General features: G+C 35.1%; 2 long non-coding RNA genes across 2 annotated transcripts in view; both read left to right on the forward strand.

The window, feature by feature from the left end:
* The window catches only part of LOC127862791 (uncharacterized), a 32,865-nt gene extending 27,102 nt beyond the window's left edge, over nt 1-5,763 (forward strand). Inside the window, exons 11-12 of the long non-coding RNA XR_008040800.1 lie at nt 1-4,448; nt 4,594-5,763. The exon at nt 1-4,448 is cut by the window's left edge and continues 2,268 nt beyond it. This is a non-coding gene — a long non-coding RNA (uncharacterized LOC127862791). The remainder of the gene's footprint in view (nt 4,449-4,593) is intronic.
* Nucleotides 5,764-19,824: 14,061 nt separating this feature from the next.
* On the forward strand, nt 19,825-26,844 carry LOC127862774 (uncharacterized). Its single transcript, XR_008040788.1, has 5 exons — nt 19,825-19,938; nt 22,008-22,092; nt 23,510-23,634; nt 25,602-25,728; nt 26,617-26,844. It is a non-coding gene; the product is annotated as an uncharacterized LOC127862774 (long non-coding RNA).
* Nucleotides 26,845-72,089: the final 45,245 nt, after the last annotated feature.

Raw genomic sequence — 72,089 nt, forward strand, 5'->3', positions numbered from 1 at the left:
GGTCAAATATATGGGTCAAAATTGCTTATGTAATGTCACTTCTGCAATATTGAAGCTAGCAATTTTATATTTGAAATGCATGTGTATCTCATGTAGCTGCACATTTTGAGTGGTGAAGGATCAAGGTCAAGGTCATCCTTCAAGGTCAAACGTCATATAGGGGGACATTGTGTTTCACAAACACATCTTTTTTTCTACCGGTATATGATGCCCAGCAAAGTACATACAAAGTCTATTACTGTAAGTTAGAATTTGCCAACCAAGTAATAGGAACAGTCAATGTTTGGCTACAAAATGATCCTGATGTTTTTTCAGTTAATCAGTTACATTATTAGTTGGCATCTGTATTATTGTGGTATCTCTGCTAAAAAATTGTGTGTGTAATAGCATGGCCCTCAATCTATCAGCCAATTTCGGCTGCAGTCCCCCACCTGAAAAGTATACTTTTTTCCCCTTTTGGGGGAAAGAATTCCCCCTGAAAAAGAATTTTTATGTCCCCCACTATAGTAGTGGGGAACATATTGTTTTTGCCCTGTCTGTTGGTTGGTCTGTTTGCGCCAACTTTAACATTTTGCAATAACTTTTGCTATATTGAAGATAGCAACTTGATATTTGGCATGCATGTGTATCTCATAGAGTTGCACATTTTGAGTGGTGAAAGGTCAAGGTCATCCTTCAAGGTCAGAGGTCAAATATATGTGGCCAAAATCGCTCATTTTATGAATACTTGTGCAATATTGAAGATAGCAACTTGATATATGGCATACATGTGTATCTCATTGAGCTGCACATTTTGAGTGGTAAAAGGTCAAGGTCATCCTTTAAGGTCAGAGGTCAAATATATGTGGCCCAAATCGCTTATTTTATGAATACTTTTGCAATATTGAAGATAGCACCTTGATATTTGGCATGCAGGTGTATCTCATTTAGGTGCACATTTTGAGTGGTGAAAGGTCAAGGTCATCCTTCAAGGTCCTCATCCTTCAAGGTCAAAGGTCAAACATATGGGTCAAAATCGCTCATTTAATGTACACTTTTGTAATATTTCAACATTCACGATAGCAACTTGATGTTTGGCATGCACGCGTATCTCATGGAGCTGCACATTTGAGTGGTGTAAGGTCAAGGTCAAGGTCATCCTTCAAGGTCAGAGGTCTAATATATATGGCCAAAATCGCTCATTTTTAAGGTCATATTTCAATGTCAAAGGTCAAATATATGGGAGGACATAGTGCTTCACAAGCAAATCTTGTTATAAGATAAACTCACTGTTAAAATGTGTTTAATTTTGTTTTACATTATCTGAAGAAAAAATAGTACCTTGTAATTTGAAATCAGTCAATGAAAAATTAAGGGAGTGTTGCCATATGCTAACAATAGTCAAGAAGTGCAATTGTCTCTATTGGTAATACAACAGAGCAATACAATTTGCTTAAACAAGATTACAGCATAAAGGGTGCCATTCTTGGCTACGGGTGCAGTTTTGAATACCAACCAAGCAGTGGTCTAATGGTAAGATGCTGGCTTAGGGATCGAGAGGTCCCGGGTTCGAATCCCGCCCTGACCGCTGGAATTTCCTTGAGCAAGAAATTTATCCCACAACTGCTCCTCTCCACCTAGGTGTATAAATGGGTACCTGTGAGGGAAATAAGCCAATGTGCCGTGACTGCATACTGCGCCAAGATGTTAACGGACGACTTATGACCCAGTGATCAGGGAAAAACTGTAAAGCGCCTTTGAACGCACATCTCGAGTATGAAAAGGGCGCTATATAAATGTGGTATAAAAAAAAAAGAATAAATGAAAGCTTATCAGAATTTATTTGAGAAGTCACAGTGACTTGACCATTGACCTAGTGACCCCAAAATGGGTGTGGTGTGTAGAACTCATCAATGTGCATCTACATATGAAGTTTGAAAGTTGTAGTTGGAAGCACTTTGATTTTAGAGCCAATGTTAAGGTTTTAGCACGACGCAGACGGCGGACGACACGACGAACTGGCTACGACAATACCTCGGGTTTTCTCCATTTATACCGAGCTAAAAATAAAAACTAAGATGTCTGCTTTGCAATTTCTTCAAAAAATAGACACTTATGAATGTGCTTATATTAAACGTGAACAGTATTGACATATTGCTTACGATAACGTTTGACATTTTATTAGTTTTGTAATAGCGTGTTTGACCTTTCGCATTGACCATCCCACAATCCCACATTTGCTTTCAGTGGGGCCAGTTTCTGTAAATCTTCCACAACAAGTTCAGCAAATGTTTTATGACCAGATTTCCTCATATTTGGGAGTGTTTATATTTAACTTTTATTGAATGCATAAAACACGTTTGTTCTGTTTTTGAATAGCTGAAAATAGCTTGATGTTTGTAAATTGTGTGACATGTTGATCAAATTGATACATAGAAAAAAACACATTTTGCATTTATTTGTATTTGTAGCTAAGCAACACATGTTACCAAATACAAATTTAAGTATTTGGTATAAATATATAATGATTTGCTATATTCGTAATATCGTATGAAATGCAATTTTAATTATAATGTGTTAATATGTTTGTCTACTCCAAATAATTATTGTATATAAGTAAATATAGGGTAAAAATGTCTATGGAAAGTATCCGTAGGCACGTTTCAATTGCTTGTGTACCTCATATGGATCAGGGTCTTTCTAAATTATTGCATGAGTGTTAATGCCTATGTCTGATTGTGTAAATATCTTCAAATATATTTGTTAAGAGGATTTTAATATTAAAAGATAAACTAGTATCTAAACTTTAACCGTGCATCTTTTGCATTTATTTTAACGTGTTTATATTGTTTGGCTTACAGAGTTTAATATTGTCTATATTCGTGCGTACTTTTATTGTGATTGATTTGGTAAGACAAAGTGCATATCACTAATGCTGTTGTTTTTGTTTTATGTTATATGTAAATAATTAAACATGTTTATTTTGGTGATATGTATTTCCAAATCTAAGTGTGTTGTTGCATTCTCAATAAAGTACATAGCCATACACGTGGAATAGTATTGCTAAGTGACAATTTGTTGTCTTTACAAATAAAATCCGCAAGGATTGTCGTTTCAATTATATATAGCTTTCCCCTATTGAATCTGGGTAAAAACGTGACCGTGAGCTCATTTTGTTTTATGTTGACTGCCAATATAATTATATATATATATATATATATATATAGAAAGAAATTGTTCAAAAGGTGTATCTTATACCCTAGCGCTTTCGACTACACGTCTTCTTCAGGGGTGTATACAGATATGAGTCCCCAGTGCGAATGCACAATAGAGGTTAACTTATTGGCTTTCAGTCTTTGTTTTTTTTTAGTTATATGTCGTTTTTAACCATGTTTTCCGAAGGAAAAAACTGGTTATTAGATTGGCGAATGCGGGCGGGCTGGCTGGCTGGCTGGCTGGCGGGCTGGCTGGCGGGCTGGCGGAATAAGCTTGTCCGGGCCATAACTATGTCGTTCATTGTCAGATTTTAAAATCATTTGGCACATTTGTTCACCATCATTAGCGGTGTGTCGCGCGAAATAATTACGTCGATATCTCCAAGGTCAAGGTCACACTTTGAGTTCAAAGGTCAAAAATGGCCATAAATGAGCTTGTCCGAGCCATAACTATGTCGTTCATCGTCAGATTTTAAAATCATTTGGCACATTTGTTCACCATCATTGGACGGTGTGTCGCGCGAAATAATTACGTCGATATCTCCAAGGTCAAGGTCACACTTTGAGTTCAAAGGTCAAAAATGGCCATAAATGAGCTTGTCCTGGCCATAACTATGTCATTCATTGTGAGATTTTAAAATCATTTGGCACATTTGTTCACCATCATGGGACAGTGTGTCCCACGAAAGAATCACGTCAATATCTCCAATGTCAAGGTCGCCACGACTAAAAAAAGATTTAATAAAAAAAAAAAAACTTACAAAGGGGGTTATTTTTTTTTGGTCATTTCAAAAGTTCAGTTTGAGTTTTCTCCCTTTATCAGATTTTTTTTTCACAATGAAAACCTGGTTTTGTGACAATTTTGACCCTTGTATATTTTTTATTTTTTATTTATGCATATTAAAATTGTGTTATAGACTGACGCCCGTAATATAATTTATATCGATGTTATAATAAAAAATATTATAATTTGCAGTGAACGTTTTGCATTCAGTATTGTGTCATATTTATGCCCCCCTTCGAAGAAGAGGGGGTATATTGCTTTGCACATGTCGGTCTGTGGGTCCATCCACCAGGTGGTTTCGGGATGATAACTCAAGAACGCTTGTGCCTAGGATCATGAAACTTCATAGGTTCATTGATCATGACTCGCAGATGACCCCTATTGATTTTGATGTCACTAGGTCAAATGTCAAGGTCACGGTGACCCGAAATAGTAAAATGGTTTCCGGATGATAACTCAAGAACGCTTAGGTCTAGGATCATGAAACTTGATAGGTAGATTGATCATGACTCGCAGATGACCCCTATTGATTTTCAGGTCTTTAGGTCAAAGGGCAAGGTCACAGTGACCCGAAATAGTAAAATGGTTTCCGGATGATAACTCAAGAACCCTTAGGCCTAGGATCATGCAACTTGATAGGTAGATTCATCATGACTCGCAGATGACCCCTATCGATTTTCAGGTCACTAGCACAAAGGTCAAGGTCACAGTGACCCGAAATAGTAAAATGGTTTCCGGATGATAACTCAAAAACGCTTATGCCTAGGATCATGAAACTTCATAGTACATTGATCATGACTCGCAGATGACCCCTATTGATTTTAAGGTCACAAGGTCAAAGGTCAAGGTCACGGTGACCTGAAATAGTAAAATGGTTTCCGGATGATAACTCAAGAACGCTTATGCCTAGGATCATGAAACTTCATAGGTACATTGATCATGACTCGCAGATGACCCCTATTGATTTTAAGTCACAAGGTCAAAGGTCAAGGTAACGGTGACCCGAAATAGTAAAATGGTTTCCGGATGATAACTCAAGAACGCTTATGCCTAGGATCATTGAACTTGATAGGTAGATTGATCAGGACTCGCAGTTGACCCCTATTGATTTTCAGGTCACTATATCAAAGGTCAAGGTCACGGTGACCAGAAATAGTAAAATGGTTTCCGGATGATTACTCAAGAATGCTAATTGCTACGATCATAAAACTTCATAGGTACATTGATCATGACTCGCAGATGACCCCTATCGATATTGAGGTCACTAGGTCAAAGGTCAAGTTCACGGTGACCCGAAATAGTAAAATGGTTTCCAGATGATAACGGAAGAACGCTTATTCCTAGGATCATGAAACTTGATAGGTAGATTGACCATGACTCGCAGATGACCCGTTTTGGATTTTCAGGTCACTAGGTTAAAGGTCAAGGTCACGTTGACCCGAAATAGTAAAATGGTTTCCGGATGATAACTCAATAACGCTTATGGCTAGGATCATGAAACTTGATAGGTACATTGATCATGACTGGCAGATGAGCCCTATTGATTTTCAGGTCGCTAGGTCAAAGGTCAAGGTCACAGTGACATAAAACATATTCACACAATGGCTGTCACTACAGCAGAGATCCCATATGGGGGTCATGCATGTTTTACAAACAGCCCTGGTTATTTTTCGTTTTATGATTATGTACATACACTTATTATAATTCTGTGTTATAAAATGGCGCTTAAAATGTTTATTATATCGATATAACGTTTAAATGATTAAAATGGAAGTTAGAATTTAGCGTGAAGTTGTTTTATTTTTAATATGTTGTTTTTATTTATTGCATGGCACTGAAGAGTATTAAGTCGCCATATATATATATATATTCGTCGGACGATTGTGTTTTTGCTTCTATACAAAACAAAATGATATTGTCAAACGAGTGGCCAGATTCGCTGAAGTGTGCGGCAACGGGATACCTATTGAATTGGCGAGTTTTCCAGTCGGACCTATGTAGATTAATGCGCTTGGTCAATGCCAGTTTTGTTTCGCCAACATATTGTTTCTTACAAATACTGCACGTCATCAAATATAGGACATTTGCAGTTTTACAGTTGTGGTTACCTTTATTGGACGAAATGGCACCAGATGCGGCTTTTAATATATTTGATGGGCGCATCATATTGCATATTTGGTAACGCATGGTTTTGATTCTCCTAGAACAGCTTCTTCGGAAGTTGGTGTACTTTTGGCATGTACCAGAATGGATCTTCTATATGCCAAAATGTGCTTTTCAGGAAATATACGTTTAAGCTTGCTTGATTTTTCGATTGTGGTCCAGTGGCGGTCAATGATGTCTTTTATTTTAGACAGACCTGGATGGTAAGTGACCTCAAACGGTATACGAGTGTTTGGCGTTTTGCTTTTGTATTTGAGTAGGTTTATATATATATATATATATATATATATATATATATATATATAAAGCCGCGCTCTGGGGAAAAGTGGTTAATGCACGTGCGTAAAGCGTCGTCCAAGATAAGCCAGTGCAGTCCACATAGGCTTATCAGGGACGACACTTTCCGCCTAAACAGGATTTTTGCTAAGAAGATACTTTATTTTAACGAAAATATAAAAGCGGAAAGTGTCATCCATGATTAGCCTGTGCGGACTACACAGGCTATCTGGAACGACATTTTATTGACATGCATTAAACCCGTTTTCATAGAGCAAGGCCCATATATATTTATGATATGGGTAACAAACAAACAAGTACTTCTTCGACTGTGACAGGAAAACGAACACCGTTGACGTTATGTTGTTCATTGATTAAAGAGATATTTTTTTATGTCATACCATTGTCTTCTTATTGTATAAACTTTACAAAGTACGCGATTGTTCTGCTCAATAATAAATCAAAACACAATGCGCATTCGATCCCGAACTGTCGGCTGCTAACATTCTCTCCGGTGCGCACGTGCATAAAATGAACGACAATTAGTCTCACTCACTTTTTTTACTTCACATTCTTCCGGTCCGCGTTAAAGGTCACATAACCCCAAACCTGAACTCCTGTTTGCAAGGTTACATGCAGTCAGTTTGATACTTAGCATACATTGTTCAGTGCATGCTGCATAGGATTTGTAAAATACATTGCAAATGGTTGTTTTGGTATTAATTTGAAGGTATATTTGTAAGCAATAAAAAAAAAGCCATATTTGTGCTCTACTTTTTCTGTTGATGGTTCCCGGCTTTGAAAGTAGGTCATACTATTTGAGCCCAAAATGGTCGCATCCACATCTGTCAAAACTGGTGTGCTTATTCTAAGGTAAATATTTTGAGTTACAACACATAGAATTTGATGACATGCATTTTTTAAAAAGATTATGCATTTATTTTTCCAATGATGTATGATGATATAGTACTGAAACGCTTGGTCATGGTAAAAATTGATATCGAATTTCAACTATTTTATATGTAATATAGAAGGAAATTAATTGCGCATGCGTAACCTAAACATCAAGAGGGACGCGTGGTTTGTGTGTTTTCAAACAGGCGCTTAATTGGCGTGAATCAAGCGCCTCTAATGCAGTGACCAGGTCATAATACACTAAATAGTTTCCCTATATAATTCAATGTAAAAGCGACAACTTTGAGCGAAAATAAATGCAACATTTTGCACATAGAGACCCCCATAACCATACCTTTTCTTAGAGGCCATTCTAAGCGGAATCGATATATGCAATAAAAAAGATATGTCATGTACAAAGCAAGAAAGAACTTGACACAAATCAAAATCGACTGTTTTTGCAACTTTTTTTTCGGCCGTTTCTTAGTGGAATGTAACCTTTTCTAGTGCAATGGTTTACTATAGTCTTCAAGTGTATCATATTTCAGGGATTCAGTAGTGAACACCTATTCATGCCCTACCATTATCTTCGCAAGATAACATCCGAATAATGGTAAAAAGTGTAAAAATTGCCTTCCTGTCAACTGTGATATTTTTTTTAGAGAGTACATTTAGTGTATTGTAACCTATAAGACAACGTTTACTGTTAACATTGCGAAAAATAAGCACTTCTCGATACTTGTAAACCTATTTTCTATGTGCATGCCAATTTTCAGACCGATCTTTCACGTAGAAATGCTTGAAAATGCATTTTATTATAACGCCTGATAAGCCATGTGGCTTTCGCGTTCGGAGCTTTGATGTATAACGGGCGTTCAGGCGTAAAACGATTACCCTAAATAATTACAATCGGTCAAAATACTGGAATATTGTTACAAGCAATGTAGAAAAAGAAGTAAACAATTGTTAAAACGTGTTCATGAGCTCTTTCAGCACAAATTGTTGCGATTTGAAATGCTTAAGACGAGTTTTTGTACGTTTTTTTTTTCTTATATTCCTCTGAAAACGTATTTTTTTCTTAAAAACTCACGATGCTCCTTAAATTCATGAAACAAACGCATTTATTCCGTGAAATTTGCCAAAACGCGTCATATTCCACTAAAAAATGATGATTTTCTGTAAAAACAGCTCCTTTGTGACTAGGCCTGGTTTTGCGTTTAGGTCATAATACACTAAATAGTTTCCCTATATAATTCAATGTAAAAGCGACAACTTTGAGCGAAAATAAGTGCAACATTTTGCACATAGAGACCCCCCATAACCATACCTTTTCTTAGAGGCCATTCTAAGCGGAATCGATATATGCAATAAAAAAGATATGTCATGTACAAAGCAAGAAAAAACTTGACACAAATCAAAATCGACTGTTTTTGCAACTTTTTTTTCGGCCGTTTCTTAGTGGAATGTAACCTTTTCTAGTGCAATTGTTTACTATAGTCTTCAAGTGTATCATATTTCAGGGATTCAGTAGTGAACACCTATTCATGCCCTACCATTATCTTCGCAAGATAACACCCGAATAATGGTAAAAAGTGTAAAAATTGCCTTCCTGTCAACTATGATATTTTTTTAGAGAGTACAGCCCAACATGAAGCGATCATTTAGTGTATTGTAACCACCAGAGCGACGCGCTTAATTTGAAATCCAGATTTGCAAGGCTTAATCGATTCCAAAATAAACAAACACGCGGACAAACAAAACATGGAACGCCATTGATAGTCTGTTTACGCGTGCCTCGTACATATGGCTTTCAAATGAAGGAATTTAAATATGAAAATAATTCAGCAGCGATCTTTGAAAACGTGGCTTAATGCATGTGTGTAAAGTGTCGTCCCAGATAAGCCTGTGCAGTCCACCCAGGATAACAAGGACGATACTTTCCGCATTTATTGCTTTTTACATTTAAAGGAAGACTACTTCACGAAATCTAATCAAGGCGTAAAGTGTCGTCCCTGATAAGCCTGTGCAGTCAGCTCATGCAACGACATTCTCCTCATTAACGAAAGTTTTCGTTTACAGGAAGTATTTTTTTCAGCGAAAATCCAGTTCTGGCTAAAAGTGGCGTAACGTAATAACTTAACGGACCTAAAGGCTAATCGGGACGACACTTTACACACATGCATTAGGCCCCGTTTTCCAAGTGCGAGGCTCAAGTGTTTTGTACTTCTTGCCGACGTCATATTTTGCAGCGGTAATTCCTGAAGTATGCTTTTAAGTAAACAAGTTATTTCTGTGTTGTAATGACTTTGATTTAGAAGATGAATACTATTTAAATGTGTATATGCCAGTGAGTTAAGAAAAACTTATATTTGCCGTTCATTTTGTATAAGCCCATCTGTATATAAATACCACAACTTACTAGTTTCATGTGACCAATCAACAATTTATAATGTTTGTAGATTTATTAAAGAAGCTTTTGTTAAAAGAAATACAATACTTAATAATACTGTTCATTAAACTTCAGTACCGCCTTGATAGAACCTAGGTGTTCTTACCATCGATTGTATTTATTGGTATTTTTATTCTTTAATGTTATCTTGTTATGCCTTGTTTCGAGACAGAGAATAGTATGTGTATTTAAGCATGAAGACAATGTACAATTGTATAAATCTGAATAAACTATCTTTCTGTCTATTTGTCTGTCTGCTTTCTTCAAGCCTCAATTCCTATTGGAATTTAAGGGTTTAGATGGAAATATGTTGCTTTGCTTAATTGTTTGCAATACTCTTTGAGTGCACAAACGTGTGTTAACGTTGCTGTTGTTGTCTTTTACAGCAAACGAACTCACCTTCAAGGCATCAGAGAAACGTAAAGTGCACTTTTAAATTCTACTGCTTTAGTGAGAATTCGGCATTCGCTTTGTCATGATCATGAGAAGTACCAAATCAAGGTGTTATCATTATTAAGTCTCGTGGTATTAAGATATATCATTGTGTAAATCATCTAACCTGACAGCAATAGACCTTTTTGCACAATAAGCAAAAACTGATTAGAGCGCGAAGTATCGTTACTCGCAGAATTCCAGAACGAGGCTGGACGTTATCCATTCTTAATAGGGAACCTCGATAGCATTTTCTAACATTTTATATTAACTTTGTTTGATGTCCCTATCTTGTCGTTGGTATTGTTTAAGTGTAAAACACAAAATTGTTGAAAACTGGCAATTTTCTTGTATATTAAAATACGTCCTTTAAAGTTAGGAACGTTTTTCGTGGTAAACATTATTATCATGTTCATATATTTTCATGACGCCAAAGTGAATAAAGTGCATACAAATATTTCACACCATATGATGAGTGGATGAACATATCCCCCACGGAGGACTGTCGCCGTTTATTAAGTGAATTCGCGCAACAGACTGACCAGAGAGTACGCCAAGCCGCCAGAGGGCATTGGACGCGCAGATAAAATATGAACGTATCAAATATGTGTGAAAATCCCTTTAGCCCGTCACTCCGGTCCCCATATTAGATATGTCCTCGACGCCTAGCCAATATTTACCGCTGTGATAAACATCTATAGACGTAAATACGTCGATATTTTGTTGATAAAACCCGCCGTTTATGTAAACCTACATTAACATGACATGTTAAATAATTTCTTCGGCACATGCATATATAGCTTTGGCAATGGTTACCTTAACAAAACCGCATATCGCATAAATTACTTCGTCTTTAGATAAGTTACTTTTGCAATAAACATATGCAATGTTATATTTAACAAAATCTCACAAATAACAATAAACGACCGCATGATGGTAAAAAATGGATGTAAACGATATGTGTTTGTCTCATGTTCACACACATAGTATTGCTGACTGGAATATTGGGTTCAGGAGTTTGTGGTTTTAACTAGTTCATTGCAGTCTTTATTTCAAATTGCAGTTATATTGTAGCGTTTGATGACTTAATAATTTGTTCTGTATGAGTTTGAATTTAACCGTTAACTATACAATTATATAGAACGCTTTCAAAGGAGATAGTCGTAACAGTTTTTAACTATTAAAATTACAAACTTTGTCTGAAATAAAAATCGGGTCTTTTGCTTCGGCATAGTTAATATGAGGAGCGACATGCGAAAATGGGTCTTAACCGTATGCGGCCAGTTTAGCTCAAGACCAGCCTGCGTATCCGAGCAGTCTGGTAAGAAGCTACCTTACCCGCTTACTAGGCCACGAAACCTCTCGTGGATTTAAAGGGACCTTTTCACGTTTTGGTTTATTGAAAAAAAATAAAAAAATTGTTTGAGATTCGGAATTTTGTGTTGTAGTGATGATATTTGTGATAAAAAAACCTAATTCTGAACATTTAACATGCTCTTAATTATCCATTATATGCATTCTTTGACAATTTTAAAACCTGAATATTATAAAGCGTTGCAACGCGAAACGATTGAATAGTTTAAAGAGTTCATGTTGTTGTCTTTATATTTTGTGACACTACGAGGATTGTTTATATAAAGTTTTCAAACAGCACTCATGGTATGAGCACAGATGGCCGAGTGGTCTGAGCGGTAGACTTTTACTCCAGAGATCAGTGCAGTTATGGGTTACTTGTTTTTCTTTCTGTAATTTTATTCTTGTTTTTTTACAAGAGCTTTTTTAGATCCAATGTTTACATTTATCAATATAAAGCATTTAATGACAGACTTCAATACATGCCAAAATATGTGAACATGTCTCTTTAAGGCACTTGATTACACGGCGCGAATGCTCATGCTTGTCTTGGGCTACGCTTGGCGCATATCACACAATGCACAGTTCCGCATGACTCGGCTCCAATCGGGAACGATGCACATATTTTTGCCATTTAGTACGTTATTGCAAGCAAAACACAAATTGTATAACTTCATTGTCGGATTTCGAAGTTTTCTACGATGCTATTGTTTTCAACCAGGTAGCATCACTGTTTTTTCGTGCACTTTTGTTTAGTGAAACTTTGTCTACTGCGATGCAGGAGGTGTCTTTATACAAACTTTATCTTAGTATTCACTATTGAGCATCCATATCATACTAACGCATCAAATAGCATCGTAATATCTTTTTAAACATCTGAATTTAGGCATTTTCTTAGCTAAAAAAGGGATACAAACCCAAACAAGTAAATAGTATTGCCCCGGGATAGCGACGTGCCATACATAGCAAGCGACGAATCTTGTGTATCTAATAAGCATTTAGTTGTCATATACATAAACATAATCATGAAAGAAGCGAGGGTCTCATTATGAAAATAATTATCATAATTCTTGCGGCCACTTGAATGCATCAGAACTCAAGAGAAAGTCAACAACACAACGACTCTGGCTTCGGCTACGCGATCGCTCGACTGATGCGATCGTATTTGCAAATTATTAATCATACCCTTTGTCTCTTTTATTCTACTGTTTTCCTTCTATAGCATGTTTGCAATTTGAACTTTCATGGCAGCAACTGGGCGAACATTCTCTGATCTTTGACATAAGCATTAATTTTTTATGAAAAAAAGTCAAATTACACTGAAAAAACCCTGAAAAATTAAACTTGACTGTTATTAAAATAAAATGTGAAGCATAAAGCTATGGGACATCAATCCAGCGACCTTTCGTGAATGATAGATATGCGTGATTACAAGCGCTCGAGTTAAGATTCAGTTTTCACGCGCATAGGTAGTTTACTAAAAGTTGCAAATGTGATTCTGTAGTTAAAAACTTGTTACAGAAGTGAAAATATAAAGCTTAAAAGTAAATGTGTCACTAATCGTGTTTACATAATTTAAAGTGGAAATGTGTGACACACAGAACACTTAAGTATTAAGCCTATAAAGGTATCCGGAACAACGGCAGCCGAACAATCGGCTCAATGCTTTTTTTGCATTACCCAACGATCGGCACCTCATAAATTTGCCGACCATTCAACTGTGTTATTTAATCGAGTGCCAATGTCCTTTCCGACTTATTTGCGAGGTGCCGAATGTCCGGGAATGCCAAACGGGTCACCCACTGGTCATGTTTATTATGCCATAAGTTCAATTAAGCCTGTCTCTGATAAAACGGGCTTTAATGCATGTGCGTAATGTGCCGTCACAGATAAACCAGTGCAGTCCGCACTGGCTAATCAGGACCGACACTTTCCGCTCTGATGTTATTTTTTAGTTTAAAGGAAGTCTCTTTTTAGCGAAAATCTAGTTTTCGTGGTAAGTGTCGTATCTGATACGTCTGTGCGGACTGCACGGCTAGACGGGAACGACACTTAACGCACACTTATTTAGCCTCGTTTTCACAGAGCGCGGCTCAATTGTATTTATGAATGCAGCTTGTCCTATCTACCCGTTTACTCCGCTCGTCCTCTCTTCATCGCATTAACGTATGTACTTAAGTCTGTCGGAAACGGATAGCTAAAGTATCAATGACATGTACATGTATGTGATATTCGTCTGATTTGTCGTTGAAATAAAAGTTGGTTTGTTTTCGTTGTCCTGTGCACACGCTTGCTCGTCATTCCTATAATGTGAAACCTATGCGACATCTCTTGGTTAATGTTGACAATTAAAACTAAGACTTCGACACTTAGTCTGTTATCAAGTTTTATGCAAAATAGATGGAAATCGGTTGTTTTAAAGAAACGTGTTGTGTGTCTTAGTATTTTTGCGTTTTTGTTATTGCGGAATTCAGTAATAGGTCAATAACCACATGTAAAGCTTCAATGATCTACAGCCGAACACGTGTCTCGATACGTAAACTATGATTAGATCGTCATCAACTCTTTCGAAACTAGTAAATACACATTATAACAGACAGTAAATCTTTCCCATTTTTTAAGCGTGCAATTACATAAGTTCTTATTGTCAAATAAATAGGGAAACATATTAAACTCTCGCATGCATCAAAGATCATCAAGGCGCAGTTACGCTTGTATTTTCTGAACAAGCGAATCATGGCAATAAATAGTTTTTAAAAGTTGCAAGAAATCAAGGTTATTTCATTGCCAACATTTCAGTGAAAAGTGGCATGTTTTATTATTTTTATTGTTGAAATCAAAAGCAGTGGATGCTTTATCTAGAACGTCAACATGATAAATCGATTTCAAAGATATGTGAGCCGTGTTCTAAAAAAATTGGGTTTAATGCATGTGCGTTTAGTGTCATCCCAGATTAGACTGTGCAGTCCGCACAGGCTAATCAGAGACGACACTTTCCGCCTAAACTTGATTATCGGTAAGGAGAGACTTCATTGAAACTAAAAAGACCATAAACGCGGAACGTGTCGTCCCTGATTAGCCTGTGCGGACTGCACATGCTAATCTAGAACGACACTTTACGCACATGCATTATGCCAAGTTTTCTCAGAACGCGACACATATTATTATAAATGTTATCACAGCTCTGGGGAAACAGGCTGAATTAATGTGCGTAAAGTGTCATCCTTGATTAATCTGCACAGGGACGACACTTTCCGCTTTCATCGTGTTAATCCTTTTCTTAGCGAAACTCCATTAGGCGAAAATGTCGTATTTGATTAGTCTGCGCAAATGGAACAGACTGATCAGGGACGACACTTTACGCACATGCATTTAGTCCCGTTTTCCCAAAGTTAAGCTCATGCTATCTGTGTGTCGTGTACACTTGCGCCGCAACAATGATTTCAACACAATCTCTTTGTGTAAATACGCAATGAATTTAGTATCTCTCGGATGTGGAGGTAGTCTTACAACCATCGATGTTAAGAAAATACATGTATCTACCTTTGATTGAATATTATGAATAACTAATCAAGTGTCTTTTATTGAAAACATGTGTGATTTATTTCAATCGAACTCCCGCTTCAGTATCGAAACAGCAATAAAAAAGGGCATCGGAGTCATCGAAGTTCAAAGTGGAGCCATTATTAAATTGAAGATTTTACCTCTTCCGCTTCATAACTTGCGGTCGTCCTCAAACGTTCATGGTTTGGCTTCCCTAAAACTCGTGGCTTTGATTGTTATTTACGATTTAATAGATTTGACATTAGTGCGATATCGACCCCCTCTCTGATGTAGACCGTGGAATAGATACAACTGTTCGACCCCTCTCTGATGTAGACCGTGGAATAGATACAACTGTTCGACCCCTCTCTGATTCGACTGTTCGACTCCTCGCTTATTCACTAACTCCCTCGCTCAGTCACTCACTCGCTCAGTCACTCACTCACTCGCTCACGAACTTAATAGCTCGTTCGCTCGCTAAATTGATCGACCGATCGCTCACTCGTTCGCTCACGCACACACGCACTCAATCGAATATAAATTGTCTCATTGCCAATATTAATAATTCTGAGCATGCTATAAACATTGTATGCATTTTTATGGATATGTTGTTATAGTTTTTGTATTGCTCAATAGGCATAAAATAATGATTTCTCTATTTTTGAGCCATAAAAACGCATTAAGCTGTCGATGAAAGACGTAACACATAAGTTAGTTTTTCGCTCGTATTTGTTGGCTTATTTCTGGCAAATAATAAAAAAAAACACAGAGAGAGAGAGCGATGGCACTTTTCTAATAATTAATAATGAATTTAACATGGTCATATGACATGACATCTTATTAATTTACATGCACGTTACAGTCGGCCACGTGAAAGATAATTTACAGCGTAATCATGTTTGTTCCCCCATTTAAATGTGTATTTGTCAAACGCGATGTCACGTCGCTTGTCTACCTTAGTCTTCTAACGTGCTTAGAATCGCCTGTATAGGTGACATTAAGTAAAAGTAATTACAACATAATAATTTTGTTCCTCTTCTCGAAACGCATTTTCTGAAATAAACATCCCTTTTATTCACAAAAAGCGAAAATTATTAAATTTGTAATGTGTCTTACGATGCAGTTCTGTTTTACGATGCAGTTCTGAATTCGGCGGTAACATTGTTAAGAAATTACGTAAACGACGATTGTTGTGCGTAATGGTGTCTTGTTCTGAGAAAACTGGGCTTAATGCATGTGCGTAAAGTGTCGTCCCAGATTAGCCTGTGCAGTCCGCACAGGCTAATCAGGGACGACACTTTCCGCTTTAATGGTATTTTTAGTTTCAAGGAAGTCTCTCCTTACCGAAAATCAAGTTTAGGCGGAAAGTGTCGTATATAAGCCAGATATTTAATTCTGAAATCGAAAATGTCTGTACAGTCGAATTCGCCGGCATGTTTATCATGCATGTACGATGTGAATCTAAATTTAGTTTAACGGTTCATTTTAAATTTCTGCAACGATATCTATTCATACGACACACGAACACTAACTCTGATCCTAATAAAGACGAATGCTTCGGTTATTTTAGGAAGATATGTACGAAATATCTTCGTCACAATCGGCTCGGGACGCTAATTTATTTTTGCTGCATTTTATGAAATTCGCCTTCAATGTATAGATTTGCTTGCCTATTTTGTGTTATTCTAACATATTCGATCAATATATAACAATTCAACACATATAACAAATCGTATAATCTCGCTTTAATAACCAATTTTTTCCTCAAAACATTTGCCGTACAACAATTAAAAATGTGGAAAAAAAAAATAAACACAGCAACTGCAATAGAGTATTTGTATAAATATAGATGAACTAATTAACTATAAATATGATTTATTGCAACTGTTGTATACGCAAAATATTACAAATATACATTATAAATACAATTATATAACTGTTAAATGCGCACTATATATCATTTTTTACTGATATAAACATGCTTAAATGCTTCGCTACCAGCATCTTGCTCTCTTAATACATCAAATACATCATTACATAGTATTTGAGTCGCACTATGTTAAAATGTGTCGTCCCTTGTTAGCCTGTCGTCCCTTGTTAGCCTGTCATCCCTTGTTAGCCTGTCGTCCCTTGTTAGCCTGTCGTCCCTTGTTAGCCTGTCGTCCCTTGTTAGCCTGTCGTCCCTTGTTAACCTGTAGTCCCTTGTTAGCCTGTCCCTTTTTAGCCTGTCCCTTGTTAGCATGTCCCTTGTTAGCCTGTTCCTTGTTAGCATGTCATCCCTTGTTAGCCTGTTCCTTGTTAGCCTGTGCAGTCCGCAAGGTCGTTTTGCGCTTTAACTGATTTTTTGTAAAGAATATACTTCCTTTAAACGCAAAAAGCCATTACAGCGGAAAGTGTTGTCAATGATAGCCAGTCTGGACTGAACAGGCTTACCTGGGTCGACACTTAACGCGCTTTCATTAAGCCCCGTTTTCATAGACCGTGGCATATTTATTTCACGCAGTAAACAAATGGTTTGGCTTACATTTATACGACATGCGTGGTCACCAGTATCCATTTGATATTTGTTAGATGATCCATTTTCAATATTTATTTTCCACAACTAAAATATATTTGTATCTTTATACACATGTAAAACAGACTTGTCCGATTGTTTGCTATCATATTTGGAGTATACACAGTGTTTGTCTTCTATGTCTAACTATTATTATTGGCATGTGGTATGCGTAAGATAATTGATTTTCCAGTTTGGTTTATTTCCTTAAATATTTACAAGATGATACGCATCCTTTCTCATAAATATTTGTGTTTTTTTTTTCAAACCACGTCATGTATTTTGTTAGATTGTATGTACACGACTATTTACCCTATGATCAATTTCTCTGAACTCGATCTTCTAATTTATGTGTACTACCGCATGGTTAAGACTGACGATGTACTATGCACAAGTCGTAATAAATGTATGTTCTGTTCTGTCCTTAATCCTATTATGCCTAGCGTCTAGAAAAAAAGCCTTGGCAAACAGCGTAGACCCAGATGAGACGCCGCATGATTCGGCGTCTCATCTGGGTATACGCTGTTTGCTTAAAGGAATTTATGTAAGAAATATTCTAAATATAGAAAAAAATATACTAGACATCCCTAATTTTTGAAATAAATTGATCCAATTTAGAAGGATGGGAGAGTCCACTAGGCATTAATGGGTTAAAAGTTCGCCATTGTTCAAGCTGGTGGAGCAAAACTCGTGCTTGTTGACAAGTTACATATTACAATTTAAATTTTCCTAAACCTTGGCTTGAGCTTTGCAATTGATTAATAACATGTATGTTAATCATGTGTTATCATACCGCTACATTGATATCTGCCTGATATATATTTCTGCTAGATATATTTTTTATATCAGTTCAACAGGAAATTGTTATATCTGTCGATATGTGTTGGTAGGTCATATTACTCGGAACTATAACGTTATCATTTATAGTAAGTAGAATCAAATTAAACAAAACAAACACTTTGATATCAAGATGATCTATATTTTATATACAAGCAGTGACACACACACAAAAACAGCAAACACACACACATTATTTTCATTATTATAATGTCAAACGTCAAATATGATAATTTTTATTTCCGCTAAAATTTAAGCGTCGTAGAGATTGTTTCCATTATTGCTTATAAAATAGGTAAGGAGCTACATAACTCATATAAAAAAACATTTAAAAATCCGAATCCTTTAAGATTAGCTCTGTTAACTCATATCTACCTTGTTTCGATGTACCCGTAAAGTAGACTCACTCAAAAATGAACATCGCCCGGACCGGACTGTTCGGTTCCAGCGATTGTCTTTTTTTGCCTAATTGGGAAAAGTATTGGTTCCGCGCCATTGTCGCAAAATTGTGAGGAGAACACTGACATTGGGAAAACCAGCAATGTGAATGGGAGGTAGTAAATTCCGCCATTTTACGAAACTTTGAGTCACCTCGAACTGTCCCCAAGTATGTGCGTAAAACTACTATAATTTGGTCGAAATCAAAGAAGATGGCGATACTAATATTGAGCTGAAAAGATATATGTCTAAATTATATTTGCATTCACTAATTATTAAACTGAGTATTGCTTTACAAATATTCATGTTCTTAGGACCGACATGTGTAATTAAATGGTTATAATTTTTTTGGAAAAAAAACAGGCTGTAATTTGGAATGAAATGCCTTAAAAACATGACTTTTTGGGGGTTTCTTTTTATTTTGGATGCAGAATATCATTGGAAATATGCGAACAAAAAAGAACAACAGAAAATCAAAAAGTCATATCGCAGGTCTAAAACTTTAATTAAAATTGGTAAACGAATGATTAAGTATAATGTTATTAAACGTGAATTTAGCGTTAGTATTCACGGATACGTTTTAGTATATTTTCCTACCCGGATAAAATTGTAGTTTACATAAGAGTACCCGGGGTACGTTTAAGAAGCACCCGAGCCGGCTATGACCAATCGAGCTTTAAGCAATATAGGCATCACCACAGCAGGTTTCTAATAAACAGATTTCAAAATGTAGTCATGAAATAATTAGAAAAAGCATGATCACGGTCGCTAAATCACTTTTAAAGCGGAAGAGAAAATTGACTCGTTCGAAATAGTCACTTCATTCGAATGGTCGCCGGATGATACAAACTGATTTAGTGTAAAGTAACCTTTAACCTCTTGTAATGTGTCGTCTGCTCCAGGCTTGCCATACTAACACTATCGAGCAGTCGAGTGACATTGGCGACCAGCAGACGGCGCAGTTTGGCGCGGGAGATTCCGGTCTGGAAGTTGGATACACGGCGGGTCGCGGACTGCTCACGTAAGTTCTTATTGGATACACGCCCGGTCACGAACTACTCACGTAAGGTTTGAATGGATACACGGTCGGTCATGAACTACTCACGTAAGCTCTGATTGGATACACGCCCGGTCACGAACTACTCACGAAAGCTCTGATTGGATACACGCCCGGTCATGAACTACTCACGTAAGTTCTGATTGGATACACGACCGGTCATGGACTGCTCACGTAAGTTCAGATTGGATACACGGCCGGTCACGGACTGCACACGTAAGTTCTGATTGGATACAGGGTGGTCAAGTTCTGATTGGATACACGGCTGGTCACGGACTTATCACGTAAGTTAAGATTGGATATCCGGCCGGTCATGGTCTCCTCGCTTCAGTTCTGATTTAGTACACGGTCGGTCACGAACTCCTAACTTATGTTCTGATTGGATACACTTCGCGCGATGGACTTCTAACGTAAGTTCCGATTGGATACACGGCCGATCATGAGCACCTCACTTGAGTTTTGATTGGATACACTGCGGGTCATGGACTTCTAACGCACGTTCGGATTGGATATACCGCGAGTCATGGACTTCTAACGCCCGTTCGGATTGGATATACCGCGGGTCATGGACTTCTAAACACGTTTTGATTGGATATACCGCGGGTCATGAACTCCTAATGTAAGTTCTGATTGGATACACTGCGGGTCATTAACTCCTCACGTAAGTTCTGATTGATTACAGTGCGGGTCATTAACTCCCCACGTACGTTCATGGCTCGTATTCATCAATCAATTCTTGGACATTGATATAAGAATAAGAATATTCTTTAAATATGATTTTCTAAGAATTTGCTTTAATTTTGATTTATACAAGCAAGTCTCCTATCTGATAAAGACCTTAAAATTCTCCGTTAAGATGTATACGTTAAGTTGTTAGACTCGTTTACATGTAAACGTGAAGTTGCTTGACTTTTTTCACATATACACGTAAAGTTTTTTGACTTGTTCACATATGTATGTGACGTTTTCTATTTTGTTTACATAAATCCGTGAAGCATTTATTTCCAATTAAATTTAATGTTATGTATAAAAATACTATGGTTTTTAAATCATTCGGTAAGTAACAATATCAAGAAAATAAGTTACATGAAAAAATATTTCTTCGGAGTTTGAACCCGGGTCATTTTGTAGCGAAAACTGACCCGATTGTCGGGTCAGTCAGGGTGTGATTCTTGCTCTTGGAAAACCGGGCCAAATGTATGTGCACAGGGGCTAATAAGGGACGACTCTCTACGCAGGTGCTTTAAACCCCGTTTTCCCAGAACGAAAATCAATTATTGAAATTCACCGTTGATGATTGTTGATAGTTAAGGGACAGCGATATAAGCTGCTTTGCTTCTGGATTTAACACTTATGTATATTACATTCATTCATATGTATCATGCATACATACATAACAATTCCAGTTAATCAGTCATATATGCATATACTTAAACTTGTACATAAAACAAGTGATAAACATGCATGTATACATACATGCATAAGTGTTAAATCGAGAAGCGAAGCGAAGAAGCCCTGCGCAGTCATTGTTGACATACAAGCAGTTACAGATTTTGAAGAGAATTGCATGAAATTTCTTTCTGACATTGCAGCACCACAACAGTCCAACTGGAATGTTACATACATGCATGCACACCCATAATGACTGCGCAGGGCGGCGGTGCTTCTGGACTTAGATCATATGTACGTATACACGCATGCGTATCACTTGTATTGATGAATACCTGCATTCATATCTCTCTTATACATTATACACGAACATTTATCAATCATATTTACATATAAAATAGCTTGTACATAAACACAAGTGATAAACATGCATGTATACACGAATTCAAGTGATAAACATGCATGTATACACGAATTAAAGTGATAAACATTCATGCATACATTAATTAATGTGCTAAACATGCATACATACATAAATTCAAGTGATACACATGCATGTATACGTACATATGAGTTCTAGACAGCCCTGTGAGGTCATTGTGGGTAGTAGAACCAATTTATGAAATCATTTTCTGAAATTGCAGCGCCACAACAGTGCAGCTGGTATGTGACTTACATGCATGTAAACCCATAATGACTGCGCAGGGGGCTACTGGACTTAACTCATTTGTACGTAGACATGTCTGTTTATCATTCGTTTGTGTGTGTACATGCATGTTTATCACTCATATGTTCGAACACATGCATGTTTATCACCCATATGTACATATACATGCATGTGTATCACTCGTATGTTCGTACACATGCATGTTAATCACTCATATGCTCGTACACACGCATGTTTATCACTCATCCACTCATACGTCCGTATAAATATATGTTTATCACTTTTATATATGAATACATGCATATTATTACTCATATACAAGTTGTGACTTTACTTTATATGGAGAACGGTTTGAAATCGTCACATCATTCAAATATTTGGGTTTAACTTTATTTAAAAACGGAAACTGGTATTAAACAATACAATAAAAAACAATACAATCAATGGTATAAAACAATACAATCAATTTCAGATCACGGTAACATAATACTTCATCCACTTTTATCGGTTTGTAAATAATATGAATTCCCAACTGAAATCTGGGGATATTATTCTTGAAAAGAACTAGAGATCATTCATGCAAACCTTTTTTTAAAGAATTAAAATGCACAATTCAATGTGTCATCAAATCTTTCAGCACTGTATGACGAATTAGGAATAAACCCTTATTCGATAAAGGTAAATTAAAGATATTGAAATATTGATTCAAAATAATATCATGTACATGTACATTGAATAACAGTTTCAAAAAACAACATATGCATTACTGCTCCATGATGCGGAACGAAACCTAACATACAACAATAGAAAGTGTGCTTACCAACTCAAAACAATACTCAAGCTGCTGGGTTTAACGTATATATGTACTGATCATGAAACCTAACAGAATAAACACACATACACTTACAATCTCATCAAACACCAATATTTTGTGGCAATTACAATTGCTTATTAAGACCTTTCGTAAATGTTTATGTATTATGTATGTTAAACGGAGCCTCCCTTTAAATGAACACTTTTTAAGTAATGACTTCACGTGTAGGATAATGACAGTCTTGAGCATTGATACAGGTTTTGATGACTGACAATTTGGAACTACTGAGATGAACAAATAATAGTTTTTATTCCAAAAGAAGTTTAAGAAAGCTTAAAACTCCCAAAATAAGTTTAAGCAATTTTAAAACTCCAAAAGGAGTTAATGAAAATTTAAAACTCCACAATTACATTTATGCAAGTTTAAAACTCCCTAAATGAGCAAATACAAGTTTAAAACTCTCAAAATGATTTAATGCAAGTTTAAAATTCCCAAAATAAGTATATGCAAGTTTATAACTCCCAAAATAAGTTTTTGCAAGTTTATAACTCCTAAAATTAGTTTTTGTAAGTTTATTACTCCCAAAATAAGAGTATGCAAGTTTATTACTGACAAAATAAGTTTATGCAAGCCATGAAAAGAGATTTTTGTGATTGCGCCTACAGACGCTGACATTGAAGACGGTGTGCGCATGTCCGGGGGCGTGTAACGAGGCCGGGCCGCTGAAGCCTTGTACAGGAGGAGGAGGGGGAGGAGGAGGGATTAGTGGCGGAGTGGTGTTTCTCATTATGTAAGGAACAATTTTATTTCGGGTCACCTAATCCTGTGCTGCGCACACTTTGACGCGTGTACACGTAGTCCCTTAGAAATCAATTGGAATTGAATACCTTTATTACTTAAATTAAATTGTAAAGGCTACATGTCCAAACCATAAAATACTAATGAGCAGCAAACCGCATACAATCTGAACAGCCTGTGAAGAACGTGCAGGCTGTTATGGTTTTATGCTGTTCTCATAAAGCAATTTACACATTGCTTCAGAATGGTAAAAAATAGGTCGACACTTAATACTGCGCTAATTCAAAAAGTTCATAAAATATTGTCCTATATAAAGATACAATATGAGCATCTCCCTAGAATAACCAGGCTTAATGCATGTTCGTAAAATGTCATCCCAGGCTTAATGCATGTTCGTAAAATGTCATCCCAGGCTTAATGCATGTTCGTAAAATGTCATCCCAGGCTTAATGCATGTTCGTAAAATGTCAATTCAGCGTAGCATGTACATTACACAAGGCTAATCAGGAACGACACTTTCCGCATAGACTGGCTGTTTGTTTGAACGAGAATTTCTCTAAACAAAAATACTATGTACATGCGAAAAGTGTTGAACTGCGCATGCTACTCTGGGACGACACTTTATGCACATGCATTAAGCCCGGTTTTCTCAGAGCGAGAATTAGATTCATTTTTTAATCAAGGTTTTTGAGCATTTAATGATCAATATTATACAATTTGCTAATAACATACATATTGAAACTATCAATTAAGCGATTGAACATACGATCCTTCAATAGGTAATATGATATTCCAATAATAAAATTAATAGGTTGATCAAGCGAGGAGTCGTATAACCACGGTGCCTATACCACGTGACTTTTTCGAATCTGTGTTGGGTGAATAAAGCGCGACCAAGTGGAGAAATATTTAAAAAGGCATCATTAAAAATCTTAACTGGGTCGCGCTTTATTCTCCCAACACAGATCTTAAAAAGTCACGTGGTATAGGCATCACTACGGAATAAACTTAACGGTTACTGACGCAAGTAGGCCATCTTGTGACGATATTTCTCTCTGAAACACGCATGAGTCTCGGTAATATGGTTGATCGTAACATTTTAATAGTAACTGGGCTATACGAGTGTTATTAATTTGCAATAATTTAACTATTTTATGGGGCTAAAGATGGACATAGATTGAATCCCACAACCGCTATGTAAATTTGCCTTAGTTTAGTTTAGTTCAACCTATTTATTTAGCTCGATTGCATACAAAACCTAAGGCTTATTTGAAACGCTCTCGAGTCCGTGTCCTGGGCCTAGAACCAGTACTTGATGTCTATTGGGGGATATCTAATGAACGCTCCCACAGTGGGGATCGAACACGTGACCTTCCGATCGCTAGGCGGACACCATATCCCCTACGCATATCTTTTATTTAATTGTCTGCTCATTAAATTGAAGTGTCTTGCCTGTTTATTGCTATTGAATCTGAATCGTGTTGCTATGAGGTTAACTTTTATTTACCTTTCAATGTTTATGGGCCAAGCAGTTCTCCAGCTAGGGTTTGATAAGGGCAGGGAGCTTTTTTTTGTCAAAAGGGCACTTTCGAGCGCGCGGACGTATCTGGAATGCTCCCTGTTGCGTATAAATTTATATGTCATTAATATTTGTTAGAATATATTATTCCCATTATTGTTAAACCATTAAAAATTAAATGTCTACAATAGGGAATAAATTAATTACAATTTAATGAGAGATTTATAAATGATCAAATGTCAAAAAAATAAATATTTTTGTAATAAATAAAAGGGCAGCACTGGCCGAGTGTGAGGTAAGGGTCTCCTCAAAATCAGTAAATATAAATTATCTCCTGATAATATTTCTGAGGTTTCATAATTTGATAAAATCTGTATTGAAAACGTTAAATTTTCAAGAGTCCTGTTCATTTATAATATTTTTCTGAATGCCGTCCACAGATTTGCTTGACTGTTGCTCATCTACATCATCGGCGGTGTTTCATTCATGAAATTCGTGCGCCGCGCCGAGGGGAAGGAACTCTTGCCAAACTACGGATTTTGGTCCAACCTGCCTGGATACATAAAGGTGAGGTACCTGGAACAATATCATCGGCGCTCTGGGAAAACGGGACTTAATGCATATGCGTAAAGTGTCGTCCAAAGATTAGCCTGTGCAGTCTGAAGTTAGCGTATTGAATCGCGCTTTGCAAAAAAAGGGCATAATGCAGTCCGCAAAGGCTAATCAGGGACAAAACGTTCCGCCTTTTGCTAAGATTTTCACTGAGAAAGGACTTACTTTGATATAAAAATATCGTACACGCGGAAAGTGACGTCACTAATAAGCACGTGCGGACTGCATACAGCCCCGAGTTCATTAGCGCGGCTAAATTATTTTAGCAGATTCGTGTCCTCCTGGTAACACACTGTCACCAGGGGTTCGAATGATTTGTGACCACTCTCAAGTATAGACTTCTAGTACTCTTTGTTTGCATTAGACGTTCGACCAACTTGAAGTCTAATAGGGCTTCACGGGGGGGGGGGGGGCACTCAAAAAAACAGATTCGTCTCAGAACCGGAGGTCTCATGTATCTATCATTAAACATCATAATGCAGCCGAAGTCTTTTAGGGGGTGATGGCCCTTTATGGGAGTCTCCCGGTGCATTGATAAAGACGTTGTACACACACACTATGTATTTTATCTTGATTGCGTTTAAGAGAAATATCAACGGCTAAATACCATGTTGCAGTGCACTGTCCCCCCTCCCCCTTGCATTTCTTAGACGACTCCTATTTGCACGAAATCGCGGGGACCGACAAGAAAACTTTGAGAGCTACGAACTTCGAGCCAAATGATTCATAATATAAGTATTTCTTTACTTTCCAAAACAAAAGCTTTAAATAAATTAAAAAAAACAACTAAACATCAACAACACAAGTGTTGTTTAATTCACATGTTGATTTTTTATGTTGTAGAGTGGAACGCTATTCGTCATTAGTCCATGTAGGAAGAAATCTGCGTCGTACAACTCCATATAACAGCATACGGCGAGTGAACGCTTGACCGGCACAGGCTAATCTGGGAAGACACTTTACGCACATGCAAAACGCTACGTTTTCACAGAACGGTGCTCATATCAACAGAAGTTTCATCAAGTGTCATGTCATCAAGTGTCGTGTAGAAACATTCAATGCGTTTTTCGTTAGTGTAATGCCTGAGATGTGATTTTTTTGTATATATTGAATATTGTTTGTTGATTATACATTTAAATTACCAGTATATATTTTGTCAATGAATCGTTATACTACTATTGATTTCTGCAAAGGGGTATATTTAATGATGCGATGAGAACGATGCTAACTGATGCTAGCCGATGATAACCGAGGATAACTGAAGGTGAACGATGATAGCCGATAATAACTGAAGGTAACCGATGATAACCGAAGCAATGGAAGTACTCTTCAGAGAGAGGGGCATTATTATATTTTTGATTGCGTTATTATAACAACGAGCAAGCATTTTGTAATTTGTTAAATACATTTTAATAACCACATACCGGTAATAGCAGAATTTTCGATAAAATAACCGTTACCATTGCGATTCAGTTTGTCAGATCGTGTCCCGATTGTAACTTCATCATCGATGTACATCTGAAATAAAATACCAAAAAGCATCACTATTTGAAGACTGTGTTGTCGAGTGCAAGGCATGTATGCATAACTAAAGAATCATAATCACACTTACAGGTCACTTGTTGAATACTAGTATGAAGATTCAACAGCTGGACCCGACTGTAACTTTCCGATAAGTCTAAAAATGTTGAATAAATAACTTAAAACAAAACACTGAAATATTTACTCCCAATATCGTTAATGTATTAATTAAATCATGTATTACAGTAACCTTTCAGATCTGGAGCATAGTTGTAAAAATCGGTTGGGCTGTAAAGGAAATACATTTATTAATAGAGTAAAGCGTCTGGAATGCATTGTAATGATAATTTTTAAAGTACGTGAGTTTTCTTACAAGGTGTTTAAAAGGGATATTATGGGCAATTTTCACTGCTGATTTGAGCTGAAAAGAATTAACAGGCCAAAAGAGTTAGTTAAAATGTGGTTACAGACCAATTATCTGCAACTGATCTTTCTTCTAATTGTTTATAAAAATATATATTATATTCGATATTTTACATGACTCACCCAGTCCTCACAGCCGAAATGATACGTTCAACAAAATAGTGTCCTTGTGTCGTATGAACGAATCTGCACTAAAACTAAATTTAGATTCACATTGAAATCGAATCATTTTCATATTCAAATGCATTATGTTTCTCTTTCCGGGATATTGTTTTAGCATTATAGTATGTTTATGCTCTATTAACAAATTTAAGTGTATATGAAGTGAGAACACCGCAAATAAAAAAACGGTTGCAATATACGCCTATAAATTGTAAGATGCCCATTATATCACTTTAAATAGGCTGAACAGTATTTAAGCCTGACAGACACAGAGGAAGCGCGTTATATCTGACTCGAAGAGGTCCCGGATTGGAATCCTATAAATTTCATTCAACTATTTTACTTGACATTATAATAATTGCAGAAAACGTCACACATGACAGTTTGTTTTGGTAAATTGATTAAACGACACTTTTAATACCAAAAATACAACCTACGCACAGAGATTTGTCTGGAACAAGCACTTTTTAAAATAAGAATTTCAACGAGTACATAAAATACAGATTTTTTTGCTGCTTATGGCAGTGTGAAATACACCAGAATTACTTTATTTACTAAGCCTGTGTTCTTGTTTAACAATGCATTGTGCACTGCACGGCTATGCACGGTTATACTAAACGCATCGTGAAATTTTGTCACCGATTTCAGACGTATTCAAGGATGTATTCATATACCTTAATTAAGATTTCGGCACAAACTGCAAGAACACTTGTCTTAATGCACTTACGATTTTTTTCACATATATTTTAATAACTTCAGATATTTGAACAAATAAAGTTCTTAACGGCGTGTTCACATTCTTCCAGCCTGGAGCAAGACTGCCACTGATTTGTTCTCAATGTGTGGCTAAATGGATAAAAGATCAAGCCTACGAAACAAGAGAGAATGGCGTGAATGGAATACATCCGTGTCATTGTGTATTTTTTTGTAATCTTGTTCTCCATCTGAAATTTAAATATATGAAGATCATCCTATTTGCTAGAAAGGTAATTCGGAAATTTAACACTTATTCTTCCCAACCGGATCCCCTTCCCATCCCTTACATGCCCACTCATTTTGGCCCAAATATTCACATCTCTCATCTTGTCTAGCACTCCAATGGTCGAACAATCATTAAAAATCGTTTTCTTATCATGCTTGTAGATGAATATTTGCAACATAAACATGCCAGTATCTGTGCTTTTACCATTTAAATTATACTAATTCCAATTCCAAAAGGATCCCATTATAATACTGCAAACGTTTAAAGCATTTTTGAGCCTTTCTTTTTCCTATTGCAAGCCTGGCATTATTTTAACGATCGATATGTTGTTTCATTAACTTCAATAAAAGTTCATGTCATGCGAATGCAGACACCAGTACAAACATTGTTTTGGCAGCCATATTTCGACAAAGCATTTTTCGACACAAGCCCCATACAACAGAAAACACAGAAGAATGCAATTTAAGTCATAAAAATACTCAAGACACATATAGGATATTATAATAGCCACATAATACAAGTCTAACATTGTAACATTGCTTTTATGCAAGAAGAGAAAAAAACTATAGAAATTACGAACTACTGAGGGATATTCGATGTTTTAGTTGAATGTAACCTAAGATGGCGTCGTTTGTCAACGCATTTAGTGAACGAACATAAAACATACATTTTAGTAACGAATATAAAGCTTATAATGTAATGACACAGGTAAATATTTGTTTCTTACATCTATTAATTTGCAATAACTATAAATTTACAATGCTTTTATAACTACAATTTCAATTTCTCAAACAAATGAATCGTAAACTGTACATTTTCAAAAAATGATTTTGTGAAGAAAGATGAATGAGTTGCTCCCCTTTTCTTTAAGTATCTCTCTATCGTACGGTGACCTAGCGTAGAGATTCACCTAATGTCGATTTGTTTACATCAATCAATGCGCTTTAGGTAAATAAGTTGTTCACCATTGCATAACCTAAGGCGCAACTGGTTCTGCAAAATTAGGTAAATTTGCTTTTTTAATGAAATATTGAAATAAACACAACCCCCTCAAATGTAGAAAGAGTGTGTCTTTACAGTGATTTTTTTTTGCTACAGCCTGTGTCATTTGGATTGGGAAAATTAGCGCGATAAACCATGAAATTGGGAAAAATATCGCGATAAACCATGAAATTGGGAAACATTATAAATATGATTATAAGAACAGAATAAAAATTGCTAAGTTCATGTTTGACAGCATTTTTATATTATAAAGTGTTGCTTTCATGTCTTCTTACAACGTTTAGTTAATATCCTTCCACATGCATATTAAACTTGCAATAATCTATAGATTCTTCAATATACATGTACCATTATGATTTAATCATCTCTTTAAGAGTATGAATTTAATTCAGGATGTTTTTTAAAGTAAAATATGATATGGTGAAAACATTAACAAATATTAACAAACACACTTTTGTGTTCTTGCTGTGTTAATGTTGTATAAAATCGAGCTAAAATAGTACATTTGATTTGGTTACCTTTTAATATCTTGCACAATTGACATCCTCAGTTCAATGCTATTTCACCAAACTATACAGCGTGACAAACATAATAAAGCAGAATATGCATATGAATCTGAATATACACAGATCCACTCACATATAAATCAAATCATGTTTGTCTCTTTCAATTTTCGAACAATTCTCGTCTTAAATGCTTTAACTTTGTGAACTGCAATTTCCCAACACAGATTTCCATGACGCACATTCACTGTGAACATTTCTAATAAATATTTGTTGTTGTTCATCTCAAACATAGTATTTTGCGTTAATTGACACACACATTAAATTATCTCCTTATAACCATGTGATATCAGCTGTTAATTTTAGTGTTATTTATCATTTTCGCTGCTCATCGCAAACTTCTCGTCTGCTGGCCGCCATCTTGGACATGTGTAAAAACAGGCGTTAACAATCGGGATACATCGACTATCGTCGGTATCCTCCGCAATATAGAGAGAGGTGTGTGGATAGCAACGTAAAATCGTATTTGGCTACATTCGCGAACATTCGTAAGTCAGTTGTCATTCGACGAAGACTCGACAAGCTCGATCGGCACTGATTCTACGAAATTAACGCTAAATGACATTGTAATCTTATTGGCTTAATTGGGAAAATTTGGTCATATTTGGGGAAATTTTGGTCAGATTTTTGGGAACGTCATTTTTTGCAATTGGGAAGCAGCCGAATATCGGCGGTAATTTTGGGCAAAAAAAATCACTGCTTTATTCTCCACTTTCCAATAGACCATAATGCTGTTGTAGACTGGTGACTTCCGGTTTCAAGAAGGTAAGAAAATCAATTATCATTTAAAAATAATATTGGAAATAATCGTTGGATTTGTTTGATAACTATTTTTAATATGTATAATATTGATTTTGATGTGTTGTTAGCCGTATGAATAACTTTTTTGAATACACAATAATTAATGTTTATGGTGGGTGGGGTATAATAATGTTTATTTATTGAAAAATAGAACTGTGTGGAGAATTTGACCACTATAACCACTATAGCAATACGGCTGTAAAACAATACATTAATACGTATCTGATGATTTTTGTAATACATTTAACATTCTTGGTTATAATATATTGTATGGTAAACAACAGTTGACATATACATGTAGCTACTGGAAATAAAATGTAATTATTGTCACTGTGCAGCTTAACATGTTATTTCTATTTCCTTAAGGACACTCGCGTAGTAAAATTATAATAATAGTTACAGGGTTAGTTACTGACCCGATACGGTATATACGGTTCTGTGGAAAACCATATTGGGGCGAGACCAATATGGTTTTCCACAGAACGGTATATCCCGTATCGGGTCAGTAACTAACCCTGTAACGATTATATCACGCCAAAAACTTTCCATCTCAATTTTCTGCTTCTGAGTTTAGCCAAAATTTGTGGGGGGTAATGTTATGAGCTGGGTTATTAGTACAAACAACTATTTACCTTTCAAAGACATGTGTTTACAGTCACATTGTTTTGGTCTGGTGTTTAAACAAACATAATAAGCAGAATATGCATATGAATCTGATAAAACGCAGATTCACTAACATATAAATCAAACCATGTTTGTCATTTACCATTTTTGACCAAGAATCCTGCCACTGTTCTTTCTTGTAAAAATAACATGAAAACGGTCCGCTCGGAAACACACTTTCACTTAAATTATTTATGTTGAACACTGAATGTTTATGGCTTAAAATAACTCTCCATGAAAGTCGAGTACACATATTTTGCTAATCAATGCATGTCATATGAATATCTTCACTAGTTAAATTGTTATTTGTAAGTTTCACTGAAAATTGTGCTGTCATTCTGCATCTCAATTTTCTGCTCTTTAAACTCATTTTTGATAACGAACCCAACGAAAGGAAAAACGCGGAAAGTCCTTTTGTAGGTTACAGAGTACTAAACACATTTGAGCAGCCAGTTATTTTATACAGCCTCATATCGATAAGCAGTAGAAAATCCAAATGCGCTGTTACTGTTGAATCGACGATTCCGGGCGGCCATTTTGAATGTTTCTACTGCCCCATATAGTTTACTGACACCATATAGAATATATGGGGTCAGCATGTGACGTCAAACAGCCAATGAGAGAAGAGTATTTTGCAGATGGCGTGGTAACCAAATATTAAAATTCATATGACTAAACTATAATACTTCATTTTTATTTATATAATATATTGTCTTTTTTAAGATATCGGATGCCACATGGACATCATTGTGTGCAAACTACTATTACACCTAAGAAGATTCAACATATCAGACAGACATTCTCTTGCGCACCACAACATAGAACAGCGAATTTAAATTAACTTCCAAGAGATGCGTAGCCTAGAAAACATCTTTTGCTGGACATAATTTTATATGATGTGATATGCAAGCTTAGAATGGTTGCCTTTCCTTCCAAAGCTTAGTTCGCGAGGCTGCTCAGCATATTTAGTTTGAGGTACTTGCACATATTCTCAATTTGTTTGTATACACGTGTTCATCTATATCATAATCATATATTTTCTATAACAAATTCTATTTTAATATATATGTGATCATGCAAAAATATCTGTGCAACAAGCAACACCATTTAAAACCAGACATAGTATTCAAGTCATTCAAATTCAAAATGAGTTATTGGCTCAATTTTTCATCAAATAATTTTATGGTTGTCACTATGTACATGAACTTTCAATTAAAAAAATGATTTATTTGGTTGTCAGTTTTAATGTGGTGTGTGTTATGTGTATTACTTATTAATATTATTTACATGTTTTGCCTGCATATAATGTACTATCTATATATTTTTTTCTTTTCAGGGAGGAGATGAAAGTATCTAAAAGCAGACATGAAGTGATATCTTGATATAAAAAAAATATGAAAAGTTTACAGAAATAGAAAATGTTAAAAAGTGTCACGGAGTAATGTTCTTGTAACTCTTTGTTTTTAATTGACCAGCCTTGACAAACTACATACCTGGTAACTGTTCTGTGGAATTACATAATTGTTCAAGTATTGCAGTGAAAGAAAAAAATCAAAGTAAAGATTGAATACAAAAATAAAAATATCATCAAACATTTTGACAAATCAAACAACATTTCATGTTTATTACTTGGTGCAGTGGTAATAAGATCTTGCAGCCCCCTTTTATGACTGAGGCTGTTGAGTATTTTCATTAAGCATCTTTAAGTATTTTCAGATATTCAGGTTTCATTTGAAATTTATTCATGTATTACCGGTAGTACAATTTAATATGTTTTTTTGGTATAGTAAACCCCAAATTAAAGACATTTGTATGATAACTTGTTAAGTGTTAATTGATGCTTTTATATGTTTGTATAGCAAGATTTGCAAATTCAAAAATTGACAAGTTAAACTTACTTTGTGAATACTGCTGTACTTCTTTATGAAGTTGATACTGAATTACTATTGTATTTAACATGTGAAATGTGTATGCTTACTGTTATGTAATGAAATAATTTATGTAGTGTTTATTCTGATATATTAAAGAAACCCATGTGAGCATGTTATTGTAAACTAAAGAAACTTAAATTAAAAGACCACAAACAAGCATCATTGGGTTTATTATTATTATTTTATCCTCCGCCATAGGAGGAGGGATATAGAATTGGCGTTGTCTGTCCATCTGTATGTCAGAAACTTTTGGATGAGGAGATTGTAGTGCACAAGAACCATAACCCTACATTTTCTTAAATCAGAGTTATTGCCCGTTGTTGTTTGTTTATGAGTAACTTTTTCAGGACACTACATGTTGTATCTCAAATACTATAGAAGATTTCTACATGAAACTCCATGTTTTGTGAGGATTCTACCATACATCAATGAATTTGCACCCATCCATATACACAATTTTAATTGCGGGTGATACAAATTCAAAAACAATTCTTGTTTGTTATGAAACCACTGTTTAATTAACATGCATAATCAGATTGCATATGTATCTCATCAATAACAGTAATAACAAAGAAGCAAAAAACACAAATACATGTTTACACTTATGTTAATACATACACTTTGTTTTGATTATGCAAAAATAAATATAAAATGGTTTGTTTATATAGTTCTTTGAGATAAAAAGCTTTCAATTAACACCAGAGTCCCTGTCTGTCTGGTCACTGCGGTTGTAATATTTGACTGGCAGCATAACGACACCTTCCGTGATGTTTGATGGTGTTCATGTACCTCTTACAAAGCTTCGAACCTTACAATGTATATCCAGTAACAAATCGTTCGACTTATCCTTGTCAAGTCTGAAAACAACAGAAGAATAGCACATTTTAACTGGAGTGCTTTTACTGTTTTGTCGTTTATTTATACAAAAATTGTGTACAGATAACAAAGCAAAAATATGATTTATGATATTTAAAAATGTACAACACCGGGTAAGTGAATATGAAGTAAATATTATATTTTAACATAAAATATGTTTGTTAAAAAAGAAAATAGATAAAAATTCAACAGGTTGGTATATTTATATCTATGTTCAGTCAGGGACATTTACAACATATGTCCCTGGTTCAGTTCAAAATAAATTATTTTGAACACTGCACCCCTCCCACTACTGTACCACTAAAAAATCAAATTCGGCTGAAAACCCATCGAAAGACAATTACTTGAGTGCATATACACCAAATTCAATATAATTTAGGTAACATATCCTTCATTATTTGACAAAAAAAGACATTTTGATACATACTTTATTCACCGAAGTTGATTATTTTCGTTATTGCACAAGAAGAATAAATGTTTACGTTTAACCGGAAGTCACTAGTTGGTTATGCCGAAATGAATTATGGGTTACTGGAATATAGCGAATGCAAAGTGATATGTGTGTGCACTATTTATCATCCTATTTATGTTATGGACAAGTTAATTGTTATTGTTTACATTGGACATGTTTGTGCATGCGCTGTCACTGTTTGTCAAAAGCGCTGGTTACTGATACGTAAAATATATGCAATGAGTCATTTTTTTCATAAGAAAATAAGTCAGAACTTCTTAAATGAATTCTAAAATACAATACATTAATTAAGAACTATATCACACCACGCCAACATCGGCTTTGGAATAAATTGTATTGTTATTTGTTGTAATAATTAGCGTAAATGATCAACACCATTAAATTGTTATTTGATTTGGAAGCCATAATGCGATTTCTACAATCTGTCAAATGTTTTGTGACAGAAATAAAGTATTTTATTGAACAACGAATAAATTATGTGAATTAATATTGGAAACGTTTATTTTTAATGAACCACCATTTTTTTTGATGAGTATTAGAAATATGCAAAAAATTGTTTAGTCTTTTGTTCCTTCTATATTATATAATGTATTTATTTAGACAAAGAAAGTGATAAAAAACACATTACACACACGACTGCATGAATTTTTCAAGGTTCAAGATACAAGTGAAAGCATCATTAAGCTTGCTTAATTACTAGACAAACACCTTCCAACCTGTTGGGGGGGAGCACATTGAGTCACTAATGTTTATGACACTCGTATTGATAGTTTGATAGTTAGTATCTCTCAAACAAAAGGCCAATTATGGGGCAGATTACATGTGTCGACGCGTATCATTATGAACACATGCAAATTATTTTTAAAGTAGACACACTAATGTTTATGACACTTGTGTTGATAATAAGTATCTGTCAATCAAAAGGCCAATTAAACGGCAGATTACATGTGCCGACGCGTATGAACACATGCACATTATTTTTAAAGTAGACACACTTTCCATTTGTGCATTTGTGCATTGAAATTTTTGTGTACATTCATGTTGGACATGTTGATTTCATAACTTCACATGCTTAATTAGCTAAAACAGAAATATAATGTTATGTTTTATATAAAAGCTTTTTATTACAAATAATGTAATTGAGTTTCAGTGTGTTTTGAGGATTAAAATAATTGTGGAAATATCAGTAATTTTCAACACAATCTTTCTATATAGATCAGCGTTATGCCAACCACCTTTTGCCAACCAGTGGGCAGAGTCTGCATATAGCAGGTGTGCGTGAGTCGGCGTGACGTCATTCATTAACTCGTCTCCAAAAATAACGAAATATCCCTTTTAGACGTTCTGAAAGCATACAAAATTTGATGAAAATGATATATCATGAGATTCAATAAATATAAAATAAAATTTGGTATATCATGAGATTCAATTAATATAAAATAAAATTTGCAATCACCATTAAAATACTATATGAACATTGTTGGAATATTGACGATACCTAAGAATATTAAGAATATAATTTCATTATGGAAATTCCTGTTAGATATTTTTTTTCTTTTTGACACCATAAACAAATTCAAAATATACTATAAGATAATTGGTGAAGATAAATACAAAATAAATTTGCGAGGAATACATTTTTCTCATGAATTAGGTAGTCATAAACACAGCGCTGTTAACTGTACTTTGTTGTTGATGCATTACTTGTTACCCTAACAGTTAACATGGTGTCAACAAATCTCTGTCAGAACATAACATTGGAACTTTATATGTAGATCACTGCGGGGAATCACTGGATATTAAAAGTAAAACAGAAGCAGTTCAGATGATGTACTCAAAACCGTTCAGACGATGTACTCAAACAAAAAACGTTCAGACTATGTACTATTTTCCTAATTACTCGCAACAGATCTAAAAAAGCTTAAACAACGTGGACAACCTTGTACGAAATATTATAAGCATGTTAGAAAGCAAAAACTGTTATATTTACTAGAGTTGCGACACCTTAAGGGTTTCGCGGGATGGAATGAGTGGGGAGATCAAATCAAATTGAAAGCCGATTATTTCGACAAAAATTTGGGAACGAAAAAATATGTGGGCAGTGGGTACGAAAAAAAAATAATTTGGGTACGAAAACAAATTTGAGTACGAAAAAAAAGGGTACGAACAACATAAAGGTACGAAAAACTATTTGGGTACGAAAAAAATGGGTACGAATAAAAAATTAGGTACGAACAAATTTGTGTACGAAAAAAATTTGAGTACGACATATGGGTACGAAAAAATTTGGGTACGAACAAATTTGTGTACGAAGAAATAATGGGTACGAACATAATATGGGCAGGAAAAAAAACTAATTTGGTTACGAAAACAAATTAGAGTACAAAAAAATAAAGGAAACAAAAAAAATAGGGTACGAAAACTATTTGGGTACGAAAAAAATGTGTACAAATAAAAATTTGGGTACGAAACCAATTTGGGTACTAAAAAAATGGGTACGATTTTTTTATTTGGGTACGAAAAAAATGGGTATGAAAAAAAAATTGGGTACGAACAAATTTGGGTACGAAAAAGATTGGTACGAAAAAAAAATGGGTACGAACAAATTTGGGTACGAAAAACATTTCGGTACGAAAAAAATGGGTACGAAAAAAAAATTGGGTACGAAAACAATTAGGAACAAAAAACATTTGGGTACGAAAAAAATGGGTACGAAAAAAAAAAAATTGTTACGGAAAAAATTTGGTACGAACAAAAATTTAGGTACGAAAAAAATGGGTACGAAAAAAATTGGGCACGAAAAAAAAGGGGTACGAAAAAAATTGGGTACGTAAAATTTGGGTACGAAAAACATTTGGGTACGAAAATAATGGGCACGAATTTTTTTTTAGGTACGAACAAATTTGGGTACGAAAAACATTTGGGTACGACAAAAATGATTACGAAAATCGAAAAATTGGGGTATGAAAAATCTAATTTGAATTGTCTAGCCCGTCAATTGTCTCCTGGGGGTGAATTGTCTTGGGGTTGCTATTAAGGCTACATGTACTTCCGGCCAAGCCACATGTTTATAGCGATTGTGCAATAAAAAACACCACTTTTTCGTGATTTAATCAAAAACTAGATTTTTCCCAGTAATAGCGAATACGCCAACAGGTAGATCGCGTTATATGTACAGTTAATGGAAAATTTCATAGGGCCATACATTGTAACTCTGTGAAAAATCATCTGACCAGAACCGGCTGATAATATGCATGTCTCCTCTTGGTAGTGAAGCTTCCCATTAAGTTAAATTGAATTCCAGTCATTAGTTGCTGAGAAATAGTCCGGACAAAAATTGTGCATGGACCGACAGACGAAGCGGCGACTATATGCTCCCCCCTTAAAAAATTTGGGGAGAGCATAATAAAAAAGTTGTGGCAATTTAAAGGTGGTACGCAAACTTTAAAATATATTTATCAATTATATGCTTATTCTTAGTGAAAAAAAGGCCATAATTGTTACAAAATGCTTGATACAGTTATCTGCTTTTGTTTATACATTGGGGTCATGTTGGTTAAGAAGCAAAATACATGTATGAAAGCAATATGTCAATGGACATAGGAAATATATTCGAGGTGGTACGCAAACATTCCAATGCGCGCACCTACGCCGGGGTGAGTAGGATAGCTACACTATATATATTTCATATATAATAGTCGAGCTCAAAAGTAAATATACTATAAACAACAAGCTTACCTCAATCACAATTTTAATGCAATGCAGTTAAACAATAAAGTTACAATGATATGCCAGGGATTGAAACTAACTTTTTACTATTGTGGGCAACCATCTTTAGTATTTTGGTTGCCCAGATAAAGAATAACGAGCCCAGAAATATGAACATGTGAATATTATTATATTTTTTTAATAAAATAATAGATAATTATATACATTTGCTGACAATACACATGTTCAATGCATGATGTATTATTATGAGCCTGAATTGAATCATGTCCTATTCCTATATAATGAATGTTATTTAACTAGTATTGATCCATGGTGATCAATTGTTTTTCAATTTTTATTGCACTGAATTGTTTTAAGATTAAAAAAAAAACAAGTTTACCAACTTTTGAAATTGAGTTGCCCAGGCCAAAATCTACTTGCCCCGGGCTCATGGGAAACCACTTATTTCCATCCCTGTATGCTCTTCATTTTCTGTTCTTCCATCCCATTCTCAAAATTAATTTTAAAGCACAATATTTTTTAATAACATTTGTATGAATTACTAACCATTATCACCCAAAACACAATTTTACAACGCTGTAATCGTGTCGTAGAGATTTAGTTTACTATTATCAGTGTTCTCTTTAAATACCGGCAGCCAGCGATTCTGCCGGTTACATTTACTCTTACATTTACATGACTGCTTCTTTTCCCAAATATATGAAGTAAATGTCATAAATGCTTTTCTTTTACTGCATAGTTGCCGGCCATATAACTGGTACTCAATTTTCTGGAAAACACTGAATTATGCATGAAAAACACACAATACTTAAAATCTTAGATTCGTTTTTAAAATAAATTGACACTTCCAGCTTGTCGCCATTAAAATCCAAAGATTCAAATAATTTTCCACGAGGTACGTCAACAATTGCGTAATCAAATATTAAATGAATGAAAAAAAAAAGTAAAGAAAGCCGGACTTTACATAAATTCCAGGTTGATAAACACAACAAGGTAAAGGTACCTTGTAGTCGGTGAGATATAATAATAATACAGTTAGTAAGGCTCGTACCTTGGGTACGGTAAATATACTAAAACGTACCTGGGAATTTAAACACTAAATCGGTTGTTGTCGGGTATTTTGTAAAAATTAATTATGTTTACATTTATGTCAATTTTCTGTTCAATGGCATTTATATTATCAAAACTCATTGTTAAAATCAATGATGTGATTTAATTTTAAATCTTAAATTGTTTAAAGTCGCGTCATTGTATGACGTCGTCAAGTATAATATTTTCCGCGACATCGCACGCTCACTTTTTACCATCATAGATTTTTTTTAAAGAAAATTTTTTTGGTTTGCAAGGTCCGTTAAATGGGGAACACCATATTCGGTATTATGTTTTAACAATTAATTCATGCTGTATAATAAATATTGAATAAGATATTTCGATATTGATTGAAAATGTTTCATATGTTATTTATGAAACCTCTTATTCTAATGAGTGTATGCTATTATATTATACTTTGAAAAGCATATCTGTTGTACTATAATCTTATTATTCAAATTAAATCGTTAATTTAACAATGCTTGTCGTCAGTGTTAGTCGTAAATGCTTGTGATCATTGTCGTCAATGTTAGTCGTCAATCCTTATCATCATTATACATGAAGGAAATAAAAGCAGAAACAGAGACGTATTCTTGATTACTTGCTTATTCCTACGACGTCCTCTCAACACTCAAACTAAAAAGCATGTTGATGCAGATTTTTTAAAAGAGAAGGTTGTTTAAGGTTAACAATATTGTTTTATTTTATCGGTAGCATGTTTAACGACATCGGATTTTTGGCGGATATACAACTCGGATACAATCTAATATTTGCGAGTATGTTTAAGTTTATTTACCGTACCCAGGGAACATGTAAGTAAAGTTAAGAGTACCCGGGGTACATGTACCGGTAAGTAGTACCCGAGCCGAGAATGACCAATCGAGCCTTCGTAAGTGATTGATGGTGTATGGGATAACATGCACTGAGGGTGTATATTTTTCATGAACAAGTCAATTGAAGGTGTTAGAGATGCATTGATCCATAACATTAAAAAGGGTAATTAACCAAGGGCTTATTAAAATTAAAACGATGATATTACATTGTACCAGCTGTTTATTGTTGAGTACTGTAAGCTTGCAATATTTTAAATAATGTAAACAACTTACCTTGTATTAAGTTGGCACATTGTTGTCAGATGTAGAAACGTTTTATACTTATTTCTGTTAAGTTGCACTGGCTGAACCAAAAGAATTATGTAGTCGTTTCTGAATAATCACGAAACAACCTACTAATGCATATGTGCTTGCCAGTTACTGAGTTTGTGCATTTCCATTCATTATATTATCGGCATTGGCAAACAGCGTAGACCCAGATGAGACGCCGTGCGATGTCTGCTATTTCGTTACGCTGAAGATTTCCATATCCACGGGTGTTTTTGTGTCAAATGTTATGGTTTTTCAATAGATCGTATACTTATCTACAAAACAGCGAATTAGCGTTCACTTTACATCATCTATGTTATTTTGTTAATACTTTCTCGCGTTCTTTTCGAACTTGTATTGACAGCCATTGGTCGACGCCGTCTGCTATTTCCAACGATGAAGATTTCCATATCCACTGGCGTTTTTTTTATGTCAAATGCTAGTGTTTTCCAATTGATCGTATACTTATCTACAAAACGGATAAGTAGCGTTCACTTTACATCGTTTGTGATGATGTTATTTTGTAAATACTTTTAAGCGTTCTTTCTGTCGAAGTCGGCCATTTTGACGTGTGTGAAAAAATACCGACATTCCCGCAATTACCAAAATCCCCAGGAATCCCCGAGATCCCACGAAATCCCCATTAATATTGATTATTTATCGAAAAACTGCGTATTTTAATATGGATTTGTTGCGAAATACACTGAAATAACTAATGAAACATTGTTTTTATGAAAGTTTGATTTCGGATATTTCGGTAGGGTATCGGTATATCCACATAACGCATTTTGTAAATCCGGTTATGTAAAACTTGCGAAATTTTTTCGTGATTTCATCAAAAACTAGATTTTTCCCAGGTATAACGCCTACGCCAACAGGTAGATCGCATTCTTGTCCATATACATGTCAAATTTCAGCAAAATTAACCGACCCGTTTTCAAGGCGCCCAAATCGCGACTATATGCACCAACTTAATGAAACTTAGCCCCCTTTATCATTCGTTCGATTGAACGTCATCAATGATGACGTCCAATACATCACTCATTCCATATTTGTTTGTTTGTCATATTGAATAGCAAACGCGTCAAAATAAAATATGTTCAGACGATATGCAATTTTCATTGTTTTTGTGTCTGACTGTTGGAGAAAACTACAGAAATCTCAGAAAAACGACAATTACCAGAGTACATAAGGAGACTAAGCGGGTACTTTGCGCATAGTAATCATTAATTTAGATATTATAAAATATGAGAATATTTTCGTTATTAAGCGAGAGCTTTTTCCGCCATTTTGTGCGTACGATGTACTTTTGTGATCACGTGATTCCCCGCAGTGTAGATGCAACTTGATGAATTTTACACGGCTTACCCATTTTTGGGTCACTAGGTCAAAGGTCAATGTCACTGGGACCTCTAAAAAAAATTCTGACAAGCTTTCATTTATTCTTAACAGCACCTGCAGCCAAACCCCTTGGCACCTGCTATGTGGTGCTTTTGTTTATATTTTGTTTAAGTGATTATAAAGCATTTTTGTCATTGTCTATAGTAAACCTTTAGTTATTTGTGAACTCGTGTTCAACATTCTATAAATTGAGAACTGTGAATATAAACATATTTTACCTTATACTATTGCATTGTTATCACTCGTGATACAATTAGGAAGGTAGATATTGAGAATAAGGACAACTGTTTACGCAGTGTTTTTTTCACATTTTTGGGAATGGGGCCAGGCCCCTTTGAATTGGGGAAATTAGCGGCGTTTTGACTAAAATTGGGAAATTAGTGTTGTTGTTTTGCAAAATATGCTTCAAAATTGAGAATAAAAATGTGTCCAGTATCATATTTACTATGCTTGAACTTGGATGGGAGATAACAAAATATTGAGATCTAAATAATTTTTTTTTTTGCAAACCTTCCATTGGGAATTTTTAGCTTCCATTTGGGAAAATGTATACTTTTTTCCAATGGGAATGGGTCTGCTTACCCGACCCGAATGACAAAAAAAACACTGTTACAATTATATAAAAAATATGTTTAGTGAATAGAATTTTTAAGTTCAGATGGCCTAATGCCTATTGCAACAGAGAACTTTCCTTTGGTGTGACATAATGATATACTTTGTCCCCCAAGCAAGTAGTGAATTATATGTGTGAAATAATAATACACTTATGTGAAAATACTGCAGAGCTCAAGCCGGGGATTGAACCCACGACCTGACCAGAGTGGTAGTCACTTAAACCACGTCGCTAAACAGCTAGCCCAACAGCAAGGCTGTTGGAAGGGACCTTATTTTCACTACAATACTACGTCACCCAAGCAAGTAGAGAATGATTTTGTTTATATTAAGAACGAGAATGCCCTGATGACATCTCATCAATTTAATTGGTGTATTTTGTTTCACAATCAATAGAGCCATGAAAACACCTCAGTAGCTGATAAATGTTATGCTTAATGAACTCTTGAATAGCCAAGAAACACACAAAACACAAATATTTTCATTAAGCTTCATTTTTTTGCATTCTAAAAAAACACAATTTTACAATTGTGATTGAGACTTCTACGTCATGTATCTATGATTTTTCTTGTAAAGCAGACATAGCAACCCATTTTATTGAGATAATTTTTATTTGAGTTCAGTTTTATACTAAATTATAATTAAATTTTAATAAAACAGTGAAATTATATTGGGTACAGGGCTCAACATTAACGGTTGTCCGATGGCCCCTGGCAAGTAAAAGTTTGGTTTGTGCAAGTTATTTTATAATCTAGTTGTCCGCACAGGCAAGTGTAAAAAAGAACAAAGAAAAATGTGTGTTTCTGTGGTTAAATGGTACAAATAATCACGAACGATTATACTAATGCACGAATTTACCACGGCAATTGTTGTTTGGGGAAGTCCGAACTAACTACGCATGGTGCGCATGCATTTCCAAACTTATTTTTAGAAACGCCGTAAATGGCTTGGGATTCCAAACATCGGCTTTCAAATGCTATTATGTTTTTCTTTTTCATTACTATTCAGTTACATATAACATCGTTGGTGTTTTCAGTCACATGGAAAACTACTAAAATTATTTAACTATATAAAAACAACAACAAATAGCTTCGGTATATATATATTTCATATTTTTCGACATACATTTTCAACAATCTTTGTTCACGTGTTGTTTACAGTATTGTTAGCAGACGAGAAATGTCTAGTTTATTTAGCTTCGGCTTAATACGTTACTGCACGTCTGCAAAGTGCAATAAAAAATGTATAGAAAAATCATCCGAAATGGCCAAAAAGTACGAATTAAGGGAAAACACAACTATTTACCACAATGGAAAAGTGAGTTTGAATGGTTGAGGACCTGTGTTTGCTGACAAAGACGTGGAGGAAAGACTAATTATTACATTAATAATCAAACATTGGCACAAATTTACATTTAGACTTTAATTAGACTTTAATTGCTGTAATCATTTTTTTAAATGTGCAAAATAAAAAAGGTTCTATGGTGTATCATTTTGATCTTTATTAAAAAATATATGAGGTTTACAGTTAATGTGATATTTCATGTTTGGGCAAGTGGCTTTACGTTCAGGGCAAGTAGATTTTCTAAGTACTTGCCCGGCAGGGCAAGTTGGTTTTTAGGTTAATGTTGAGCCCTGGGGTAGCAATCGGGTAGCAATGTTGGTAAGTTGATTTCAATTAGATGTTTTTCACACTTGATTTGAGAATCTGATGGATTGTTTTGTGGCTGAACAATTTTTAACGCCTTAATAGTATGTATTCACAGAGTTGTGTTTACCTTTTTTGGAAAATAATTAATGAGCTAATTATTTTTTTCTGTTTCAAATACACAGTTGATGTACAGAGGGCACTTTGGCAACCAAGGAGCTCAAGCATCTCAGGCAAGAGAAATAGAGCTTGAGCCAGTCGCTGTACATTCACGGAACTCCATCCTGTCTATGCGGACGCGACTGTTGTTGGAACAGTCAGTGACCAGCAGAACTGTTACTCAAGCCAAACACTTTACACTATACTGGCCCCCTCCTGTTTGGGTGGAAGTGGCAGTGGTTGGGATAGTTATCTAGTAAGCAGCAGAAAACTCGAGTCAGACACTGGACATGTACTGACATCCAAACTGTCTAGGTGAAAGTGACTGTGTTGGAATAGTTGTCTAGTAGGCTACATAAATATAATTCTCAGCTAGACATGTACTTACCTCCCTCTTGTTGAGATAAAAGTGATTGTGGTTGAAACAGTTGTATAATGAGCAGTGGGACTGTAACTCAATCCAAACACTTGACCCTATACTTACCAACCTTCTGTTAAAGTGGAAGTAACAGTGCCTGGAATAGTTGTCAAGTCAAGAATTACAAGCCGCAAGGTCGCAAAGTCGGGTCAGGTAAGATTACATTGATATCAATACCATGAGTCACAGCCTCAGTGGCATGCAGCCCAATCAAATATTTCATGCTCAACTGAAGTGAAAGTTCTTAGATATATGCTATTTTGTTCAGTCATTGTCTGCTGTCAAATGTGTGGTGCCTGTCATTTCAAGTACCATTTTTTTACATCTTCCTTGTAACCACATAAAAGAAGTTAAATAAACTGGACAAGAGTTTTTAGTTCTAACCCAATTAAGAAGAAATCCATTTTTACACTGTGTGCTGTAATTTTGTGTTGAACATTGTAATTTATAAATTGCAAGTTGTTCTCAGCAATTATCAAATAATTATCAAGACTGGTATTTATCACCTGATTTACTCTGTCAAATTATTTTGAATGAGTGTTCCATAAATTTCATAAATTAACCACCAACATTAAAGAATGTTTATGACATGTTCATGTCTTTAGTTCATGTCTATAAGTATATAATATGCTGTATGCATTTCAGTTTTATAAGGATATTAAGAACTCCATAAATAACTTATAATTCCTGGACAAACAGAGATGTTTTGTACATTTATTATTTTGAGTGATCTCCCTTGGAATGGCTGTACTCGTATATCTCACTTCCAGCGGTAAAAGTTTGGTAAAATGTTTTAATTTTGAGTGGTCTCCCTTGGACTTGCGTTGCTAATATATCTCACTACCATTTCCAATGGTAAAATGTTGTAACAAATCCCTGAATGATGTGAATATGCCATGAGGTTGGATTAATCTATATCCCGATCAGACTAGAATATTAAATATACCAATAGTCTGGTATACAAAATTGTAACATAGGCTTCAACTCAAATTCCAAATGCGTAATACTAGTATGCTTACTTTGTTTAAATGTAGTAATTTTTGTGTATTATACACTTGTATGAGAGAAACATTGGTTTATTCTCCCTTTCTTCTGTTTGATTCACATTCTGAAGGGGGTTTTGAACTTACATGTAAGTAAACAAAATTTGAAACAAATAATGACTCATTCTGTTGCAGAATAGTATTTTTTATACTGTCTTGCTATACTGTTTTACCGGAATATATTTTTACATGAATTTAGCATTATTTATATTCAATCATATTTCAATGTTTCTTATGGGCTTTTATGGTAGTGTTATTCATTTAAATATTATATAAAAAGCCTGTGTGTAAGCAGTGATACATGTATAGTAATTAAAACACCCTGATGTGTGTGATGTTAATTGAAACAAAAGGTAGACTTACATATTACTCTAAGAGGGATTGGCAGGAATGTTAAATACTGAGAAACATGCTGATGATCATTCAATCATTGTGTAACCCCTCGAAAGTGATCTAAATGTATGTAAGTTGAAGTGGGGTGTTAACAAAAAATGAAATTATTTTCATTGCAAAACAGTTGTGCAGTTGCAACCGTTTTGCTCTGAAAATGAATACAAACATTATAGTGTAATGGTACATGTACCAGTACCTAGCATGTCAGACTGTGACCATTGCACCAGTACATACAGACTGAGACAATGCTGTGATTTTTGTAACCCATTGGGAAAAGAACTGGTACCAGTCCAATTCAGAAAATTGTGCGAGAAAAACCCAGAAATTGGGAAAATTTGTGTATTTGAATTGTTTGCTCCCAAATACTTGAACATTGACAATTAAATGTTGTAAAGTTGTCAATATTATATTTACTTAGGTTCTAGCCATAACGCTGCATAAGAAAACTAGTTAAAAGTTGCAGTTGCATTGTTATTTTAGTTTTCTTCAATTGGGATACTTTTTGACAGCAATTGGGAAATTTGTAGTTTTTTCCTTACAGTTTACTGGAAAAATGCCATTTTTCATGTACTTTAAATTAAGTTTTTTCGCTGCAATGGTACCAGTAATGGAGTATGTCAGGTTGTGAAAATGGTATTGGTATGTCTTATGTTAGACTGTGACAATAATACCTGTACATAGCATGTTAGACTGTGCAAATGGTAACAGTAAGTAGCAGTTCAGACTTTGACAATGGTACCAGTAGGTAGCATGTCAGGTACCAGTACGTAGCATGTCAGACTGTTACAATTTCAGTAGACTCTCTGTAAACCGGACGGTCTCGGGACCGGCCTGATCGTCTGATTTTCAGAGAGTTCCGGTTTACCAAGAGTATGCATATTGCCGAAATAAACATGGAATGCATTGTGTACAGAATCACATAAAAATAAAACAAACCATTTACATGTACCTTGTGATAACTCTACGCAGGTACTGATGATGTTAATTGCATTCTTAAAAAATGTTTTTTTTTTTAATCGATTAAAAGCAAAAAAAATCCATACCGACTTGTTTTGATTACTCCCAAAGTGAGCGTGGTGCTTTATACATGTACGTACATGGCATTCGTCATATAGGCGAGTGACGACTCAAATAAGATTGTTGTAGATACACGATTTATTATTCAATACATACATGTACCACATTTCATAAAACATACACACAAGCAAAAAACAGCGTCATAATTATTTTTTAAGATATTCATAATCTCAAAACCTTCTAATTCTTGAAGTTTTATCTTATCGTAAGCTCTACGCGTCTGCAATGAATGAATTTGCATACAGATGGATGGATATTTAACAGCCATATTGTTAAAAACATGGCTATAAGATCTTTTAAAATACCCGAGAAGATCACAAGAAAGTGATCGTCGCAACGGCATGCATTAATTTTTTAATTTAATTGTTTATCATAAGCGATAATAAATAATCAATAAAACGATCGAGTCAATCACTTTTTGGTGTTACCGCACGTCTATTATAGACATTCACAGTTTGTTTTACATAATTACTTAATCGGACTCCCATAGCGCGGTAAAGACTTGACACCTTTATTGCATGTTTAATCCGATTATCGATAATTGCGCGAGCAAAATGTGTGACACCGCGCTCGCTGTGCTGACTAGGTATTGTTATTTTCAAGCCTCGGGCATCTTGAGAATTTAGACTGTCCAGTATACTCAATGTATTTTACGTTGAAAATGACCAAATTTACGGAGATACCCGTCCGGTTTCCGGTTTTTAGAGAGTTCGGTTTATTCAACATTTTTTAACAAAGAAATATAAGGAGAAAATACGGGACTGGCCCGACCGTCCGGAATCGGGAGAGTTCCGGTATTCAGAGAGTCCGGTATTGGCAGAGTCTACTGTGTATCAGTACGTAGCATGTCCGATGGTGACAATGGTACCAGTGCTTAGCATCTAAGATTATGATAATGGTACCAGTACGTGACATGTCAGACTGTGACAATGGTACCAGTATGTAGCATGTCAGACTGTTACAATTATACCAGTATTAAGCATGTGAGACTGTAACAATTGTGTCACTTCGTAGCTTGTCCGACTGTTACAATTATACTAGTATGTAACATGTGAGAGTTTGAAAATGGTACCAGTACGTAGCGTCTGAAACCCTGACAATGGTACCAGTATGTAGCATGTAGAGACTGTTACAACGGTACCAGTCCGTAGCATGTCAGACTGTTACAATTATACCAGTATGTAGCATCTGAGACTGTGACAATGGTACCAGTACGTAGCATGTCAGACTGTTACTACAGTACACTCCACGCGTTTTCCCCAAAAAACGCGCTCCCTCCGCGTTTTTTTTTCTGCTAGCGAGTGTTCACGCGGCGTTGAGAGAGCTAGGTGAACTCGATTAAACGCTCGGCGTTATGCCGCGTTCGCTAATTCCCGCGGCGTGTATTACTTTAGCCTAGTCGGTAAATGCAGACAATTTCCGTTCTTATCAGTGACCGCTGCGCAACGCTGCGTTAGCAGTGTGCTACTGGGCATGCCAAAAAATAAAAACATTGTTATAATAAATTGTTTAAATACTGTAGTACATGTATAAAAGAAAGATAATTGTATAGAGAATTAATACGTATAAAAATTATGTTTTTTAATTCACAGGTACGTCTACAATATGAATGAAAATAAGACATTTGACAAATTAATATTTAAATCATAACACATATAAGACAAGAATAAATGTTCTGTAAAATTTCCAAATGAGAATAATAATTAGTAATCCGAAACACACTACGATTTTTAATGTTAACACGACGTTTACAAATGCCTCCAATATACAGCCATCATGTATATTTCCCCACAAAAGCGCGCGAAAATTATGCTGCAATGCACAAGGTATACTCCTGCAAAGCGTGCGTGTAGTGATTTTTTTTATACAAACTTTATAGCGCAGAGAACATTGAATTTTGTTGATTTCTGTTAAAAGTTTCTTTGGTATTTTTTAACAAAATTATATAGCGAATAAGTTGATATTTCCTCTAAAATAATTTCAAATCATACACGCCGAATCTTTATCGTTACAGTATTTTAGTAGAGTATTTATTTTAACAGTTATTGTACTGTAAACTGATTAAAGAAGACATCTGGGCGGAACTGGATTTTAAGTCTTTGACGTTATGAAAACACGCAAAGCTTGTCTACTGACCTATTGTGCAGACTGCTGTCTGCGGTGTTTTGACAAAAGGGATTAACATGTGTGAATGTCACTCTGCCGATGTGGTCCATAATTACTGGTAAACATTGTTTTGAATGTGTACGCAACAAGAATACAACTGTGAATATTAAATGCAACTATCAACTCAATAGTTACCAACTTCTTTTAGTAATCAATGGGATAACCTAACTTCAAAGAGAAAATAAATGCATTAGCGAGCAGAGAATTGACTTTGTTCCGACAATTAAAACCATTCCTTATGCATTCGTTGAACGTGTTCACTTGAGTAAATTATGCCTTTAGACAAGAAGCGGCTTTTCTTTGATTACGTCAAACTGTCAATTCACACAGATTTGCGAGATTTTTAGGGTCCTTGGTAATTTGTTTACATGTTCAGTATAGAAAATCACCTGCTCACCTGAAAACTTTGGATTAAATTATCAAAATAAAAACAATGTTGCAAACTGTGTTTATATTAATTGGTAAGTATTAGTTAAAAGACGACATTTTGTTTGTCGTAAATCAACGAGTTTTCTCTACAACAACAACTACCTCTACAACCACATCGGGATCGATCTATCTCGGTTGTTTTTTTAATTGTAAATATTATACTACATGTACATGTATGTACTTGTAATAAATGTAATTTTATTTGAAAATCAGGAAGTCAAACAAAATGAAATTGATTGTTATTTCGTAAAACGCGGAGTTTTCCCCGCGTTGCCAACGCCGAGGGCCGCCGCGTCGGCTTATCAGTTTTGCTGATCGTTAAACGCCGCGTCCAAAATCATGCAAACGCCGCGTCTGGCGGGATTTTCTTAATCTCCCTCCAGGTCAATCACCGCGGAGTATGGAGGGAAATTGGGGAAAACGGGTGGAGTGTACTGTATGGTACCAGTCCGTAGCATGTCAGACTGGTTACTATGGTACCAGTCCGTAGCATGTCAGTCTGTTACAATTGTACCAGTACCTAGCATCTGAGACTGTGACAATAGTACTAGTAGGTAGCATTTGAGACTGTGACAATGGTACCAGTGCTTAGCATCTGTGACTGATAATTGTACCAGTATGTGGCATGCCAGATTGTGACACTGTTACCAGTACGTAGCATGTCACACGGTTAAAATTATTCCAGTATATCTTAGAAGCAAGTGAGACTGTGACAATGGTACCAGTACATAGCATGTCAGACTGTGAAAATGGTACTGATATGTATAATGTTAGACTGTGACAATTGTACCAGTATGAAGCATGTCAGACTGTGAAAATTTTACCAGACAGTATGTAACATGTGAGACTGTGACAATTTAACCAGTACGTAGCTTGTCAGATTGTGAAAATTATACCAGTACGTAGCATGTGAGACTGTGACAATGGTACCAGTACGTAGCATGTTAAATTGTAACAATTATACCATTATGTAGCATGTCAGATGGTGACAATGGTACCAGTATGTAGCATGTCAAATTGTGACAATGGTACCAGTATAAAAGAATGTCAGACTGCGACAATGGTACCAGTATGTCTCCCATCAAACTGAGACAATTGTACCAGTACATAGACTGAGAAAATGGTACTAGTTTGTAGCTGGTCAGACGGTGACACTGGTACCAGTGCGTAACATGTCAGACTGAGACAATGGTACTTATTTGTAGCTGGTCAGACGGTGACACTGGTACAAGTGCGTAACATGTCAGACTGAGACAATGGAACACGTTTGTAGCCGGTCAGACGGTGACACTGGTACCAGTGCATAATATGTCAGACTGAGACAATGGTACTAGTTTGTGGCTGGTTAGACGGTGACACTGATATCAGTGCGTAACAAGTCAGACTGAGACAATGGTACTAGTTAGTAGCTGGTCAGACGGTGACACTGGTACCAGTGCGTAACATGTCAGACTGAGACAATGGTACTAGTTTGTAGCTGGTCAGACGGTGACACTGGTACCAGTGTGTAACATGTCAGACTGAGACAATGGTACTAGTTTGTAGCTGGCCAGACGGTGACACTGGTACCAGTGCGTAACATGTCAGACTGAGACAATGGTACTAGTTTGTAGCTGGTCAGACGGTGACACTGGTACAAGTGCATAACATGTCAGACTTAGACAATGGTACTAGTTTGTAGCTGGTCAGACGGTGACACTGGTACCAGTGCATAACATGTCAGACTGAGACAATGGTACTAGTTTGTAGCTGGTCAGACGGTGACACTGGTACCAGTGCATAACATGTCAGACTGAGACAATGGTACTAGTTTGTAGCTGGTCAGCCGGTGACACTGGTACCAGTGCATAACATGTCAGACTGAGACAATGGTACTAGTTTGTAGCTGGTCAGACGGTGACACTGTTGCCAGTGCATAACATGTCAGACTGAGACACTAGTTTGTAGCTGGTCAGACGGTGACACTGGTACCAGTGCATAACATGTCAGACTGAGACACTTATAATAATGATGCTCAAAAGGTATAGCTTGGGGATTTAGGTTCATTTATCAGCAAAATCTTGCAAAGTTGTAAGCAAGCACCAAATTTTCCATGAATGTACCTTAATATGTGCTCTTTCCAAAAAAACCTGTTAGCCACCAAAAAAAATAACATGGCGGCCTTTCTTTTTTTTCCAAAATGGCGGCCACATAATTGTGTATACAGTTTTTATTGAAAATCAAGGTATTTGCACTAGAAGACTTATGAAAACAAACATTATTCAGGTTGCTTTGTTGTTAAGAATGTTTAAAATATACAATTTATTCTTCTGTGACATTTAGATGTGAAATATTGTACATTTGTATGGAAATTGTCGCAATTTGCACAATAATTGTGAACCACATTTGTACGTATATATCACAATAAAGTTATAATATAAAGACAATACACACATGTATGGCACACATAAACATCAGTGTTAAAACATGTTGAATAAATAAGTATATATAGTATTTAAAAAAAACTATTTTATACCCAGGGATGCGCTTATTATGGATTTATTGGTGTCAATTGTTGGACAGTACCTTCCAAAAAATAAAACTAACACAATATAAACCACAATCATCACCTTTGTCATAAAGACTACTTTGAACTTGATTATTAATAACAGTTGATTGTAAATCTAGAGGTGCAACATCATTACTTGAAGACTTATATTTATTGACTCTAAGTTATGTGTGATCAATCTTGTTTACTGACTTTTAATTGAGTTTGAAATACAAGCAGGGTTATTCTGAACTTCTCTCCATACAATGTAAATGAACTTTCTTTATTCACATATATTGTTTAAGGATCGTTGGGTGTTTTACTACGGTATGATTAAACGTATGATCTTATTAAGACATTTACTGGCACTTTATTGTAATTGGTACTGTTTACATACACCCTACAATCAATGCAGAGTATGAAAACTCATAGTCCGAAGATTGCTTTATATTGAATATGTATCTTGGCTGATAAAATGGCAATCTATATTGAAACTATCTTAGTTTGAGATAAATAAATGATGTAAACACTCGTCAATAGACTGTATCAAGATAAATTTGGATAAACAAACCCCAAACACGTGTTGTTGACGTCCTTGCATTTGACCTGTATATGCATATCAGGTGATTTGACAACATGCGATCATTCATGTGACGAGGTGACCTAAACATAAGATAATTCAAATAGTATCTGTGTTGAAGATATTCAATTTATAGAACGCGGGATGATAAAGTCAAGGTGTCATTTTCTATAACATGTGATATTCAGATAAAGGTTGCAAGTTATTAGCCAAGTCAGCATTTAATGTTGTGCATGGATATTCAATCGTTTCATTGATTTGCCGTATACAAATGACACGCTGACCCCAAAATATAAATCCTAGTGAAAAAATTAAAAATAACGTTATGACTCAATTTTCATGAACTCGCAGTAGGGGTTGTTACGTTACTTTTCAGTCAAGGTCTAGTATCGTGCTATTTGCTCAAACAAAACCATATTTTTCAAAACTAAAAATATTTTAATCAATCGATGTAAACAAGAGTTTATTTAAATTTATTGACCATGGATGAAGTGTCCTCAAATGTGTCAATCGCATCTTGTGAGTGATAGGTGACACGCTTGATTCAATCATCACTGGATACTTCTAGGTAGCAATTAGCTGCTGATAATATCAGGTTGATATACAGAAAACATACCTATGATAGTAGACTGGTGTATTTCAATACATTTAAATAAACATGTGTTAACGTTTAGTTGTGTCTTAATAGACTGAAAGGAGGTATGATTCTTGAACATTCGTAAAAATACATCAATATAATATGTTTGTGATCAGGGCTCGACATTAACGGTAGTCCGACTGTCAGGGACAACCAAATTGTTGGTCCGGACAAGTAAATAAAGAATTTGCTAGTCCGACGTGACAAGTGGTCGTTATAATTTAATTACTTAGAAACAAATGCCTTTAAATCCGTTATTTCTGTGGAGTTACCACACACCTTTTTCAATTATATTTTGTTATATGTTTTGAGATATTCTGATAGTTCCATGTAATACTACACCGCACTGTTCACAAGGGAAGCAACCCTTAACATTTTTCTTTGCCAAGATACATGTAACAAAAATATTCTCCCTTGTAAAGAATATGCATTTAACGACACCGGTACACACTGATCTTACAGACAATTTACGTAACAAAGTCATCTCTATGTATAGAATGATTTTACGACATCATTCCCATTTGTGGTTTGTTTTCGTTAGTACAATGTAGTCTGCTTAAAAATGTCTAATCTGCTTTCCTTTGGTTTTTCGTCTTCAAAATTACAGGACACTTAAAAAAATACCTTAAGGTATTGAAATGGACTACAATTATGTTAACATGTATTTTGAACGATTAAAGTCTTAATGATTTGAGCATTTTGCATTATTTCATTTTTTGCAAAGTACTGAGCAGCTTAAGATAAAATGATCAGGACAAGTTACTTTTTGGTCAGGACAAGTGGAATTTTGGTCTACTTGTCCGATCGGAAAAGTGGCTTCAAAATTTAATGTCGAGCCCTGGTGATTTTGTAATATCTTCAATACCGTTTACGTAGTTGTTCACAAACAAATGGAAATAATAAATACAAATGAAAAAGTATACATACTGAGGTACCAGTAAACCTATTGTATATACTTCTAAATTAAAGAAATTGAAGAGGTGTGATCACAAAGAAGTCACAGGGGGCCAAAGTACGTTGATAGACTCTGGAAAAGTGACATGCATAACTTAGTGACAAATCTTTAAAAACAGACATAATAATACACACACACTTAGTATTGCTAGTGGGACTTTTCAACACAAAATATGTGTACAAACGTTTTTTTTCTCTTATAAAATGGTTTCCGGATGATAACTCAAGAATGCTTAGGCCTAGGATCATGAAACTTCATAGGTACATTAATGACAGATGACCCCTATTGATTTTCAGGTCACTAGGTCAATGTTCAAGGTCACAGTGACTCGAAACAGTAAAATGGTTTCTGGATGATAACTCAAGAACGCTTATGCCTAGGATCATGAAACTTCATTGTAACATTGATCATGACTGGTAGATGACCCCTATTTTGAGGTCACTAGGTCAAAGGTCAAGGTCACAGTGACTCGTAATAGTAAAATGGTTCCAGATGATAACTCAAGGACGCTCATGCCTAGGATCATGAAACTTCATAGGAACATTGATCATGACTGGCAGATGACATCTATTGATTTTGAGGTCACTAGGTCAAAGGTCAAGGTCATAGTGACTCGAAACAGTAAAATAGTTTCCTGATGATAACTCAAGAATGCTTACGCCTAGGATCATGAAACTTCATAGGAACATTGATCATGACTGGCAGATGACATCTATTGATTTTGAGGTCACTAGGTCAAAGGTCAAGGTCATAGTGACTCGAAACAGTAAAATAGTTTCCTGATGATAACTCAAGAATGCTTACGCCTAGGATCATGAAACTTCATAGGTACATTGATCATGGCTGGCAGATGTCCCCTATTGATTTTGAGGTCACTAGGTCAAAGGTCAATGTCACAGTGACTCGAAACAGTAAAATAGTTTCCTGATGATAACTCAAGAATGCTTATGCCTAGGATCATGAAACTTCATAGGTACATTTATCATGACTGGCAGATGACCCCTATTTTCAGATCACTAGGTCAAAGGTCAAGGTTATATTGACTCAAAACAGTAAAATGATTTCCTGATGATAACTTAAGAATAATTAGGCCTAGAATCATGAAACTTCATAGGTACATTGATCATGACAAGCAGATAACCCCTATTGATTTTCACGTCACTAGGTCAAAGGTCAAGGTCACAGTGACAAAAGACTTATTTACACAATGGCTGCCACTACAACTGAAAGCCCTTATGGGGGGCATGCATGTTTTACAAACATCCCTTGTTTATTCTAGTTTTTAATTTATCAAGATTTTATATGTTTTGAAAGTTTTTTACTAGGGTAGTGATTACTTGCTTAAGCAAACATGTAAAACAAAACACAAATGAACAACTATAAATAATTGTTTTGACAAAGTGAATTGAAATTAATTTGCATTTTATTTTATTTTATCTCTTGTGTTACAGGGGATAGTTACCGATTTATCTACAAAGCACAAACAGTAGTAGTATTTGTGTTAAGTTTTTATTTACAGTTGAAAACTTCATAATAATATGTCCAAACTGGAAAAAAATAGTGTGTCTGGCATTTTATAGTTTTGACAGAAAGTAATGTATTTCTTGCACAAAAAATTACTTGTTAAATAATTAAATATATATTCCTAAAGTTAATTATTAAATATATTTTTAGCTCACCTGGGCACAACGGCTCATGGTGAGCTATTGTGATCGCCCTTTGTCCGTCGTGCGCCGTGCGTCGTGCGTCGTCAACATTTACCTTGTTAACACACTAAAGGTCACATTTATTGTCCAATCTTCATGAAACTTGGTAAGAACATGTGTTTCAATAATATCTTGGACGAATTTGAAAATGGTTCCGGTTGGTTGAAAAACATGGCTGCCAGGGGGCGTGGCAGTTTTCCTTATATGGCTTTAGTAAAACCTTGTTAACACTCTAGAAGTCACATTTTTAGTCCAATCTTCATGAAACTTGGTCAAAAAATGTGTCCCAATAATATATTTGACGAGTTGGAAAATGGTTCCAGTTGAATGAAAAACATGGCCGCCATGGGGCGGGGCAGTTTTCCTTATATGGCTGCATATCACTGTATGGTAAAACCTTGTTAACACTCTAGAAGTCACATTTGTAGTCCAATGCTCATGAAACTTGGTCAGAATATTTGAACTAATAATATCTGGGCTAAGTTAAAAAATGGTTGAGATCAGTTAAAAAACATGGCCGCAAGGGGGCGTGGCATTTTTCCTTAAATGGCTATTTACTACAAAACCTTGTTAACACTCTAGAAGTCACATGTATTATCCAATCTTCATGAAACTTGATCAGAACATTTGTTCTAACAATAGCTTGAGTGAGTTTGAAAATGGTTATGGTTCGTTGAAAAACATGGCCGCCAGGGTGGTTAGTTGTCCTTATATGGCTTTAGTGAAAACTTGTTGACACTATATTAGCCACATTTATTGGCCAATCTTCATGAAACTTGGCCAGAACATTTGTCCCAATGAAATTTTGCCAGAGATTGAAGCTGGGTCATATGAGCTCAAAAACTAGGTCACAAGGTCAAATATAAAAAAACATGTTAAAAGTCACTTTTTTGGTCCAAAATAATCTTCATGAATCACCTTGCATTTTTTTCAGAATAGTCTAGTTCCTTTGGTTTTCAGGTAAGCGCCCTAGGGCCTGATGGCCCTCTTGTTTAAATATGTGTGCAACAAAAGTATGCTTCACAGTTAGTTTTGTTTTTCGCTACCTGAGCATAATATCAAGGCATGTTGGAATCTGGATCAAGTGGTGTTAACAACTTAGGATTGTGGGAGCAGTGGTCTAATGGTAGGACGCTGGCGTAGGGAACGAGAGGTCCCAGGTTCGAACCCGCCCCGACCACTGGAATTTCCTTGAACAAAAAATTTATCTCACATCTGCTCCTCTCCACCCAGGTCAGGGTTTTTTTTGGCCCGATTTTATAGCCGAAATTCGTCTATGTTCCCAATCCCAAAAAGTATACTTTTTTCCCAAAATGTGGCAAAAAATTCCCGATTGCCCTCCCCCCCCCCCCCAAAAAAAAAAAAAATTTTTTTTTTTTTTTTTTTGGAAAGAAGTCTTTTGTGTATTATATCTCAATTTTAATTCAATCATATCTAACAAAGTATTATATGATTTTTGTCTTTTAATTTGAATGATTATAAAGAGTTAAATCAAATTTAGTATTTCCCTAATCAGTGGACCTTTCATGTGGAAAAAAAGGCTAATGAATTTATTTTCCCAATTTCATGAAAATGCCGATAAAATTCCCAATTCCAAAGCCATGGGCTATCTTCCCAAAAAGTGGGAAAAAAAACCTGCAGGTGTATAAATGGGTACCTGTGAGGGAAATAAACCAATGTGCCATGGCTGCATACTGCGCCAAGATGTTAACGGACGACTTATGACCCAGTGATCAGGGAAAAAACTATAAAGTGCTTTTGAACGCTCATCTCGAGTATAAAAAGGGCGCTATATAAATGTGGTATAAAAAATAAAAAAAGATATGTCTTCAAGCATTTATATACCTTTAGCTGTGAGGGCATCAGTGCTTCTCTTATTTGTATTCTCTTAGTATGGTGTCATAGAGCAGTTGAACTTTCTGTCTTTCAGTGTGTCTGTCAGGCATCTGTTTCAAGAGTTTGTTTCATTAACCCTTTTTAGATGGTCGCTTTAGCGACCGTCTAAAGTGCTTGATGTGAAATTCAGGTCGATACGGCCTAGGTATGATTAACCCAATACCCGCTTGCGTATCCGCGCAAGAAAGAGTTGTATAATTTATGCAAGAGGTAATTATGTGTAGTCACAAATGGAAACATTATATTAATATCGTGTTACATTCAATATTTTCGAACGGTGTTTTATAGAAAAGAATCAATAAACAATGATCGTAGTGTACGTGTCGCGGAGGAGATTGTTTATGAATGATTTAAATAGTCCACTTTCTGCTGCGTCTGCGTGACGTAGTATTTTCGCTCAGCTCATTCATAACTCTGCGGCTGGCGATGAACAAAGGGGAGTCCGGGTGAGAATAACGCACTAGTATAAGGTTACGCTTGTTTATATTCACAGGTCTCAATTAATAATACGTTGACCACGAGTTCAACGATTATTACAGGGAGACGATAGACAACATAAAAAATGTTTCATTATCGCTGAAACTGTTAAATTTTTTTTAAATATAACAAGAATATTCTCTAAAAAATGTGGTCTTGCTGTTTTGAAATAAGGTTTGGAATTTTGGTTTCTAAATAACTTAATTCAAAACAAAAGTTTAATAATAGTGTTTTTTACTTGTTAGTCGCATATTTACCGCATTATAATGTGTGTAATAATAGGCAAACCATACATTAGTAAAATTTAATCTGCCTTCGCACATAGAAGGAATGGGTCAAATGGGTGCTGCGTTTCCTTTGCTTACTTCAGTTAGATTTCAATTCTTTACGTAATAGCAACCACAAGGCACCGGCTTCAAAGGAGCGATAATAAAAGTCGTAGTCGCATGTTTTTTGCGTTTAGCGTCCTATTTGGTCACGTGGTTCTTTTTTCGCGGGTGTTTTGGCATTCATGATATGAGGCTAGTAATAGATGCGCCTGTCGATAAACAAAGGAAAGTTTACGGGCGATAACAACGCAAAATAGGTTACGCTCTCACATACAACTCAATGACGTAGTACAGGTCGTAAATTGAGAGATTCGGGAAAAAGTTGACGCTTATTTATATTCTCAATTTATAAAACGTTGAACATAAGTTCAACAATAACTTCAACGATACGATAGACATAAACAAAAAAATGTTTCATAATCGCTAAACCCGAATATAACAAACAATTTATAATAATACAACGAATGACCTGTTTCATAACCTCGTTCATGCTACTACAGCGGGTATTTCTAAAAACGTTCTTTGGTTCTGAACAGATAGCGGCGATCTTTTGTATTTACGGGTGCTAGTATCGCAAAAGTAGAAGGTTCGTAGAAGGTTTAGCTTGTTTATATTCACAGTTCTCAATAACATTGACAGTTGGATATGAGTTCATCAATTACTACAGGCATACTATTGGCAACCTCGAAAATGCTTCGCTAAAACCGAAAACAACTAAATATATTATATTAAATATATTTATAACAATAAATGTCTTTTAAAAATGTAGTCGGCGTATACGCTGACTTTGAAATAAAGTTAGCAATTTACTTTTCTAAATAATTAAATACAATTAAACAAAAGTTTAACTATTGTGTTGTGTTTTTCACTTGTAAGCTGCATATTCACCACAAGAAATGTGTGTTGTTAGCATTGTCAAACCACACATTAGTGTGAGTAAGTAAAAAATATACTACGGGAGAGCACTTCATATGTGTCCTCATATGCCTTGTTATGAGTATCTTTCTTCACTATCGAAATATATCGTATGTTTATATTTGATTTAAACGCAGTTTTCTTTCGACACATTTAAATCACACGTCAATAGCGCCGTCATGCGAAAATGGGTCTTATGCGTTTCGGCAAGCGTTTGTTAAACCCAACATGTGCTTTTCGCAGTCAGGCCATAGGCGATGCTGTTAGCTTTAAAATCACTCAATATGTTATGTTTCTCCTTACCAGAAGGAGGGATAGCTGAGTGGGCTATTTATATGAAGGGCGCATATGGAATAAGGCCCATTTTTGCATGACGAGGGTCATTACAAATCTCATTGCGAATTGAAAATGCCACATTTAAGAACAATGCTTTTTGATACAAAATTGAATTTAAAATAGCAAACTTGTTAATAATGGCAGCCTATCCACACATTAAGGAATGATTTCCAGACGTGCTGACCAAGTACGGCAAACATTGTGGTATGATAATTAAACGATTTTCTCTTATCGTGACACTATACTATTTAGCTAATGATTGTTTTCTCATCTTGGAGGCGAAAGTGAAATTCTGCGAGATGGATTGTAACGCTTAATTGTAACAGGGCCACAATTTGTGTCGTTTGAGCATACAGAGAGTAGTCCGGAATTCCTTACACTGAACAGTGCTACATCCTTTGAATTGAGCACATACGCAGTGATGTAGCAACAATTCAGAGGTTGTATCTCGAATCAGCTTATTAAATATTCGAAAATATTCATGCGTGTCTGTTGGCGTTATGTAAAAGTCACCAAGATGAAAACTGAAACAGCTATGCCTAAAAGCGCATTAGTGCTCTATACCTATGTTTATGTTAGCGTTGTTGACACCGTTTGAACTGCTCGGGTAACAAGTTAAGCATAAACAGCAATGTTTATATACTTTTTTTCCTCCATATACAATATACAAAGATTATTGTATATTTTGAATTTGTATATGGTGTCAAAAATCAAAAGTTTTGTACACGGAACTTTCATTATGAATTTATATTCTTGGTGAGATAGTCATTTGATATTAGAAAAATATTCCTTTAATATGATGGTGACTGCAAATTTTCTTTATATTAAGTTCTCATAACCATTTTCATCATACTTTCTATGCTTTCAGAACTTCCAAAAAAGCATGTTGTTTTTATTTTGTCTTAGTTATTTCTATGAAATAATAAGGATGATAAAAAGTGCACACAAAATTCCACACGTGCGCTATGACGCACACTTTATAAAGTTGAATTGCGTGAGTTCATTTTAAACTTGCGATTGATTTTCAAAAATGAATTGCGTGTTAAATTATGCAATAGCGTACATCTTCAGTGCCTTCAGCGCTTTGATATATATTTACTGTTGGTGTGTGAGTCTACCTTACAGGTTAAGTTCAAGTTTTTTTTCCTGTGTATTGATTTTGGGAGAAGTAATGGGTCCTTAGAGACTTACAGATTTACTCTAGATTAGCAGTTTTCAGGATTGTGTTTAAATTGTGTAAATGTGTAACTAGTTGTGAGATTTTACAGTCCTACTGATATAAACTTTAAATAATGTGACACTTATCAGATAAACGACTGTTCAGTATCGGTTCATATTAAATTTACAGCATATGCATTGCTCAACCAAAATTAAATTAATTAGTGTATATGTATGGTCTTTGTAGAAGGCATATTGTTTCCGAACTGTCAGTTACTCTGTCACTCCATCAACGTGTCCGAACCTGATGGTTTCATCTCCTTAACACAAACTGTTTTTTATCTGATCATGAGCACCTTTTCTAAAAAAGTTTATCACCATAAAATGAAGTTCATGTTTAATAATAATGAACATTTCCCAAGACGTTATATAATCATTTATAGCTGTCTGTCCTTCCTTCAATCTGTCCGTGACCCTCTTGTATCCGCTCCTATACACTCTGAAGGATTTTCATTAAACTTTCCGTAAATGTTAAGAACATTGAGATTATGTGCATAAGGCTTGAGGCAGTTGTGTTGGTTACAGAAAAGGTTAATGTCATACTTAAAGGTCTAAATTTCGAACCTCTATTTTAGTATTTGATAGTTTCTATACCCTTTGGAAGATTTTATACAACTAGGCTAACATGTATATTAAAATAAGGGCTTGCTCTTGTTTGTGTTATCCTTGGTTTGGTGAGCATGTCATAGTTTATTGTACATGATATAGTTTTTAATAATTGCTTATTATTTTATTCTATGTTATGTTGTGAACTGTGTCTATGCTTCCTATGCCGCAATAAATCTATCTATCTAAGATGATGTGAATAAAGAATGCGACAATCATGCTGACTCAAGGTTAAGGACAAACTTCAAGGTCGAAAGTTGAAGGTTCTATTTTAGTATTTTCTCCATATATTCTATGACCAATCCGGAATTGTCGTGGCACATGGCCTTAATGTTGTGGTAATTGAGACGATGTGCAAAAGACACGAGTCGGTTAAGCTTACCCATACTTCAGGTCAAAAGTTTGAGCCTTTTTTGTTGTTTCCACTCAATATCTCATCTACCGTTTCAATGGTTTTCATGAAACTTGGTGACACTGTTAAGTTGTTTGTGGGTGATTTACGGAAAACATGAGTTAGTCATGCTAAATAAAGATCAATATCACACTTGAAGTTCAATAGTTTAGATTTCATTTTTTATAAATGCTTCTTATCTCTTATATCCATTGAGGAATTGCTGTTAAAAGTTTATCAAACACTTAAACTCAAAGTCAAGGTCACCATTTAAGAGTCAAAAGAATCACCGTGGGGTATATATACCTGCCTCTCCATTGCCTTGCTCTTTATCAGCTACATGTACTTAAGTGGTTCAAGGTAAACTATCATAAAGTGATTTAAACATAACGTCTGAATGTCAATCATTAGCCCAAATATTCTGGTCATTTTCATCTGTAACAGTATTTATCAATTTAAGTAATTCTGAATTTTCAGGAGAGAATATTGTAAAGCTGAATTTGTGGCTCACTGTCCCATGTTGTCATTTTATGCTCATCATCCAGTCTTAATTTTTTGTACAGGTGAACTATAAATGTATGAATTGAGCATACATGTACATGTTGTAATTCTTGTGTATGGCAATTGTTACCTGCAATAAACATTTAGAAGCCAGAATCATAAGTATTATTTTTTTTTAATTATCTAAGTCTCATTTGAAGTTCTGTATTAATAGTTTTTAAAGTCCAACAATCAGTCTCATTTTGAAGTTCTGTATCAATAGTGTTCAAAGTCCAACAATCAGTCTCATTTTGAAGTTCTGTATCAATAGTTTTCACAGTCCAACAATCAGCCTCATTTTTTGAACCAAATTCTAAAATTATGCCATTCTAAAATGTAATTAGTGCTAAAATTCTGCATTGTAAAAGTGAAGAGCGTTAAACTTATGTTTGGTATGAAAATATATGCAGATAATCTCTGCTTCATTGTGAATCTGCTCTGCAACAATTTGTTTATGTGTACAAAGTTTGAGGCAGATTTTGGGACTGTGTACGCTTTGTACAAAATAAATTAATAATGTATTCATATTGGCCAGGTGTGTTACAGACTCTGTACAGAAATGTCACAAAGTTTGTACAGTAGTTCACGCAGACTGTCAAATTTACAAAAGTAAATAAGGCTATGTTATTATGCCCCCCTTCGAAGAAGAGGGGGTATATTGTTATGCACATGTCGGTCCGTCCGTCGGTCCCTCCGTCCACCAGATGCTTTGCGGATGATAACTCAAGAACGCTTACGCGTAGGATCATGAAACTTCATAGGTACATTGGTCATGTACATACATTGACTGGCAGATGACCCCTATTGATTTTCAGGTCACTAGGTCAAAGGTCAAGGTCACAGTGACTCAAAACAGTAAAATGGTTTCCGGATGATAACTCAAGAATGCATACGCCTAGGATCATGAAATTTCATAGGTACATTGATCATGACTGGCAGATAACTGCTGTTAATTGCCAGGTCAATAGGTCAAAGGTCAAGGTCACAGTGACTGGAAACAGTAAAATGGTTTCCTGATGATAACTCAAGAATAATCAGGCCTAGGATCATGAAACTTTATCGGTACATTGATCATGACTGGCAGATGACCCTTATTGACTTTCAGGTCACTAGGTCAAAGGTCAAGGTCTCAGTGACAAAAACATATTCACACAATGGCTGCCACTACAACTGACAGCCCATATGGGGAGCATGCATGTTTTACAAACAGCCCTTGTTTAAAAGATTAGTAATATGAAAAATCAGTGTGAATACCCTTCGAGGAAAAAGCTGACAATTGGCATTTAAACCGTCAGCCGTGGCAGAGGGGTTAATCACCTGATAATCAAGATGGAGACATCCATACAGAGTAAGGTATTTTTCACCAATTTTTACCCTTTATAACTTGTAAAAATTGTTTTTTATACCGCTCAATTTCCAACCACATTGATAGCAAGACAGTTACTAGCTTTTATTTGGTATTGTTATTTGCTCTATATCTTGACTTTACTCGCTGAAAAATTTCTTAGCTGGATGACCTAATTTTAGATCCACTAAGAAAAGTTGCGTTGAGGAAATTCCAGGTATAAAGCAAATTTCATTACGAAATAAACACATATCACCTTGAATTTATATGGCTGGAAAGTGAGCGTCTTAAAAAAATAAACAAAAGTAATAAAGGGTATAAAACGGCAAACAATGTTTGTCTTAGTTAAGCATGGAAATGCCATCTTCACTATCACATGATTATCTCCTCTGCTTAGAATCAACATTATCATCAACAACGTAACATATCATTTGTAGAAATACTTAAAGATTTGGCCTGTGTAACAATCTGCAAACCAGTTCTTTATGGAACGTCTTTACTGTCTTATAATACTTAAACTTGTGATATCACATTAATCTGACTGTGCATGAATGCCTGTAACCATTATATATACAAATGTATATATATATGTATAATCACAATATATAAATACATAATTCAAATATATACTTATAAAGCATAAATATATAAAGATATAATTTTCTTATTTATATAGATGAAATGTAAAAATTTACAGATACGAATGTATTATAAACAGATAATCTTCCATTATATAAAGTCATTACTTCTAAATATGAAGGCAAAATATCTTTATATGAATGTCTGTAACTATTATATGTGTGCATAATAACAATATATAAATACATGTTTTGAATATATACAGATAAAGCATTAAAATATAAAGATATACGTTTCTAATATATAGATATATAATCTTCCACTTTATAAAGGCATTACTTCTTTACATGAAGGCAAAAGATCTTTATATGAACATAAATTAGTATTATGTTGCCACGGCTTTCTCTGATAACAAACACATTCAAAACGCAATTTTATGATAGTTGTTTTATCATTTACACCCAAGCAATTAAAGTCGTACAGTGACATAAGTGATATAATGTCCAGTGTTATCTTCGCCTGTCTGAAGCGCCGTATCACTTCTTCTTTCACTCCAATTCTCTCAAGTATCAAATCCATATCCATTGTTGTGAAATGATGTAAATCAATTTTTTTTCCCGTGTGTAATAAAAGCTTTGTATATTTTTTATTTTAATGTTATCTTTAATTCATTAAGATTATATATATATATATATATATATATATATATATATATATATATATATATATATATATATATATATATATATATATATATATATATATATATTGCTTACGCAATTTTGTATTAATGTAATTTATTTCGATGTTCATCAGCATCTTTACTTAGTATGGATTTATTTATTAATGTAATTATCTTAATAAATTGAGATTACATATTTACATAAATTAATTTAAGATTTTTAACGTATTTTTCAAATTTTATCTGCATATAAAGACGATATGTTTTTATATAATTACAATTTATGTTTATATAAAGGTATTTTGCCTTTATATAAACAAGTTATGCCTATATATAATGAGAAAACATTCGTTATCATTATTACATAATGATATATGTTCATATAAAGATATTTTGCCTTCATATAAAGAAGTAATGCCTTTAAACAATGGAAGATTATCTGTGTATAATACATTCATATCTGTTTATTTTTACATTTTATCTATACATAAGGAAATTAAATCTTTTATTTTATTTTCTAAATTTTAATGCTTTATCTGTATAAATTCACATTATGTATTAATATATTGTGATTATGCATATATATAATGGTTACATGCATTCATGCACAGTCAGATTAACGTAATATCACAAGTTTTGTTATTATAAGACAGTGACGGCGTTCCATAGTTCTTCTTTGAAGTTTAAAGTTAGCTATTCTCCCATGTGCCTATAAACCCGTGAAAGTATATAAGGTAACACTGCTATCATACTGAACTACATTTTATATGGTTTCGGTTCAGTTGGATGTTCCTTACAGCTTGACTGTATTTAATAACATTAAAAGTGTGTGTTTTCTGGGATATTAATTGTAAGAAATATACTTTAACATTAATATATCTATTGATTTAATGTAATAAAATCTTATTTGTTGAACTTTTATAATCAAAATGGCGGCTAAATATTATTGTTGTACAATCTGCAAGGACGAGCAGTCTGTAGAAATAGATGCAGATTTTTACTGTAAAACATGTCTTAAATACTTCTGCAGAAGATGTATAAACTCCCACAGACAGCATGGTTGGTTGTTTTTCAAAAAATCTCCTTATGGAAAGGATAAAATAATGAAGTGGCCACTTTCTAAGAAGATGGAGAGTTCTCTTTTAACATGCGCCATACACAAGGGTGAACAATTAACAATGTACTGCCCAGACCACAGTCAGCTGTGCTGCTCTAGATGTGGTGAGCTTAGTCACAGGTATCGTATTATTACTTATTTTATATCAGTATAAATTATTGCATTGTATTATGCTATTACCATCATCCATTTTAATGTGTTTGGATTATTGTTATAAGTTATATAAGTATTTGCAAGTCATTACATGTGTGCAATTTGTTGCTCAGCTTGCATTTGTTAATGTGTGTTTGTTACAAAATAACTTTTAATTGATCCAGTATATGGATTATAAGACACTGGTCATATTTTAGCAAAAACAATATGTGTAGTGTAAACATTCCTTCCCTGAAATGATTAAATAAGTCTTTCTTTGTTGTTTCAAGACAAACTGCTCAATGTAATAATCATGCTGGATCCTAAGCTGTGACAATCAACAGTCAATAAACAGTAAATTCCTCCTAAATAGTTTATTTACTCCCATGCGGCAAAGCGAGCTTTGTTTCAAAAATGCATTGAAACAACCTGCCTGCATAATGTTTGATGTGTATATCTATCTATCTTTCAATACTGCCGGAACCCCCTTGCGGGTACTATTGGCAGGTGCGCGTGTCAGTGCAAGAATAAAAGGTTTAACAGCATTGAAAGGGAGACTTCAAAGCACGAAAGTGAGGTGAAGATAAAAGTGTGATAGTGTTAAACAAGAAGGAACATATTTATAGGTTAAAAGTTGTTAAAAACGCTGTTTTGTGCATTTATGCCTTTACCCTATCTATGAAGGATAGGTCACACTTGATGGCTGAATGTTTGAGCCCGCATGTTTAACTCACTTGAGCTTGACCTGCTTATGGTGAGTTTTTCTCAGTCTGATCTCTTTACATTGGTTGGTCGTTGTCTGTCAATCTGTCATCAACAATTAGCTAATGAAAACTATAGAAGCGCCACATGTATTGCCCGATATTCATGGAAGTTTGTAAGAACATGAATTTATATTTCCTCAATGATATTTCTGCCAAATTTGAAACTGGTCCATGTGACTGTGTGATAAAATCAAAGCACTGAAGGCACTGAAGTTGTTCGCTGTTGTCCTTGATAGGCTTGTGCGCATTACACAGGCTAATCAGTGTGCACAGGCTAATTTTATTTGACATGCAATAAGCCCCGTTTTCCCTGAAAGCAACCATATGTACAGATTTCAATGATGAACTCTACACTGGCCAATGTCATCTTACAAGCTGGTAAATACACTCACTGCAGTAGTAGTGAAGACGCTCCTAAGCATTCGTTGTCTGAAGCGGTAATTGTTCCTAGCATAGTGAGTTACGGTTCTTAGCGTAGCTAAGGCTTCTAAGCACATACTGATTTGCAAAACATGCTCTTTAAATTTAGTTGTGAGCTTATAACGCTCACAGCTAAAAACTAAAAATGTAGGTCACATAGTAAAATTTAAGAAAATGTGTTTCAACTCTATAGAAAAAACATTGTTCGCAGACATTTCCAAATGTGCCAGACTGTTGGACAGGACCGAAGTTTTTAAGACAGGTCCGATTGAAAATGCTATGTTGTCGGTCCGAATGTTCAGTAAATAATTAAAGAGCAAAAGTTTCTTTTTTCATAGCATTAAAACCTGAAACTAAAAGTGAGCTTGAATTAAATATGAGCAGAACAACTTACGTCGTAGTTTTGTTACATCATTAATGAAATGCTTCTACCCATAGCTACGAACTCTTCCTCCTATGCGGGTAAATAGGTCAATTGTTTTTACTGCAGCTCAGATCGTTGTTTTTAGGTATTAACAGTTTGTGTTGGATCAATTAAATTGATTAGTTCATTGGTTTGTATATCTTTGTGGCTAGTTTGTTGACATTTGCAGTTTAATTCTGAGATGTCATATTATAAATTTCCACATCAGGATATATATCTCATTAACATTTTCTAAATACCGATAATTGATTTGCGCTCTTAAAACTTGGTCTGTAAACTAATGTAATTAATAGCCACATTTGTTAAATTATTTTAGGTACTTCTTTGATTACTAACTAATATAAATGTGTTTTTTTAATGTATTTTTAGCTCACCTGAGCACAACTTGCTCATGGTGAGCTTTTGTCATCGCCTTTTGTCCGTCGTGCGTTGTGCCGCGTCAACATTTGCCTTGTAAACTCTCTAGAGGCCACATTTATCCAACCTTTTTGAAATTTGGTCAGAAGGTTGGTCTCAATGATATATTGGATCAGTTCGAAAATGGTTACCTTTGCTTGAAAAACATGGCTGCCAAGGGGCCGGGTATATTTTTTCTTATATGGCTACATATGGCTATAGTTAAATCTTGTTAACACTCTAGAGGCCACATTTACTCTCTGATCTTCATGAAACTTGGTCAGAAGATTTATCTCAATAATATCTTGGACAATTTTGAAAATGATGCCAGTTGGTTGAAAAATAGGGCCGCCAGGGGGCAGGGCATTTTTCGTTATGTGGTTAAAGTAAAACATTGATAACAGTCTCTAAAGCCACAATTAGTTCCAATCTTTTTGAAATTTGGTCAGAAGGTTGGTCTCAATGATATCTTGAATGAGTTCGAAAATGGTTACGGTTGCTTGAAAAACATGGCTGCCAAGGGGCGGGGCATTTTTTTGACGATGCTGCGAAGCATCGTCTAAGTTATCATATCATGAAAAAATTCTTCACAATGGCAACCATTGTAAAAGACCGAGCCAGTCCGATTGAGTTAGCTGGATTTTTCTAATTCGCATACCTCGCGGATTATCATTGATAAAGGTATTGGAAGCTCAGCTATAAATAGGACAGCATATTCTGGGAAAAGATTTAATAATAGTTTGAAAACGTTAATTTTAAATCTAGATCAATGAAACAACTATGCATTTTCTGTATTGTATTTGACATTTGTCTTGATTCAGTAAATAAATTGCGAATTAAAACGTGTATAATTAACTTTGAAAGCGATCATGAGTGTAAAGAAAACGAATTATTTCGAACCTGCCATTTGTAAACGTTGTAGCGACTACGGTATATAACAGCATAATAGCCGTATCATATCTGTGATACTCGCTCTTCTGCGTGCTTTCTAATTTTGCATATTTAATAAACTTTTCAAACATAAAATACAGAGCCACATCCGTGCACATACTATGTTTGACAATTCATTCGTTTGTTGAATATTGTTTGCTGTTTTAAACACATATTAGGTCATATCGCGGAGATTCAGTTAACCTTACCATGTGTTTATGGGCGACCTCCCGTATTGAAGTGCTCTTACGACTTTGTGCCCATACCCACTTTCGATCGGGAATCATCATGAAATTATTGCCATACTTAACGAACAAACATGCCTAAGCTTATTGAATTAGAGAAAAAGAACAATAATCAAAAGAGAAAAAGTAAATGTTCATGCACATGGGATTGTGAAATCACGTCCGTACACATAGCATCATTAACTTAGGAAAAGAAACAACGAAATATAAAGTTTGGTATGATATACATGTGAAATTAAAAATCAGCATGGTGTTATTAAAGAGCATGTCAAGTTTTGAATTTATATGCTGAAACGTAATGTTATAACCCACAAAGTTAACGTTTTACTGTAACAGACAATTTTTTAATATGAGTGGTACAGAAAATACAGGTTGAATACCTTTTTAAAGATATTTCTTGTTTTATTTGATCGAGAATATAACCCGCCTCCCAGTTTCGCTTAAAGGATCAAGTTCCCCACGGGTACTACTTCCCTGTACCCCCAATGATTTTTTCGTACCCTACATTTTTCGTACCCAATTTTTTTCGTACCAATTTTTTTTTCGTACCCAAATTTTAGCTTGTAACCAAATTTTTTTTCGTACCCAATTTTATTCATTCCCATTTTTTTTTTCGTAACCAAATCTTTTTACGTACTTTATATTTTTTTTTGCATAATTTTTGTACCCAAAATTTTCGTACCCATTCTCTTCCTACCCAAAATGGTTTTTGTGTTTAAATAAATACACCCACACCGATTTTCGCGTGCTTTTTGTTAAGACCAACACTGGACACGAAAATATCATGGGCATATACATGTATTTATTTGCTGCTACAATTTGTAAAAGGACATGAACTGTACACGATGCGCGCACACCACATTAAGTTATTTACGCGTGTTGGACTATCCTTGTCCCGATTGGACACGACACATATTTCATAAAATCTTTAAATAGAAACATATGCCGAAATTCATTTGATACTTGAGAAAAATGTTGGATGTCTGTGTTTATGAGTTTTCTTGAGCACTTATGTCGTCAATATTAATCAGAATTTGCATTTGAAAATGGACATTGGGAATATACGGGATTATCAGGTAATGGATAGACACGGACAAATTCGCATGGATGCGGTAATCGATAGAGACGGTAATAAACGCATGTATCGGGGAATCGATAGACTCGGGATTATACGCATCTATCGGAGAAAGGGTTAATGTTGCTCAATTTTACCAAAAATTTAAGCTCAATTTAAGTTGCTGAAACCAAATTGTTTACAAAAAATAACTTCCTGTGCTCCAAATAACTTGCTGTGCTCCAACCAATCAAAAGTGGTTTGTTTTCAAATAGATGGTGCCAGAACCAATCAAAAGTCTATAAACACCCCTTTGTTTGGGCTAGATGGAGCACTGATAGGGACTAGTGTTTATGATGCTAATGGATCTCTTATCTAATCCTGATCTTATCTGATATTTATTGAATTATACAC

This window comes from Dreissena polymorpha, chromosome 1, assembly GCF_020536995.1.
Source record: "Dreissena polymorpha isolate Duluth1 chromosome 1, UMN_Dpol_1.0, whole genome shotgun sequence".
Classification (NCBI taxonomy): domain Eukaryota; kingdom Metazoa; phylum Mollusca; class Bivalvia; order Myida; family Dreissenidae; genus Dreissena; species Dreissena polymorpha.